The 72,089-nt window shown below is 35.9% G+C and overlaps 1 protein-coding gene across 3 annotated transcripts; it reads right to left on the reverse strand.

Annotated features, from left to right (window-relative positions):
- Nucleotides 1-780: 780 nt before the first annotated feature.
- Nucleotides 781-59,981, reverse strand: LOC137771532 (glutamate carboxypeptidase 2). Of its 3 annotated transcripts, none has more exons than XM_068554996.1 (19): nucleotides 59,712-59,981; nucleotides 57,311-57,416; nucleotides 51,804-51,990; nucleotides 47,189-47,290; nucleotides 38,156-38,281; nucleotides 36,822-37,008; nucleotides 33,780-33,873; nucleotides 23,579-23,677; nucleotides 23,212-23,297; nucleotides 21,484-21,603; nucleotides 19,215-19,297; nucleotides 17,492-17,555; nucleotides 14,816-14,883; nucleotides 12,060-12,151; nucleotides 9,730-9,820; nucleotides 6,562-6,715; nucleotides 6,207-6,288; nucleotides 2,422-2,514; nucleotides 781-1,093 (listed from the first exon to the last, which is right to left on the reverse strand). In XM_068554996.1, the coding sequence occupies exons 1-19, from the start codon at nucleotides 59,827-59,829 to the stop codon at nucleotides 904-906; spliced, it is 2,142 nt and encodes a 713-aa protein (XP_068411097.1). In that variant the 5' UTR covers nucleotides 59,830-59,981; the 3' UTR covers nucleotides 781-903. The 3 variants fall into 3 exon arrangements, with proteins under 3 accessions (XP_068411097.1, XP_068411096.1, XP_068411098.1); XM_068554995.1 differs by having other exon boundaries at nucleotides 6,562-6,826; XM_068554997.1 differs by lacking the exons at nucleotides 781-1,093; nucleotides 2,422-2,514 and adding an exon at nucleotides 3,608-3,905 and having other exon boundaries at nucleotides 6,562-6,826.
- Nucleotides 59,982-72,089: the final 12,108 nt, after the last annotated feature.

Here is a 72,089-nt window from a genome sequence, read left to right on the forward strand (position 1 = left end):
AGGGACAGTGATTGCTCCATATATCTGTAATTCTTATATTCTGTTTTTTTTAAAAATAATTATTTATTTATTTGGCTGTGCCGGGTCTTAGTTGAGGCGCATAGGACCTTCCTTGCAACATGCGGGCTCTTAGTTGCGGCACGTGGGATCTAGTTCCCCGACCAGGGGTCGAACCCGGGCGCCCTGCATTGGGAGTGCGGAGTATTAGCCACTGGACCACCAGGGAAGTCCCTGTAATTCTTATATTCTTTAAACTTCTTTTTACCTTTTACTAGACAATACTTCATTGCTCCAATGCTATTGTAATTAATCATTCTTTACGTTAACTTTCTGTTTATGTTTCTGTGTGGTTTCTCTGTCTTGACTGAATGCTAATGCATAAGTGTTATATCCATGCAAGGGAATGCTCTGTGTCAGTGGAATCTAATGACCTACAGCCACAATAATACATGGATGAAATGTCAAAGGTGAGTGATAAAATCAAGTCCTAGAAAAATATACATGGTACAATTTTATTTATAAAAATTCTAAAAATACACAACAAATAACAAACTGATGTTTTCTACATGTGCAGTGACAGGAGTAGTTTTGTAAGTGCTGAATTAGACATGATTCTCTGATAATGCCACGTAAGTGTATTAAAATTTTACTCTCTTCTTAATTTCAACACTTAGTCCAACTTCAGAATGACCTTCTATAATTACAGAATAAAAATCATCCATCTTTCTTATTCGATCTATATGGAGAAGAAAAAAGAATGCCAAGGTGGATATATGTATCTATCTGTATCTATATATGTATATATATGTACACAACTTTATTTTTCAGTTTATCAGTACATCCAACATGATTCTTTCTGAGTGATACATCATACTAATTCAATGTGTTCCCCAAAGAAACTTCTTAGGCTACTTCTCTCAGAGTCCCTGCTGCAGCCTGCACAGTGAAGGCTGCAATAGAAATGTGTCTCTTCACTTCTTCCCAGGCCTTGGAAGGATCCACCTTGCTTTCAATATCAAACAGAGCATCGAAGATCCCCGGGAATGACTCCCCCATATACTTGTTGTGGCTGCTTGGAGCATAGATGACATGTCTGTTGATAAAAATAGTTTGCTATCAGTTGCTCGAATTACATATACAAGGGAAAAAACAGGGACATTCTACAATTCATGGATTGTAGAATTCTAATTGGCACTTGTCAACTAAATTTACAAGTTCAATCTCCAAAGACTAGTCTATGAAATATGTGGCAATTAATTATATTTTGACTTTAGACAGATGACGTAAAGTGGCTCAGAGCAACAAAAATGATGACAACGAAAGCAACAACAGCTTGTCACCTACTATGGATCACGCTTGGCATTAAATTATTTACCTATCATTTTTCTAATCCTTGAAAATAAACTCTACAGAGTTGATATTATCATTTCAAAGAGGAGGAAGTTGAGGCCTGGGAGATGAAGTGATCACTCTCAAGGCACACTGCAAGAAGTGATCACTTCAAAATACCACTCTATCCTCTGAAATGTAGCACAACTGTGATTATAGGGTTTCATTTGTGACCAGACAACCTATCATTGTGTTTTTCTCCTATTTAAAAAAGAAGTCATGTTATAATACCTAGCGTCAAGCATGAAGAATCATTAAAAACAGTTTTATAACATTCAACATGACCTAGGAAGAAGGTGATGTTTTACTGAAGGAGCTAAGCCAGTGCATGTAACAGCCCTGGAAGAGAAGGACAAGTTCCACAGTAAAGAGGTAAAGAAGGAAAGGAACATGATTATGCCACTAAGGGGAATCCATTCACCCTGTTTGGATGATGCCCTTACGCCCAATTCCAATTCTTTCATAGATAATCCCTAAACAGAAAGATGAGGTCGTTTCTGGCTGGTCAATGATCTAATTCTTTCTGAATACTTAGTAAGATCAACCTGGGGATAGTTGGTGTTTATCAGAAATAATTGTGATTGTCAAAAATTAGAAGAAAACTAAATGTCAACATTAAGAGGTAGAGTAAATAAATATATATTTATTATGCCTTATGTATATGCATAAATACACATATATTCAAAATAAAATGAGAGGGGCTAAAATTATGTATTACCAAAGGACAAACATGATTTTATATCTGACAGGTAGAGTTGGGGAGATTTTTATTTTCTACTTCTGACTTCCTGGGTTTTCTAAATTTCCTGCAATGAACATATACTCTTTTATATACAGAAACAAAAAAGATAATAAAATAAAGATCTGTAGTAATCATATTACATTATATAAATAAGTAATATATTTATCATTTACTACATATATTTTGGAATTTTTTATATGCTTGCAAGAAATCAACTATATTTTTCCCACAGAGCAAAAAATAAGAAAAAAATTATATTAAAATATTAAGAGTCACATTTTTATCCTTACCTATAAAAAGGCCTGTCTGGTAATCCTAAAGGATCAATAAATGCTCGTTCCAAAAACATAAGTTGATCATTCATAATTCTTAATAATATTGGGCTAGAAAAGGAAAGGAATACAGTTGTAGCTTCATGAAAATATGTGCACTACCCAGCAAAAAAAATTCAAAACAAAACTAAACACAGCTAATATATTTTAAATTCCTATAACATGCAAATTAAGAACAGTAGCATGCATAGTTACATTTTTTAAAATCCTACAAAATACTACTCTGCTGAGGCTTATAAAAGGACTGAAAAAGTTCAATGTGCCCATGGAAAAAAAATATAGTAATTTTTATTTATATTGAAATAATTAATTGATAAACCTAGGTATTCAAATATAGGCAAGACTTTTTTTCATCTTAAGTCTCATAATAATCTGTTCATAGAAGTCATTTCAATATTGAAATGGAATAGTCTATTAATGTTTAGTAGGGTACCTGGGGAATTATATATATTTACCAAATGACAGCTAATAATATTTTTATTATTATTTTTAAAGATAAACCTATCATGAACAAAAGGGGTGGTGCTTATTTCACCCTTTCAACAATATTTGAATGCCTGCTATGTATCAGACACTTTTGGCTTTCACAGAGCTCACATTCCAAAGTGTGTGGGACAGCGTTACTGTAATAAAAATGACCCAATACAACTGAAAATTTACCAGCAAGCCTGGAGTAGGGCAACAACGTTATTAAATTCAACCTATTAAGTCTGTCATAATTTAATTAACTAATGAGAAATAACCATTACCATAAGGAATCATAAATTACTTTATATAAAAATTTAATTATCTTAGTTTTGTTATTTTTTAGATTTAATAATAAAACAATGTGCCCATTACTATTCTGAAAGTTTACAAAATTTATTCTTTTTAATCTTCAGAGCAGTCCTCCAAGTTATGCAGGATAATAGCCCTGTTCCACAGGTGACATAGATTCAGTAGATAAATGACTTGCCCAGGTTCACAACTAGAAAGTTTTAGAGTGAATAGTAGCTCAGTACTATTCCTTCAACTGCACTATGTTGACAACAGGAAGACAGACTAATTAAAGGCCCCACAGTTTGGATTTGAGCTAGTTTCAACTTTCATTTATTTAGCATCAAGAACTCGGGTTTTACGATAGTATAAAGGTAAACTGGGCATACACTTTACCTGTGAGCAGTTCACATAAACTAACAAAGGCGGCAATTGAATGAACCATAATTTCAATAAGACGTTACAGGTTTCCGAACCAAATTCATAAAGCATTGCTACAAACACAAAAATTCATGTGGTTACGCACACACCCCATTTGGATGTTCCTTGTACAGAGCAGGGTTCAATCTGAAATATCCCTGGGAGGTAAATGCTCACAGCACCAGACGTACGTAAACAGGATCTATTTCCACCAGAAGCAGGCTGGCCTCCCTAGGGCTGGAGGAGGTAGGTCTTGAGGTTGAATACTATGTGAGCATAAAAGTACCAAGGAGTCAACACTATATCCTTTGATGGGTTAAGGGATTGATTTAAGAAAAGCAGGATTCAAGAAGTGTCTCTTCCTCACATTTCAAAGTTTTGGTTGAGAAACTCAACATCCACTTTAATTTACTTTAGCCAGCATTTACTCATATTATGTACAAAGCACGGCTCCAGGTGTTTCAGGATATGTAAACATAATATAGAGACACAAACTGTACCTTAACTATCATTTAGAGATGGTAAGACAAATACAGAAATACTCAAGGAGGTGAAAGCTCAGTGTCCTGGATTACCATACCATGCCAACAGCAGTTCTCCACAAGGAAGAAGCGTCATTTATTTAATGATAGAAAATCAGCTTAATAGACTATATGGTGTTTGGCATATCTCTAAAATTTATTTATAATTGTTGATTTTTTTACTCATATAAAAAATTCGGAAAGAATTGTAAAGTATAAGACAAAAAATCTTCCTATTCACCCAAGAATAACACGATTATTATACTAATTGGTTTTCTGTAAGATTTTCTCTATATTCAATAAAATATTGTATATGTACAATTTTATGACCTTTTTGTTTGCTTAACATTTTATTACAAATATCTTATTATATTTCCTTTATAACCATCAGTGTTAATCTTTACAAAATGTTTAAATGGGTGGACATCTGATTGTTTAGTAATTTCTGTCCTCATAGGTATTAAGGCTGTTTTGAATTATCTGGTATTATAATTTGTAACTTTCTCTGAGAAGCCATTTTATTCCCTCAAATTTGAGACTCTTTCCTGAAGAAAAAAATTCAAGAAATAGAAATACTATGGCAAAGTGTAAGAACCCTGTCATGGCCCTAGAAACTTTAACAATATGTATTTATGCTTTTTAATAGTTTAAAGCAATTCACAATGCTATCAGAAAAACATGAGAGCATTTGCTTCAGTGTACTGCCTGAAGCAATGTGTACATACAAATTTTAAATTGCTACTCATTTGGTATGAAAATAGTATGACATGATTTTCATTTGTATTTTTGAATTATTAGTAAATTGAATACTACATGATTTTCATTTGTATTTTTGAATATTAGTAAATTTGAATTTTTTTTATCTGTTTCTGCACAGGTGGTATCTTCTTTTTGAATGATTTCTCTTGTCTAGTGCCAGTATTTCCAACTTTGTTCTTTTGATTTTCTTATCAATTTTCAAAAAAAAGTATTTTTATTATATCTATATTACCCCTGTCCATATTTTCTGGAAAAGAGTTTTTCCAGTCTTTTATCTTTGATTTGGAGTATCAGTTTCCATATTATTAACCATTTTAATATTCTCAAATCTGATTGCATTGTTATTTCTAAACTTGGAATCTCACTTCCAAGATATTTCAATTTTTACTAAAAATTTCTTCTATCCCTGTTGTTTATTTTTGCATAGAATGTGAAGTGAGATTTTGAATTCACTTTTTTATCAATTCCTGAAAGAGCTTATACAATATTATTGTTGAATACCTTTCTTTCTCATTTGACTTTAATGTATCCTTCATTACAAATACATCCTTATATATCACTGGTCTATTTTTTGTTCTGTCTGCTCTTTGTCTTTCTATGTATTCTTGCATCAGTCTCCAAGGATTTGATATTTGTATCGTCACAATATTTTTAATATAGAGTAGATATTCACTCTCAAAATTCTACCTTTAAAAAAATTGTCCCTAACATTCTCTTTTTCGCCAGTCTTAAAATTTTGTTCATATTATGTTTTACTTTTGTGATTTTACAAGAATTAATCCCAAATGCTTAACATCTGAAAAAAAACTAATGGCTTTACCTTATTTGCTAGTCTGGATATACAGAATTTTTCCAGGTGGAAGTGGAGATTAGGAACTCTTTGTGTGGGTAATGACATTAAGAAAAGGGAGGAAGAAGGTGTGTTTTGGGAATAGGAGAGCTTGGTTGAAGTATGATTTACAGATGTTGAAAGAACAGGAGATAAAACTGGAAAAAGATGGGGACACACAGTGGAGGACCTTCAATGTTAAGGTGGAAATTTTGTAACTACCACTCGGTTGGTAGTAAAGAAGGTACCAGCATTTCTCAACAGCACATGTGCCACTCAGAATGTCAAAAATATCTCTTTGAGGGATATGGCAGCCCTGTATAGCCCTGTTAGAATGAAGAGAAAGAAAGCAGAAAAAAACTTTCCAAAGATACTTCAACAACAAAGATGTCAGCTAGTATTTCTTTTTCATTATATCTATTACATGCATAACTTATATCTATATATATACAACGTACTTGTTTTTGTCCAAGTCTTGGAGTCTCTCACTGAAGTTAGAAGCAATTTCTGTAAAATTCTTCACTGCAGAAAATAGTGATTCTGAAATAGAAATGAGGACCTAATGGTATTGTTCTATAGTTCAAGCAAAGGGAACAATATAGAAGGTTGTTCTCTTTTGTATTTAACAAGGTATTTATATTTTGTATATTGCAAGACAGGCATCAATGAAATGGACGATATATTTATATGCATAAAATATTTGATCATATGGAATAGCAATTAATAATAAATGGGCCTAAGGTAGATCATTACATTTTAGAGATTAATAGAAACAAACAGACTGTGAATTTTGAAAAAGGAAGGGTATCATACCAAATGACACACTGTATGTTTTCATTTCTTGTGGATGTTTCATTGAAATATTGTAGATTTTATCAGCATACTTTCTTAAAACGACAGCATAATCTCGACAGTCAAAAGGGAGCACTATGGAATTGGCTAGTTCGAAGACGATTCCTCCTCGAACCTGGGCCACAGCAAGGTGATACTTAAAAGCTGGATCATAAAACTTTTCCACTAATTCATATGTTTCATAGACACTGTGATACAGTGGATAGCTGCTGAATTTGTTTGTTGCCTACAAAAACAACCCAAAAAACAAAATATATCTCTCGTGAGATAACTTATACAAAATGCATAGTATCATAGATACTGTTAATATTAGTAAGACTGTTTCTGTCAGCAATGAATAAAGGAAAGTATTTAAGTACCTCAATAAGCCACTTACTAAAGGGTTAATATAATATTAAAACCCACCCCAGGTTTTCACCAGTTAAAAAGTATGTGTATATAACATAAACAATACTATGAAAATTACCTTGGATAAAACCTAACATTCTTGCCTTTAAGAAAACAGGAGATGTAACAGAAATGTTTCGAAGTAAAGACAAGATAATGTTGCATTTGAGTGAAAATAATTTAAGAAGACAGAGAATCATTAGAAGCAAGGAAATAAGCATGATACAATATTATATAGGGCAATGCTGCAAATCGTTTAATGACTGAAATTCCATGAATAACTTTCTGACAAGCAGTGTGCTGACAAGTGAAGAGTGAACAGTGAGGGTTTCAGTAGTAGATCCAAAATCTCACTAAGTAAAGAAGTAATGCTCAGACGGGTATAGAAAAACAAGAACATACACAAAAGGCAAGAGAGAACAACTTTTCAAATTCCGAGTTGCTGATTTATGCCTTTTGCCCATCGTTTAGATGCTTACCTATTTATTCATTTTTTTTTTTTTTTTTTACTGATATAACAGAACACTTTATATAGTGGTGTGTTGAGAGTGGACTCTGGAATTAGCCTGCCAGAGTTTGAATCCAGGCTTCATGGCTTATTACCAAATAACTCTGGGAGGTTATTAACCCAAAAGTTATTAACCTTTCTTTGCTGTAGTTTTCTCATAAGTAAAATGTAGATAATATTAACATCTACCCTCATCACCAACCCCAATGGTAAGAGATTATAAAGATTTTCTGTCTGGGGAGAATAACTAGCCCAAGACAAAAGACCTATAGATACTCAGCGTTAGTTGGCTCCCAATGAAGCAACAAGAACACGCATTCTCAATCCCTCTTTTGTGAAGCTCCCCCTACAACAAGCACCACCCCTGCGTACAGGGCTTCAATCAGCTTTTTATGGTCTCACTCCCAAATAAGATACATTGCCAAAGAGGGCCAGGCATTTGAAGAAAGGCTTTAACTTGAAAGATACAGACCAAGCACACAAACTAAAATAAAATCAACCCACAGTAAGGAGGTACTACGGGGAATGGAGGGAAACAATAAAAAAGAATGAATGAATGGCAGAGTTGAGAAAAATATCCCAGAATGTAGAAAAAGACACAGATAAGAACACAAAAAAACAGATAAAGACATTGGAAAATAATGCTACAGATGCTAAACAAATTAATAATGGTTTGAGAAAGAGGAAAGAGGGAATAATCAAAGAAAAAAACATTTCCTCCAACTACAATACATAGGTTTCCAGAACAAAGAGTCCACTTTGTTCCCAGCTCAGCGTATTAAAAATGGCATAATACACATGTACACCAAGGGCAACACAGCCATAAAGAGAAGATACTAAAATCTTCCTTTAAAAAAAACCAGAGGCGGGACTTCCCTGGTGGCGCAGTGGTTAAGAATCTGCCTGCCAATGCAGGGGACACAAGTTCGATTCCTGGTCTGGGAAGATCCCACATGCCACGAAGCAACTAAGCCCGTGCAGCACAACTACTGAGCCTGCGCTCTAGAGCCCGTGAGCCACAACTACTGAAGCCTGTGTGCCTAGAGCTCGTGCTCCGCAACAAGAGAAGCCATGGCAATGAGAAGCCGGCGCACCACAATGAAAAGTAGCCCCCGCTCGTCACAACTAGAGAAAGCCCGCGCACAGCAGCAAAGACCCAATGCAGCCAAAAATCATAAATAAATAAATAAATAAATAAATGAATGAATGAATTTATTAAAAAAAAAACAAAAAAAAAAACAGAGGCAAGAGATCAAGGAACAAGGGACTTCCCTGGTGGCACAGTGTATAAGACTCTGCACTCCCAATGCAGCGGGCCCGGGGTTTGATCCCTGGTCAGGGAACTAGATCCCACATGCATGCTGCAGCTAAGACCTGGTACAACCAAATAAATAAATAAATAAAATATAAAAGAAAGAGATCAAGGAACAAACAACATCTCTCAACAGGCAATGAAGCAATGAGTTCACAGTTCTAAGGGTACAGAATTTTCAAGCAAAATTTTGTGCCCAGTCAAATTATTGAAGAATTTTGTGTAGTATAACAGACATGCAAGGTGTTTAGCTGTCATTCACCCTTTTCAAGAAGTGCCTGAAGGATGTGTTCCCAAAAACGTGGAGAGTAAATAAGAAAAAGGAAGAAAAGTCTGGGAAACAGAAAATCCAAAATACGAGTGAAATGAAGATACTCTCAGATTTCTTAGTGAAGGAAAATTTCACAGCCAAGAGCTGTGCCACAGGCAGAAAGAATAACCAGGGAACCCAGAGAAGCAGAAGAGCCCCAGCGGGGAAAATGGACTCAGCCAGTTCACCTGATGTGTTTGAATATACTAAGAGTTTGAGGTGAGTTAAGTATGGATACACGGAGGAAAAACATGTCTTCTAATCAACAAGGGTAGCACAACTATATATTGAAAAAATGCCATGAGGGAAAGCATTTGGGGGTTGGGAGAAGAAGTGATATAAGAGAACTGAATGCCTAGCTTTCCTAGTAAGAAGTAAATGGATAATACCTAAAACTGACAAAGAAAGAAGTAGCAGTAGAAGCATATTATTTACAAACATGCAGATCGATATCAGAAGAAACCAATTAAAATACTGAAAGAATTTCAATTTGCTGAACAGAATCAGAGATGGAACAAGCACGGTGCTTAAGTCACTTTTTTTGATCCAGAATTATTTGTTTAGCTAAAATATATTCATAACTAACCATGAAGAACTTACTGATAGACTTACCCAATCTTTAGTGTACCGTGCTCTGCCTGAAGCAATTCCAAGTCTTTGGAAGAACACTTCAAAATCATTACCAGATCCTAATTTGCTAATCCTTTTAGGGATAAAATACAGGATTATTTGAGTAACTTCTTCACTGAGTACAGATCAAAATTAATTAAACTAATCTCCACTCAATACTATAAATATAATTTTTAGATATATTGCCTTGGATATATTTTAGATATAAGCAGCAAAAAAAAAAGGGGGGGGGGAATGTCAATTCTGATCACAAAATATCTACTTCCATAAGACTGTTTTAGGGAGAGGTGACCATTGTTCTTTTGGGTTTCTGGATCCAATTCCAACCTGTTTGTGTGTGTGTTGTCGGGGGGCAGTTCCCCACACCAACAAGTGATTCTCCAGGCCATCAGCTGGGTATTCTACAATTCAACTCAATTCTGACATTGTCCATCCAGAGATAGGGTCAGGTTCCACACATTAAGGGCTCAGTCCCAAGAGACTGTCACCCCCCACACACAAACACCACCAGTGCTCCTGACCAACTGGATGTAGATGGGAGGTTCCCACGAGCCCCTCCTTGGGTTTGCTAGAGATGCTCATAGAACCCAGAGAAACATTTACTTACTAGATCATCAATTTATTATGAAAGGTTATAACTCAAGAACAGCCAGATGGAAGAGATGCATAGGGTGAGGTATGGGAAAGGGATCAGAACTTCCACGCCCTGTCCGGGCTCGCCGGACTCTTCTAGCACCTCCACGTGTTCACCAACCAAGAAGCTCCCCAAACCCAACTCTTTTGGGGTTTTATGAAAGCCTCATTCCATAGTCATGATCAATTAAGTCATTGGACACTGGTGACTGAGTCAACCTCCAGGCTCTCTCCCTTCCTGGGAGGTTGAGGGTCAGACTGAAAGTTCCAACCCTCAAATCACTTGGTTGGTTCTCCTGGCAACCATCCCCCACCTTAAGTGGGGTACGTGTCACCTCATTAACATAACAAAAGACACCTTTGTCCCTCTCATCACTTAGAAAATTCCAGGGGTTTAGGAGCTCTGTAAGAGATCAGGAGGACCAAATATGCACTTCTTATTATGAATCACAATATCACAATTGTATGTTGCTTTTTTAGAAAAAGATTATTGAAGTTGGAAAATATTTTCCTTCACTAACTTTTTTTATTACCTATATTTGTTGTACATGATAAAGTTAAAAGAATCAGAAAATTTTCAGATAACTCAGATTTAATTCCCATCCTTAAAATTTTAAATTATTCGTACTGTTATCTTTAATCTCAAACTACTGAGATATTTATTCCTCTTCCCGTGCTTGTGAAGACACAACTAAACCTGAAATGATGCCTATATTCTTCTTAGAACATTATGCAGTTAACAAAACACTTGTTAACCGTATAATGTTCAGAAAAAAGAATATTTATACAGTGATGAGAGGACAGACTTAAGTGCCATGTGTATATATTACCTATTCAAAAGCGAACCATATTTTGATGGCCTACAGATTTAATTTCAAAAGACACAGCAATATTTTGTAAGCAGATAGGGTAGGGGGTCCCTGGAGAAAGAGAACTAGGCATGGCTTTCTTGACATAAGACAACTCATTTTTGGCCTAAGCCATTTTGTGGTAAAGGCCTGGCCACAATGCTTATCCTTGAACAGGTCTCAGTAATTAATGATCTTAAGGCAGCAAGAGAATTTAGGAACAAATGACTTATCAGGCAAGAGAGGTAACAATAGCAAAGATAATAAATCAGTTGTAAAGACTCCCAGTTCTGCTACAATGGTAAAGATTAGCCTGAAGAACATTTTTGAGCTGTTTTGCAGAATTTGGATCCCCTTGAGTACTCAACCCCCAGATCAGCTGAAACCTAAGGAATGATGATGTTGACCCTTTCTGAACTCAATCAACTAAAGCTTGGACTCTGTCAAACTTTGCCCCAATTCTATACTGAATTCTCCTCTGCTCAAACCCTCTCATGAATATGTATGTACCCTTAACTTGAAACTTCCCCCATTTTGCTGTCCAGGGAGACACTGCTTTGGAAAAGATCCCCAGTACTCTCCTTACTTGCTGCAAGTAATACATCCTTCCTTCTACCACTCTTTGGCTTGGTTGTGCCATTTGGCTGACACCCACCAGGAGGCAAACCCAGTTTTTGGGTAACAATTTTATTTGTAAACCTAAGCATCACTTTTTCTTTAACAGATATCAGAGAATTTTAAATTAAATTTTTATTATTTGTTGAAAGAAACTACCCTTTTATTTTCAACACAATTTCATAGTGAATTCAGTAAACAGTTTTCTTTGTTTACCTGGGCAAGCCACTGAATTCGGGTGAAGGGCTTTTTTCATTCCAGCTCTCAAAAAGGGATTTGCCTTCAAAACCTTCATCAGGACTTTGGAGCTACACAAGTTAAAAGGAAAAAAAAAAAAGAGAGAGAATACTTATAAATCAGATGTTTTAAAACCTAAACATCTATTAACCAGGGAATGAGTAGCCAAATTATATTCAGGAAAATAAGGAATGCAATTCATACATTAGCAGTCATTAAGAATTACAACAGTGAGTTTCTGACAATATGGGAAAATGCTCATGTTATTATATATAATGCACCTATTATAAAAAAAATACATGGAGTGTATGGAAAAGAAAGCTATACCAAATTATTACCAAGCCATTGTATTCAGACGAATGGTCACACTGTAAGATTTTTTTTTTTTTTTTTTGGTCTATTTTTCCAAATTAAGGGAGGCTACTCTCAAAAACACATTCCTCCTCCACTTATAAAAAAAAATGAAAAGAAGCAAGCTGGTTAAGGGAAGGTTTGTTTATTTGGTTTTTTGGTTTTTTTAAAATATTGCTTTGTGCCAACAAGTTTGTCAAATAATACATAACAAGTTTGTCATTAAATAATACATAACAAAACAAATGCACTAATATTTTATTTAATTATTTGAGTATTTATTGTAATTGTGTTAAACACAGGGCTTTCAATACATTTTCAGATTTTACAGATGAGAATTCTAAGGGAGTACAATATGCCCTACTATTGAATGCTAAACTCAGAGCATTAAATGTTATGCCAAAACGTTTAGCACACTAAACTGTAACTAATACTCACTAAACTGTAACTGAATAATATATGGTATAAAAAGTTTTTATTTTTTATTTAAGAAAAGTCCTATGCTCTATTTTTTTTTTTTTTTTAAAGAAATTCACCTTCTTTTATTTATTTATTTATTTATTTATGACTGTGTTGAGTCTTCGTTTCTGTGCGAGGGCCCTCTCTAGTGGCGGCAAGTGGGGACCACTCTTCATCGCGGTGCGCGGGCCTCTCACCATCGCGGCCTCTCTTGTTGCGGAGCACAGGCTCCAGACGCGCAGGCTCAGTAATTGTGGCTCACGGGCCCAGTTGCTCCGTGGCATGTGGGATCTTCCCAGACCAGGGCTCGAACCCGTGTCCCCTGCATTGGCAGGCAGATTCTCAACCACTGTGCCACCAGGGAAGCCCTATGCTCTATTTTTTAACAGGTTCAACTCAAAAGATTTTACAGGCTACCTATTCTGTGGAAGACTTTTTGTAGATGTCAGCCATACAAAGTTTAATAATACAAATTACACACCATCTACTAGTGGGAACTATAAATAAAAATGTGGAATTCATGTGCTAGGTGCTATAATAGATGGATGTGCAAAGGTCGATGGGAACACAGATAAATGTATATAAACTTGGGGAGAGAGAAGTTATGTCAGCATCTTAAGTCATAAAATACCAATACATAAAGCAACAAAATAATTTCACTCAAGCTTACAAATTTACACAAAACTTTGATACAAGGGACAGTACCACTCCATTTATTTTAAGTAATATGAATTTGAAATAATGTATTTAGAAATATATTACTAAAGTCACAGTTTATCACTAAAATTTGAAATACCGCGAATCATCTTCCCCAAACGAAAACAGAATTTAAAAAATCCAAAACTGCCAAGCATCATATAATTTCAAACCTGACCTAGAAAGTAGTGTTTTTGCATTTGTCACAGGGTGCCACCAATCTACCTGGTAAACAAATATAACTGCCAAGCTTCCTTAGCATTGACCTCAAATTACATAAATGGTGGGGATTCTCCGAGACACAGTGTTTCAGATATTTAATTTTGTATACACTTCATGGGAATTGTAAAACTGCAGGCACCTGACAGAGCTCTTAAGTAACAATATGAATAGATTAGTGCCAAATTAAACTTTTCTATTCCTACTGGAGACGTTAATAAATTAAATTCCATGCTTGGGAAACCAAAGCTTAACAATATGTTTAGGATCTATTTAAAATCCCTATGTGAGGGAAATAATTGTCTTTCCTGGTAATTACATTTCAATTGGTAATTCTGTTAAATAAGCAAGTCTTTTTATCCTTTCCAGTTCAAATCAGGTAATTAGCAGTAACAGCAAAAATCTGCCATGCAAAATATTCCTTATGACTAACTTTAGGAACGGTGGCTTTATGGGGCAGGAGAATTAAAATGAAGAGTTGCCTATCGGTCCTATAGAAATTCAGGCACCAGCTCTCCGCCAGGTTCAGTATGTTGTGCTGCTGTCAGAATTAAGATAACTTTAGCTCAGTGGACTGAAGCCCACAGCAGGAAATCAGGAATTGGGTACATGGTCTTACCCAGTCTCTGTCCCAGGAGTCAGCACCTGGTTTTTTACACATTCTCTTTCTCAATCGGTTAGAAATGTCAACTCTTCCAGAGTCCTAAATTAATTGGTATCATTATATTAAAGAGTAAAAACCAGTTTTAAAATTAGGGAGTTAAACCACAGGACCAAGTCCTGGTTCAGCTACTTGAACAAGTTGTGTGACTCTAGCGGCTAATGCTTTTCGGGCTCAGTTTTCTCATTTTCAAATGGAGATGGTAGACGCAATGCTCTCCATAGACCGCCTCAGATTGGTGTGGGAGAAATGGGCAAAAGTTATAAAACAACACAGATGTTTAACATAATAATGCCACCTCAAGAAAACATCATTTGTAGAACTTAAAATTCCATGTAATTATTTTTACCTCCTTTGTTAGGTTGTATACCAAGCTGTACATAAGTGGGGTACAATCAACTCTCAGAGTGTAGTTTCCTGAAAGACAAGAAGATAGTTTGTGTTCTATTTCATTTCTTTATTTTATTCTTCCATTCAAAGACCATTCCTAACTCCTTAGCCAGAATGATCCCTTTATAACGTAAGTCTGGGGAATTCCCTGGTGGTCCAGTGGTTAGGACACTGGGCTTCCACACAGAGGGCATGGGTTTGATCCCTGGTCAGGGAACTAAGATCCCGCAAGACACGTGGCCAAAAATAAATAAATAAATAAAACCTAAGTCTGATCAAAACTCTCCAACTCATCACTCAATAAAATTCACCCTCATCATGACCCTTGGTGCCACACATGAAACAGCCTCAGGTCACCTCTCCAAATCTTCACCTCCTACTCCACCCAAGCAAACGTTCTATACAAGAGAGATAATAAAAGTACTTACCTCACAGGAATATTGTGTTAAATAAATGTTTATATTTAAACATTGGTTGGTACTTTGTGTGAGTTAAATTCTATATATGAATGTCAACATGATGGAAATACCTCAAACTGAGGACAGTAGTTCCTTTGAAGAGACGGTTATTTGAGAATGGTTTCAGTAGATACTGTTTTCTTTGTAAATTTTGCATTTTAACATTAGAAAGCTAATAGATGACTTATTTTATTATTTGAAAAATGAACAGTTAATAAAATTTTAAATATAAAACAAAGTGAGACAAGCTGTGTTCCAATCACAGAGTAATGAGTGTGCTATTTGCTCTTGATCCTGAAAATGCTGGGGAGACAATGCAGCATTTTAAACCAGGGAATGACGTAAACAGCAAAATCAAAGATTAAAAAAATGCATTAAAATCAAGTCTTAAAAAAAAAAAAAACTAGCAATAAAGAGAACATTATTCTACTTTTGAAGAATATGTGTTTGGTATACTTATTCTGTGTGGCAAAGGTGTTTCATCTTCATATGTGTGTTTAAATAAGGATAATAAGGAATTCCCTGGTGGTCCAGTAGTTAGGACTGTGTGTTCTCACTGCCGGGGGCCTGGGGTTCAGTCCCTGGTCAGGGAACTAAGATCCCACAAGCCGTGTGGCATGGCCAGTAAATAAATAAATAAGGATAATAATAATCCAAGCAAACATTTTTGAACATTTACCCTGTGCAAGGCACAAGTCTGGGAGTTTTGCAAATATTAACTTCTTTTGCCCTTACAAGAGCCTTTGAGATATGTGCTCTTCGTAACTCTATTGAGAGGTGAGAAAGTAACAACCTGAGGTCACATAACTATAACAGAAAGTAGCAGTGCCGGGAATAAGGCCAAGCCCTGAGCCACTAACTAAGGAAAGTTAGAGGAAGGAAGAAAAGATAACTGAAACGCACGAACTAACTTAGGGGACAGTGCAGCTCAGATGCGTGGACAAAGAAGAAAATGTAAATGCCAATGCGCCTCCATCAATATGCAATGCTCCAACTATTTTTGACATGGCAGATTTACTAATAAACTAAAGAAAATATTCTATAAGTCCACCCTTCATTCATTTATTCATTCATTTGTTGCACCCATGCAAACACCATTTATTTAATAAGACATTAAGAATCCAGGAATGAAGAAGTATGATCCTGCCTGTTCCTGGAGGAAAAATATAGTCTAGGAAGGGAGAGGGTTTATAAAACAAATAATTACTTAATAACAGCAGTGATGAATGCTACAAAGATGGTTTCCCAGAAAAAAGTAACATTCCTGGGGAGACTGTAAGAATAAGAATTAAACAGATGGTGTGTCGAACAGCAATCTGAGTACAGAGAACAGCAGTTGCAACGGCTGAGAAGTTGCATGTGGTCAAGGGACAGAAAGATTCGTGCAGGGCTACAGTATAGTGAGTGACAATGGACTGTTTCAGTTTCTTGAAAATCGACTTGAGATTGTCCCTTAGTTTGAATCTCTGTTTATCAAAGCAAATCCATTCTAAAAGGCCTGTCTTCGATGCCTATCTCATTTCTCAAGCCTTTCCTGACGTTGCTATCATTCTCTCTTCTGAACTCCAAGATCAGTCTGATAATATCCTTCTGAGAGTACCTGCATATATTAGAATCCTAGACTGATTTATTTTATCATCTATACTGAGTCTTAAACTCTTGAGTACTAAACTATTCTTTACTAACGCCTAATTCCTTTGAAATCCTGGAAAGTACACTGCATAGAGAGGTGCTTAGTAAATATTTGCTGAATTGAAGAAAAAAATATTTAAGACGAAAAAATTCTTGGTGAAAGATGAAATCTGGGAAACCAGCATTTGTTTTCAAAATTTGTATGCATGATATTATGATGACAGTAGTTAAATCATACCTTTTTGTTACCCCATTCTAAAATCATAGAAATCTTTAGTTCCATAACTGACTTATTCATTTAACAGATATTCACTGAATTCCTACCATAGATAAGGTAATCTGCCAGAAGAAACAAACAAATCATAGAGTGTTGTTTGGAGAGCCCAAATCAGCACCCTAGAGCTCACAGCTGCCATGAGCATGACAAACCAAATTCCCTCACCACCTGTTCATGGATTTGCATTCCTAGTTAGTGCATAATTTACGAACTAAACTGCTGTTACTACCAAGATCATATATTTTCCTATGAAACCAATAATATTCACCTTCTATAGAAGAATCAGCATTAATATAGGCCACACCACGCACTTGAAGAAGTCTGGAATTCTCCTATAATATTAAATAAATAAATAAATAAACAAACAAATAGCCATAACCCCTTTCTAAAAAAATGCACATCTACATTTACTGTATGGAGGTTTCTGAATTAAGTTGGCCCAAGTTCACCCCAAATTTGACATGTAAGATTTTCAAGCATACGTTTGAAAGAATTTCAATAAAGGTCATTGGTAAGAAATAACAAGCAAAACATTTTTAAGACTAAAATTTGAGATGAGACTATCCACATTCATAATACAGTGAGTGGAAAAGGAGTTGATTTCTTTTTTTTTATTGGGTAGTTGCCGTGCGCAGGCTTTTGTGCGCGGGATTTCTCTAGTTGCGGCGAGCTGCTCTTCGTTGCGGCGTGCAAGCTTCAGTAATTGTGGCACGTGGGCGTAGTAGTTGTGGTGTGTGGGCTTTGTTGCTCCGCGGCATGTGGGATCTTCCTGGACCAGGGATCAAACCCGTGTCCCTTGTATTGGCAGGTGGAGTCTTAACCACTGTGCCACCAGGGAAGCCCAGGGGTTGATTTCTTAACCACACTATGGTTTAATCCCTCAAATTAAGTTCTCCTGTGTTATGACACCATCTACTGGTCAAAACTTTAAAACTTTTTTCCTCAGCTTTAAAACACTGACAAAGTATAGCAGGATTTTTTTTGATATAAGTGGATTATGAATCTCCAAAACAAGCAATTTTCTAAGTGTCCTGACTGTAAGAAATAAAGTGAAAAAACATGCAGCTCTAGGTAATGAAAGTAAGATGAAAGAGGCAAATCACACCCTCAAAATATTTAGGCTCTTCTTTTTTTTTTTTTTTTTAAAGTTTTTATTGAATTTGTTACAATATTGCTTCTGTTTTATGATTTGGTTTTTTGGCGGCAAGGCATGTGGGATCTTAGCTCCCTGACCAGGGATCGAACCCGCATCCCCTGCACTGAGGCGAAGTCCTAACCACTGGACCGCCAGGGAAGTCCCTAGGCTCTTCTTGATGCCAGCATAAATCTTTGTCTACAGGAACACTACTTTTTTTTCTACCCCAGAGAAAATTGAAGCTTACAGGGCTTCTCATAATTCCTAGATAATAGGAGCCAAGTAAATATTTATAGCATGACTAGAAGTTAATGGGATGTTAATTTTGCATATGTTTACAAGTAACACTTCTATTACACAAAGCCAACAATGCATGCAGGTAAAATTACTTTCCAAGGAGCCTAGTAAATATTCTGTGGTGGGGCATTCCACTTCACTTTTAGCATGATTTAGAGTAGGTCATTACGATATGAGGAAGACAGTACAAGCTCAAGTAGTATTTAAATGTGATTAGCTTTAGGAGTTAATTTGAAAAAATTAAAACATTATATCTTATTATGATGTCCAGTTTCTAGTGAATTTACTTAGCTACTATCACACTCCCAGACAACGAAGATAAAATTATTTCCACAATTGACATTAAGTGGCTTTAAAAGTTCAAACAAAACTTAGTTCTCAAGTGACGAAAAAATTTTTATCGTTGATTTTTGAACAAGAATATGTTGCTTCAGACTTTCCGGAAAAAAGTTTGAATATTTTCTGGCTGGATTGACCAGTTATTCTTACATTCTTGTGAATTAAATACTAACTGCTTTATTATTATGAAAATGTATGTTATATCGAATTATCAACTAACCTCTGCCCACTCAGTGGAACCAAGAAGACCAAATTCTTCTGCATCCCAGCTTGCAAACAAAATTGTTCTTCTAGGCCTCCATCCTGAAATATATGTGCATACTTATAAAAGCTGGGAAAATGCATAATATTGCCAAGACATCACCATGCCCAGCAGAGTAACAACAGCAAAAATTGATTGGTTGTTTAGGAAGGGTGAATTATGGTGACAATCTTTACTTAACTTCCTTTTGAAAGATTTTAAAGCTTATCTGTCAATACAAAAGAGCACATCTGTATTGAAAAAGGGGGAAATGCAGACATGGTAAAAATCCTGTGAGATCATAAAATAGTCTAATAGGTTTATAATGATTGCCTATGCTAGGAAGCCATCTGTGGTCTGCAGCTGCCTAGAGTGAAAGAAGAAAATGCTGGATGTGGTCTGTGCTCTGAGACAATAGAACTGAGAGAAAATCCTTTACAACTCTTCCATGCGGTGTTGGCATCACACAAACAATTGTTCAATGTCAGCTGGTTGTGTGATTTCACTCCATTCTCTGCCAGAATTAGTCAACAGAAGCTCCATTCGCAACACTAGTGTCTGCTGCTGCTGAAAAGTACACCCTTCATTAGGACGGTCATATGGCTTGGAGTTATAAACACTGATCTTGAAGTTAAAGAAAGATCTTATTTCAAGCCCTGGTTCTTTCACTTATTAGCAGTATGACCAAGGGAATGTTACTCAAACTTGTTAGGCCTCTTGTTTCTTCACCTGTATACCAGGAAGAGCAGAGAAAAGATAACACTCCTTGATTGTTAGGAGGATTAAATGGAATAATATTTATAAATATAGCACTGAACAAGTGCTCCAGGCATGTAAGTTGTTATTGTTTGAGTACATATTTCATTTGTGCTTAAGGATATATATCCCTCTAGCTGTTGAGTCCAGAGCTTCATTTTTGTTAAATATATTAATAGCATTATTTAAATCTCCTATGAATTATTATTCCCCATCACTGCAGCCTTTTGGCATACTTTGTAATTGTCATAGTGGTGCTTTGTATTTACCACGGGAATCTTCTGGCAAAATCATGAAACTTTTTGCAATACTATTAAACACAACCTGATTCACAAACTATGTAAATTCAGGTCTCCATAGTTCTATTTTCTTAAAAAATAAGATAGCTGTGTGGAAAAAAGAATAGAGCACCTTTACATTTGATTTCAAAGAGTGACATCATTGTTTTGTGGACTGGGGGCCAGAAATCTGAATTTTAACCCTAGTTCTCTGATTCTGCCACACACCAGCTACAAAACGTTGGGTGAATTATTTGATTCTGGAAACCTCAGTTAACTTATTTGTAAAATGAAGACAGAAATAATTAAACATATCCCTCATCCTATGAGTTCAAAATAGATAACACTGTTTCTCTAAGAAAGTAAGTACCAGGCAAATGTAACATATTTTTACCACATTCATTGTTGCTAAAAAAAATATGTATGCATCACATTTACAGCCCGTAGACACCTTGTTTGCAGGATCAGTAAACAAAGTAGACCTTCTGTTCTCAGTATGTAATGTTTACTTTAAAAAGTAACCATTTGAACTCAATTTTATTTTGGTTTTCATATGAAGATTCTAAAATGACTGAAGTGACTGTGCTAGTAGTATAATCTTAAATTCTGTGAGAGAAATCAAAGCTGGGGGTGTGAGAGTGCAGATATCAAACTTTTGACGGCATCCTATTAAGCAGGAAGACCAGCATTTTTCTGAATAAGCTTTCATCCCCTCAGTCAGTTGATGTACTTGACCTGAGGCCTGAGGCTGGAAGATCCCAAGGAACTCCTGCTCACATTTCTCAGACCAGGACGCTTTGGCTTATGACCTAAATCTGGTGTCTACTCTCCAGTAAAGAAACCCATCTCCACCTTCTTTGTTGCCAGAGAAACCACTAATAGTATAATTCCTTTATTTCAGATTATAATTTAATATATAAATATAAAAAATATGAACTTTATTATATAAATAAATGAATTATTAAAAATGAATATATAAAAATGAATAAACAATATCATTAACCAACATAAGTAATATAGCTGCTAGTTATTGAAAGCTACGCTCTGCTATTAAGCACTACTAAGTACTCTATGCTACTAAGATGATATAATTTGCATGCAGCCTCTCTGTTGTGTTTCACACAAACCTATGAGGTGGTATTTTTATACTCACTTTACTGAGGACCAAACTGAGATTCAGAAAACATGGTCTTTTTACTTTTTGTTTACATTACCTTCTTTTTTCAGCTTTCCAAAACTCCTGACAATTTCATGAACAACAGCTGCTCCACTCTGAGGGTCAATGCCACCAAATACCCAAGAGTCACGGTGACCTCCAAGAATGACATATCTGTCTAGAAAGCATCATTGCAAAATTACTTGCCATTCCAGGTCAAGAATAGAGGAAATTGCAAATGACTCAATAGCATCTAAACACAAAGCACTCAGGACTCAAGTTAAGATAGCAAAGGTTCCTGAAGACTTTTGTAAATATATCACTTTGTTCTGAATTTGATGTATGAAGAAAATATGAATGTGATAAGCAAATGTATATTTCAATTAATTACAGTAATTTTAAGTATATAAGTAATGATAAGTGAGTATAAAAGTATCCTTATCCACTTCTTTATATAATTCTCTGTTACTCCTCTCTTACCTATTTACACTATGTTTCCAGTATTTTCAGAGTAAGAGAACACAGTGGCCAACTAACGATTTCTCCACTTCCTACTCCTTCTACTTAGTTTTTAAGGTACAGCTCAAAGATTCTACCTCTCTATGATCTGTTCCTATTTTCTACAGGGAGAGGGAATCGCACCCCTATCCAGCTTTCTGGGCAGTCTTTTCATATTGATAAAGCATTTACCACGGGGCTTCCCTGGTGGCGCAGTGGTTAAGAATCTACCTGCCAATGCAGGGGACACGGGTTCAAGCCCTGGTCCGGGAAGACCCCACATGCCACACGGCAACTAAGCCCGTGCGCCACAACTACTGAGCCTGTGCTCTAGAGCCTGTGAGCCACAACTGCTGAGCCTGAGTGCCTAGAGCCTGTGCTCCGCAACAAGAGAAGCCACTGCAATGAGAAGCCCGCACACCGCAACAAAGAGTAGCCCCCGCTTGCCTCAACTAGAGAAAAGCCTGCGTGCAAAAAAAAGTAAAAGGATTTAAAAAAAGCATTTACCACACTTAAATGTAGGGGTCTTCTTGTCTCTGGTCTGTGTCTTTTTTAAAAATCCCTCCATCCCCAAAGCCTAGCACAGAGCTGGCACAAAATATGTACTCAGTGAGATTCAATAAATAGTCAGTTGTACATTGTTTAGTGCTCATTGGAAGCATATCAATATTCTTTATCCCTGAAAGAAAGTACTGGCTACTTGTACAAAAGATATTCAGTTTAATTCTGTCTGTTTGGGTAGGAAATATAACCATATAGTTCCTAAGGAATCAAACATAATAAAGTAAGATTATTTTCAAATGTATCATTGGTTATCTGAAATCATATGGAAATCACATGTATATATATTCAACCCATTCCAGTGTAAAAAAAAACCATGTAAAGGATTCATTAACTTCAGGTTATCTTAATTTTCTAAGAGTGTTACTTATCGTTGTAATGAAGATATTTCTCCAGGCAAAATATGTGGTAAAGAAATCCAGAAAGCTCAGGTTAAACACCTGTAAACCATCTCTCCCTGCTCTTCCTCCCTTGGTCCTTTAATTGAAGCATGCATAGTTTATCAACAACCTCGGTCATCTGACCAATCTAGTCCCAACATTTACCTTCTTCACAACATGCATCACAATGTAAAGTTACCTCCTATTGATCTATTTTGTGTTTAAGTGAGTTCCATTAGGACAGAGAGTTGCTTTGCTTGGTTCACCTTACATTCCCAGAGCTCAGAGCAGTACCTGGCACCGAAGAATTGCCCGATCGATATTTGCTGAGCAAATGATCAATTTACCTGGCTCCACTGCCCCTCTGAGAGTTCCAATCACATTGTAAATTCTTTTCACTTTATTGTTGGAATGGATGTGCATCTTGACTTTGCTAATGCAAAAATAAAGGGCACAGGCTAAAAATACTGGTTAACAGCTTGCCACCCACAATTTTTAAATCTGACATTGTTTTGAATATTTCTAAATGCGCACAGGCAATAATTACATTGACCAATTGTCCAATTGTGAGGATATATGCGTATTGCCCTTTTCAACCTGTTGTTATGTCTCCTGCTGGTAGTAGATTTTACTTCTCAGTCATCCTCTGTAATTGTTTTTTGAAAAAGGTTTCCTCCCCCCTAAAGAGAGTTATAATAAAAATAGTCTCTTAACTGGGTAGAGAAGTTTCCAGTAAATCCAGGTCCCACATTGTAGGGCACTTGGAGACTTCCTTTCCAGCTGTAATCCGGTGGTGCTGATCCACCCATTTTTCTGTTGAACACAAAAAATATTATTAGCTGAAGGAAACCTTTGAAGTTATAAGTTACAATGTCCTTGAACTTGTTTTCTTGAGTGCCTGCTCATAATAGCTTCTATGAGTCATGGTAGTACAAAGTGCTTTGCATAGGGATATGCCATTTAACTCTTTTTTTTTTTTTTTTAGTAGATTAATCTCGTATTACACTGCCTTTTATTTATTTATTTATTTATTTATTTATTTATTTATTTTTGGCTGTGTTGGGTCCTCGTTTCTGTGCGAGGGCTTTCTCTAGTTGTGGCGAGCGGGGCCACTCTTCATCGCGGTGCGCGGGCCTCTCCCTATCGCGGCCTCTCTTGTCGCGGAGCACAGGCTCCAGACGCACAGGCTCAGTAGTTGTGGCACACGGGTTTAGTTGCTCCGCGGCATGTGGGATCTTCCCAGACCAGGGCTCGAACCCGTGTCCCCTGCATTGGCAGGCAGATTCCCAACCACTGCGCCACCAGGGAAGCCCTTAACTCTTAATACACCTCTTATGAGGTGGTTCTGCTATTACTCCCCACTTCAGAGATAAGGAGGGTGAGGCTTAGAGAGATTAGGTAACATGCCCAAAGTCAAGCAGCTGATTAGTGGCACAATCGAGATTCAAACAGTTGGCAAGAATTTGGACTCTGTGTTACCAGTTTCCAACAGTAAACCATGTGAAAAGTGCTCTCAAGAGCATGCTCTGAAGAAACAGCAGGTGTCAAACTCTTCGGAATTTCCCATTATGTTATTTCTCCCACTGATAAATACATTCCCAAACACATGTATGGTCATCCTTTGCAAAGTACTTTTGCACACATCTATTAGGGAGGGAGGAAGGGCGAAGGAAGGGATGTCACTTCAACCAACAGCCCCTCAAAGCTTTATACACTATTTATTTTTTTAATTCAAAAAGGTGGAAAGATTCAGGTGGACCAGCCCATATATACCACTAGCCCTGGTTATCTCTCAGCAGGTGATTGAGAAAAATAATATGATAATATCTGTGGAACGGTGAGGTTCTTGCTCTTTCATTTCAGCATATCTTCCTTTACTGTTTAAGAGCATGGATTGACTTATTCTTGATTTGGGCATGGAAACCAAATGTACTTTTGCTACCTAGAAGCAGATTGAAGAAGATGGCTCCAGACAAACTTAAGAGAGTGAAAAACATCAACCTGTCTTTTATGGCTCCATCTCTGGTCCACATACCTGCATGCACCCTATGATTTACAGTGAAACATTTTCTGTAGTTTCCTCCTTTTTTCTGTGCCTGCACACAGGTACTTATTCCCTGCCTACTCAGTTGAGGTAATGTGAATAGCTCAGCTTGACCTAGAATATACTATATGTGAAAAATAAAACAAGGTGCAAATTCATCAGGAAGTCAATTACATATTATAAGGAAGGTAATGAAGAGTCCATATTCCCAGAAAATAATAAAATATAAAGCCAAGATTACAGTGCCCCCACAAGGACAAGAAAATATCGCACATCTATGGAGAACTGAGGTTTTAGTCACTAAATTTCACTGGGATAATTAATCAGGGATATAATTTTCTTTAGGTCCCTCTTTCACTATATAAATAAAAAATAAATTCTGTGAAAATTAACAGGTTGAATATTTAAATTTCAAATCATAGAAATTTCAGAAAATATTGGAAATGTCTTTGAAAGGATTTGATACATCATAGATGCTCAATAAATATCTATAAACAACACTGAATTTAAAAATCTATATTGTGTAGCATATTAAACTTTATTTGTCCATTTAGCAAAGATTTGTTCTCTGTAATGCTCAAGGTACTGTATTGTACTCACTAAGGAATACAAATATGTATAAGACATGGTCATTCTACCAAAGAGTTTATAAGTCAGAAAAAGATAGATATAAAACACAGCATGATATATGATAGATAAAGTTCTGAAGGACAAAAGAGAGCTTGATTCCCCTTGTGGGATCAGAAATAATTTTCTTTCTACAGGAGGTTTCACTTATCTGGATTTTTAAAGAATGAGTAAGATGTGGGCAGGGAAGATGGAGGTAAAGAGCATTCCAGGTACAATGTATGATGTAAACAGGCACAAAGGCCGAAGAGTCAGAGCAAAAGTAAGGCATGGTGATTAATCTGGCTGGGGTATAAGATGATTAGGATACCATAACAGAGAAGCTTGAAAAGCAGTGAGACTTTGTTTCTGAGAAGATGCACTTTACCCTATTCATCCTGCTGAGTACAACTAAATTCCCTGGACTATAAATACATAAAAAATAAACATAAGACTCTGAAAGGTGGAGAAAAGAAAATAAACCAGCTCAGGACCTCAGGGTACAAGAAATGACAAAGTGGTGAGTTCCTTGGGTTTTCATGTGGGCTCTCATATCTCAGACATAGAGCTGAAGAAGCTGGCAAACCAGAAAAGCCAAGTGGCTCATATAAAACACGTTACCCAAGAAAAGCCTTGAGTATGAATACATACTTGAATACGTATACATATTCAAGTTCACCTAGAACAATTTTCAGGATAGACCATATATTAGGCTATAAGAAAATCTCAATAAATTTAAAAGGCTGAAATCATATCATCTCTTTATTAATCATACAAACCTTTTACTAACCCAACTGTAGTATAAAGAATTTAGTAAGCAAGGATTTTTCAATATATGCAAATCAAGCAACGTGATACACCGTATTAACAAATTAAAGAATAAAAACCATATGATCATCTCAATAGATGCAGAAAAAGCTTTGGACAAAATTCAACACCCATTTATACTAAAAACTCTCCAGAAAGTAGGCATAGAGGGAACCTACCTCAACATAATAAAGGCCATATATGACAAACTCACAGCAAACGTCATTCTCAACGGTAAAAAACTGAAAGCATTGCCTCTAAGATCAGGAACAAGACAAGGATATCCACTCTCGCCACTATTATTCAACATAGTTTTGGAAGTCCTAGCTGTGGCAATCAGAGAAGAAAAAGAAATAAAAGGAATACGAATTGGAAAAGAAGAAGCAAAACTGTCACTGTTTGCAGATGACGTGATACTATACATAGAAAATCCTAAAGATGCCACCAGAAAACTACTAGAGCTCATCAATGAATTTGGTAAAGTTGCAGGATACAAAATTAATGCACAGAAATCTCTTTCATTCCTATACACTAACAATGAAAGATCAGAAAGAGAAATTAAGGAAACAATCCCACTTACTATTGCATCAAAAATAATAAAATACTTAGGAATAAACCTACCTAAGGAGGCAAACGACCGGTACTCAGAAAACTATACAACACTGATGAAAGAAATCAAAGATGACACAAACAGATGAGAGATATACCATGTTCTTAGAGTAGAAAAATAAATATTGTGAAAATGACTATACTACCCAAAGCAATCTACAGATTCATTGCAATCACTATCAAATTACCAATGGCATTTTTCAAAGAATTAGAACAAAAAATTTTACAGTTTGTATGAAAACACAAAAGACTCCGAATAGCAAAAGCAATCTTGAGAAAGAAAAACAGAGCTGGAGGAATCAGGTTCCCTGACTTCAGACTATACTACAAAGCTACAGTAATCAAGACAGTAAGGTACTGGCCCAAAATCAGAAATATAGATCAATGGAACAGGATAGAAAGCCCAGAGATAAACCCATGTACCAATGGTCATCTAATCTATGACAAAGGAGGCAAGAATACACAATGGAGAAAAGACACTCTCTTCAATAAGTGGTGCTGGGAAAACTGGACAGCCACATGTAAAAGAATGAAATTAGAACACTCCTTAACACCATACACAAAAATAAACTCAAAATGAATTAAAGACCTAAATGTAAGACAGGACACTATAAAACTCTCAGAGGAAAACACAGGAAAAACATAAATCACAGCACCCACTTCCTAGAGTAATGAAAATAAAAACAAAAATAAACAAATGGGACCTAATTGCACTTAAAAGCTTTTGCACAGCAAAGGAAATCATAAACAAGACAAAAAGACAACCCTCAGAATTGGAGAAAATATTTGCAAATGAAGCAACTGACAAAGGATTAATCTCCAAAATATACAAACAGCTCATGCAGCTCAATATCAAAAAAAACAAACAACCCAATCCAAAAATGGGCAGAAGACCTAAATAGACATTTCTCCAAAGAAGATATACAGATTGCCAACAAACACATGAAAGGACTCTCAACATCATTAATCATTAGAGAAATGCAAATCAAAACTACAATGAGATATCACCTCACACTGGTCAGAATGGCCATCATCAAAAAGTCTACAAACGATAAATGCTGGAGAGGGTATGGAGAAAAGCGAACCCTCTTGCATTGTTGGTGGGAATGTAAATTGATACAGCCACTATGGAGAACAATATGGAGGTTCCTTAAAAAACTAAAAATAGAACTACCATATGACCCAGCAATCCCACTACTAGGCACATACCCTGAGAAAACCATAATTCAAAAAAACACATGCACCCCAATGTTTATTGCAGCACTATTTACAACCACCAGGACATGGAATCAACCTAAATGTCTATCAAGAGATGAATGGATAAAGAAGATGTGGTGCATATATACAATGGAATATTACTCAGCCATAAAAAGGAATGAAAATGGGTCATTTGTAGAGATGTGCATGGACCTAGAGTCTGTCATACAGAGTGAAGTAAGTCAGAAAGAGAAAAACAAATATCATATATTAATGCATATATGTGGAATCCAGAAAAATGGTACCGATGAACCCATTTGCAGGGCAGCAATAGAGAGGCTGACATAGAGAATGGACAGTGGACACATTGGGGGAAGGGGAGGGTGGGATGACCTGGGAGATTAGGATTGACATATATACACTACCATGTGTAAAATAGACAGCTAGTGGGAACCTGCTGTACAGCACAGGGAGATCAGCTCGGTGCTCTGTGATGACCTAGATGGGTGGGATGGGGGGATGGTGAGAGGGAGGTCCAAGAGGGAAGGGATATGGGGATATATGTATACATATAGCCGATTCACTTTGCTGTACAGCAGAAACTAACACAACATTGTAAAGCAATTATACTCCAATAAAAAAAAAAAAAGAGAGAAAGAAAAAAGAAGACAGCAGTGTTCTAAGAATAGCCATGTATGGATGCTGACTGCCATCATCATTAATAAATGATTCTGCACTGAAGCCAAAGAATTAATTTGAGAGCAATTTATTATAATGTGTTGCTAGGCAATTAAAATAAACTTCTGAGAAAAAAAATAACAGAAAAAAATTTGGAAAATTTGCAAATATATGAAAATTAAACAACTGACCCTAAATAACCAATGGCTCATAGAAAAAAATCATGAGAGTAAATAGAAAATACTTTGAGATGAATAAAAATGAAGACATAAGACACCAAAAGTTATGAGATGCAGTTAAAACAGTGTTTAGAGGGAAATATATAGCTGTAAACACCTATATTAAAAAACTAGGAAGCTATCAAATCAATAAACTAATCTTCCACCTAAAGAAATTCAACAATGAAAAGCAAGCTAAATTCATATCAAGCATAAGAAAGGCAATAATAAAGACTGGAGCAAAAATAACAAAATAGAAACTAGAAAAAAAAAAAGATAAATGAATGAAAGCAAAAGTTGGTTCTTTGAAAAGATCAACAAAACTGACAAATCATTAGCTAGACTGACCAAGAAAAAAAGGGGAGAAGACTGAAAATCAGGAACAAAAGAGGGAATACTACTATTGACTTTACAGAAATAAAAAGGATTATAAGGGAACACTATAAACAATTATATACCAACAAATTAACCTCAATGAAATGAATTCCTGAAAAGATATAAACTACCAAAACTGAAGAAAGAGAAAATGTAAGTAGGCTATAACAAGTAATCAAAACTTCTCAGAAAGAGAAGCCCATATGGCTTCACTGCTGAATGCTACCGATCAATAAAGAATAAACACCAATCCTTCACATGCTCTTTAGAAAAACAGAAGGAACATTTCTAAAGTTACCCTATGCGACAAACATTACCATGACACCAAAACCAGATAAAGAAATCACAAGGAAACTAAAGATAAATATGAATATTGACACAAAAATCATTAATAAAATACTAGCAAACCAAATTCAACAGCATTTTGAAAGGATTATACACCATGACCAAGTGAGATTTATTCCATGAATGCAAGACTGATACCACATACAAAAATCAAAAAGTGTAATATACCACATTAACAGGCTAAAGAAAAACCACATGATCAAAATAATTGATGCAGAAAAAAAACAACCACAGCAACAATAAAAAACTGGGGAAAATTCAACATCCATTCATGATGAAAATTATCAGAAAACTAGAAATATTGAAAGAAAATACAAGACAAACCCGAAGTATTTTGTGATGTCAGAATACAAGTGCTTATAAAAGGATTGGAAGAACTGTATTTTTTTTTATATTGCTGATAGGATGTAAAAGGATACAACCACTATGGAAAAATTTGTCAGATTCTTAAAAAAGTAAACATGCTATTATCATATGACCCGGCAATTGCACTCCAGAGAAATGAAACTTATGTTGACACACAAATCTGCACCCGATTATCTGTAGCAGCTTTATTCATAATAGCTACAAACTAGTTGTCCTTCGAATGGTGAAACAAACTGTGATACCAAATACAATGGAACACTCCTCAGTATTAAAAAGAAAACAAACTATATATACGACAACTTGAACAAATCTCCAGAGAATTATGCTGAGTGAAGAAAAATCCCACAAGGGTATACATTTATATAACATTCTTAAAATGATGAAATTATAGAAATGGTGAACAGATTAGTAGTTGCTAGGAGTTAAGGTCAGAGGGTATGGATGGAGGGGGACAGGAGAGGAGTGGGTGTGGCTAAAAGGGCCACATGAGGGATCCTGGTGATGATGGAAATGTTTTGTGTCATGACTATAAAAAAAAATATATCAATATCTTGGTTGTGATATTTTACTATACTTTGCAAGATGTTACCATTGGGGAAAGCTGGGTAAATGGCCTAGAGGGACTCTTTAGTACTACTTACAGATGCATGTGAGTCACAGTTATCTCAAAATAACGAGTTTAATTCTTAAAAATTAGGAACAAGCTAGATGGGCAGAAAATGATGTGCTAGAATTTCATGGTTTGTCATGTAGCCTCTATTAAGCGGTGAGCTTCTATACTATATTTTGAGGCCCCTGAGAACAAAGCCTATATATAAATCATACTTTTACCACAGAGCTTGACAAAAAGAAGCCATTCCATAAGTGTACCTTGAGTGGACAGGCCGTAGGAAGCCATTAAAGGTCTTCTGAGCAGAGACACAAGAATGAGACAGTGCCTTGACAAAGAGGTGCCTACTAAATGCTTGTGCTGTTGAATAGAGAATAAGTGATGCTCAACAAAGCTGTCTTTTACATCAGACATGAGTTTGGGTCCCAGATCTATCACATACTCTCTGAACTTTGATTTCTTTATTTGTAAAATTAGTTACCACAATACTAACCCATGTAGTTGTTTTATGGGTGAATTGATAAACAGTATGTAACCATTTAGCAAAAAGTAAGTGCTAGAATATAATTAGCACTCTATGCATGTTAGATGCTATTATCATTGTCTTTATTAGTATTGCCGTTGCTGTCATTATAATCCTGGTAGCTACTCAGGGAGACAAAGAGAAACCATGTAACCACATTCCCTGCAGTACAGATGCAAAAAAGAATAAGAAAGAACATACACACTGTTCCCCTTTTCTCCCACCTAGGTAAACACAATTTTCTTTTTTCTATAATTCACACTTCATCAACTTTTTATTAAAGTTCTCGGCATACCTGGGCCATTATATAACTTTATGTCTCTCCTCTTCTTCTCATATACTTATTAAGAAACTTTCATTTTATGATATATCCAATTTGTAAAATACTGTCTATTCTAATTAATACATAATGTTACACTACTAACCGTTTGTGGGAATATGAGAACTGACTATAATGGATACATAGCACACTCCCTTGATAATTATGCAGAGGGAGTAAATACTCCCAATGAAATTCATAAACAAATTACATGTTCTTAAAATATTTTATGACTAAATTCCAGTCTGTAGAATGTTTCACTATACCTTAGAAGGTATGGATGGTGAAACAGAAACTATCTTATTGCTTTTAGTATACACAGATCATCTCCTCCTTCCAAATACATTTTTAATACATTTCTGTACATCCAAAATTCATTTTTAATCATGGTGTTTTGAATGCAAAATATACTTCCATAGAATTTATGTTATTTAATGATGATTGCATTTACAAAATGACTTACTAAAGCTGACTTAAATACATTTGGTAATTATTTTGATCAAGTATTAATAATTCTACTACCCAGTTAGGGCATAGCCAAATTCAACTAGTTTACCAGAGCAGTCAAATGGTAGACATGGTTAAATAAACCTCACGTCCAATTCTGTATGATCTTTCCTTCTTTCCTTCCATGCATTCTTTTTCTAACTACAAAGATAATATGGGTTCACTTTTTAAAACTTATAATTTAGGGATTATTTTATATATATATAATATTATATATATATATATTTGAAATCTACTTTTTCCATTTAATAGTATAGCATAAGCATGTACCCACATTGTTAAATACTCTTGTACAACATATATTTTAATGGCTTCATGTACTGTCATAGACAGTAATATATTTAACTACTTATCAATTATTGAAGATTTGTGTTGTTTACAATTTTCCGCTATCACAAGTAAAGCTACAATCACGTTCATCTTTTAAATATAATGAATATTTAGACTTTATATTTACACAAACACATAGTCCGTGGTGCCCTCAAAAGTTGTGCCCCATCCTGAATCCTAACCCATGTGGTAAAGCTAAGAGCTCAAAAGAAAAAAAGACCAGGGCGCTTGCTATTCCTTAATCTGCCCTTAAATTGGACAGACACCTCCAATTCTCTGATGACAGCCTCCTCACCTGTAAAAATGAGGGCACTGAACTAGGTCATAAAAAAGTTTTCTTATACATTCTAGAATAAAATGATTAAGAGTGTCTTAAACTCAAAGAAGAAAAGGGACTAACTGGCCAGATGCTTTGGTCTCCAGTGATTCTACTTTCAGAGAAGTCAGTGCTCTCTCCCCTCCTCAAGGATAATGGAGAAGAAGGGACATGCAGATGAGAGAAAGCAGGACAGGAAAGAGGAAAGAGCTCCAATGTCAGGTTAAACAATAACAACTTTGGCGAAGCTTCAATAATGAAAGCAGAGGAAGAAGAGGGATGGATAAAGATGAAAATCAATGGAAGATGCTTTCAAAGGGCATTATTCCAGGTCCACCAAGAAGTAGACAATAAGAGGTTTCAATAAGTAAGAGATTTATTAGGGGAAAGGCGTGTGAAGGAAATAGCAAGGGAGCTAAGAGAGGCTGAGAAAGCCATCAGACTGCAATGCAGGTCAGAAATGGGGTAAAAGAGAAAGAGAAGAAAGAAGAGTGCTGGTGGCAGAATCCCTTGATAGCAAGGCTGTCAGGGAGTCCTGAGCCAGAGTCTCCCATCAGAGGAGTCCCATGCCTCCCAGTATTGGGTCTCATTTAGTACCCTTGCTACATTTAGTTACTGACTGGGAGCATCTATGAGAAGCATGGCCTTGACACAAACAGGGTAATGGATTTCAAAACACAGTGGAGCACCTTATCAATTACACTCCCCACAGCTGATGATCTGAAAGACTCACTTTCATGGCTGTCACACACTGGATACCAGTATTTAAAGCAAATCCCAGGTTAGAACCACTGTTCTATAAAATGGTGATAAAATTGTATGCTTATTTGATTTTCCGCCAACACACAAAAGAATAGATACTATCTGATTCCATTTATATCAAGTTCAAAACCAAACTAATCAATGACGATAGATATCAGAAAGCGGTTACTTCTAGGGGGGTATGGTAAAAATTGAGCACAGAAAACTTCAGTATCGAATAATGGAGATAAAAGCATGAAAGTTGAAGATGGCCAGTAAAGAGAATTACCCCAATAGCCAACTGTTTGTTTCCTACAAACTTACCCTAGGAGCTTCTGTGCATCATAGTATCCAATTGGATGAACAGGAATATTTGGAAGACCGACAGCCTCTGCGATTTCACGTCTATAAGCATATTCTGAAAAAAAGTTGAACATACTTCTAATAAAAATGGAGTCCCTTTCAAAATGTTCTCTGAAAATCACATTAAACACATTCTTAAATTGCATCTACTAGAACTGTTACAATTAAAAAGACAGACAGCTTCAAATGTTAGCGAAAATGTGGAGCAACTGAAACTCTCATACATTCTTGTAAGAGTGTATAATTAGAGAGTCACTTTAAATAACTTCTTTGAAAAGTAATGTTATATAGAATTATGCCCTATGGCAGAACAATTACACTCCTAGTTATTTACTCAAGAAAGATGGAAACATATGTCCACAAAAAGACCTGCACAAAATTGCTCATAGCAGCTGAATCTAGGTAGCCCATATGGGACACACACAGTCCAGCTGTTTGTAAACAGGAGAATGAATAAGCAATTTGTAGAACAGTCCCATAATAGAATTCTACTCAGCAATTAAAGGGAAGAAACTATTAACACACACAGCAACATGACTAACCTCTTATCGTTGTACTGAGTGAGAGCAGCAAGGCAAATGATGAGGAAAAATCATAAATTTTTCTATGACTGGAAAATCAAACTAAGAAAGAAAAAAAATAATATGCCCACTTTGTGGTAGGCCTTTCCCAATGTGCAATGTGCATCTGTATTGTACATTAACCAGACCTCCTCAAACAGGAGGATGTAATCAACCTTTAAGAAAAATGGTTGCTTTATTCAGACACCAGCATTGTAATTTTAAGGTTATTTTAATTTCTTTTTCATCCCATACAGGGAGTTGTATTGACCAAAGGCTCCCTCTGGAGCCTTTGGTCAATACATAACTGACCAAAACATCTTTGATCAACTTTAGGTAGAATGCTAACCTGTCAATATAACACATAAATTCTTTGTCTCAGAAACGTATAAAATTGCATCTCTAACTCCTGACCAATGGAACAGTTCTCAGAGCTTCTGCAAATCTGTTCCCTGGGTTATAATCCTCAGTTTGACTCAGATAAAATTCTCTTCTCTTTCTTCTTAGCTTGACTGTTATTTGATTTTCCACCAACACACAAAAGAATAGTTACTATCTGATTCCATTTATATGAAATTCAAAACCAAACTCATCAATGATGACAGATATCAGAAAGTGGTTGCTTCTAGGGGGATATGGTAAAAATTGACCAAAAGGGGCACCAGAGAACTTTCTGGAGTCATAGAAATGTCCTATATCTTATTTTGAGTGATATAGATACATGCAATTTAAAAAATTTATTGAATTAACTCAAGACCTGTGCATTTTGTTATATGTAAACTCTACCTCAAAATAAAAACACATTTTCTGTCATTTCTTCAGATTTAAGAAAAATAAGAGCCATTTTTCCATTTTTTTCTTCAAAATTTTAAATTATAAGATCTTTAGGTGATTGCAAAAGCTATTCTTTTTATAGTAAAATCACATAATAATATGTTGCATGGGATTTGTTTTAAAATTCTTTAGGGTAATAATGCAAAAAGGGAAGACGAAGAGATAAAATAAGATTGACAAAGTGGTGATAATTTTCTCTATTTTTTTGTATGTTAGTACTATTCCATAATAAAAAGTAAAATTAAAAGGAAAAGAAAAAAAATAGGGTACAAAAGGGAATTCAACAAATGCAAGCCTCACAGGGATAACATGATTTTTCTTTCTACAATGTCATCTTTTAAATTTGAGGATAATAAACAGAAATAGTCCAGATAATCTTATTTTATGTTCACAATTTTAACTTTATATAACCAACAGAGCTGGGGAGAAGTTGCACTTTTCAAAACTTGGGAATAAAAAGGCTAAGTAAGTAAAGTTCAGGTAGACTTATGTGATTTTATTATAGGATAATATGTATTGCTTATAAAAAGATCTATGATAATGTACTATATTCCAAGAAGATTTACGAAGCCAAAATGCATAAACTTTAAAGGAGTTTACAATTTGATAGAAAATCCAGATGAAATATAAATATGGAAATGCCATGGATACTTTGGTAACCTATTTTATCCAAGGTATACACCTTAGTTTTAAACCACACAAATTAAATGATCACAGATTTTTGTAAATGTCATCAACTAGCTGAGTACATTCAAAATAAATTAGCTCCCTTTGTTAATGATCTATTGTTTTACAGCAGAGCATTTCAGCATAAGACAAACATGTGGACTGGAGCCAGACCATCTGAATTTGAATCCCCACTCCTCATTTAGTGGTGTGATGGTCTAGGGCAGAGATTGCTTACTTCTAGTCTCGCTTCCCTCCTCTGTCAAGTAGAGATAATAACACAACAAAGCTTATAGGGTTGTTAATGCATGTAAAGAGCTAGCATTTAGGAAATACTCCTTGAAAGTGATCACTATTGTCTTTATACAGCAATGATACAATAAGCATTTTCTAGGCTCTAAATTCTAAATGTCATTTCAGGGATTTGTAGAACTTCTTTTGTTCTACTATCCCTTATCTACAACTAGAAATTTTAAAAACTGTGAAATCCATTAATTGGGGGGAATTTACTTGTCAACAAAACATGATCTGATGTAAACTAATTTGGAAGCAAGATCTGACTTGAGTAGACAGACTGTTTATATTACTTACGTTCCTCTGCTTAATATGATTATTCATATATTTTACTGCAAAAATATTTACATGCTTGCTTCCCATGTTATGCTCCAGCCTCCTATGTGAATGTTACGCAAGAAATGGTATATGCACCATATTACTTTTAAATATCTGAAAATGTCTGCATTTCAAGACTTATCAGACCCAAGGATTCCAAATAAGGGATAAGGGACCCGAACCAACAATTTTCTGAGTTCGAAATCCTTTATTCTTAGATACAAAGAGAACGAGAAAAAGACATACTTTATCCATGTGCCAAAGGAAATCCTTTGGTAAAATCACTTTACAATGTTAAGGTTTTTGTGATGATTAAGGCCTGGTCACTCACCATTTGCTGGGTAGCCAGGTGTGAGAGGGTCCCCTGCACCATTAAGATTTAAGATATTTCCACGCTGAACACCACCTCCAGGAAGATTCCAACCAGCTGGATAGGACTCCACCCCGGGAGCAAAGTAATCAGCAGGATCCGAGTACAAAATGATCCCTTTGGCCCCAGCCAGCTGGGCATTTTTAACCTGGAAAAGACAGTCTTTCTTATTTTAGGTTGGTTACTCAAAATTACTCTTAAATAAGTAGCTAAACCTTATCTTCAATCTTTTATCCTTAGACTTACAACAAGGGACATCTCACAGAGAGTTGGCTTTTTCTTTTTCCTACTGCAAGCTCTAAAAATGAGTTTCCAGGGCTGAATCAGCCATCAGAGCAGCAGATTTTTAAAATGTACATATAGGGCTTCCCTGGTGGCGCAGTGGTTGAGAATCTGCCTGCCAATGCAGGGGACGCTGGTTCGAGCCCTGGTCTGGGGAGATCCCACATGCCGCGGAGCAACTGGGCCCGTGCGCCACAACTACTGAGCCTGCACTCTAGAGCCCGCGAGCCACAACTACTGAGCCTGCGCGTCTGGAGCCTGTGCCCCGCAAAAGGGAGGCCGCGACAGTGAGAGACCTGCGCACCGCGATGAAGAGTGGCCCCCGCTTGCGGCAGCTGGAGAAAGCCCTCGCACAGAAACGGGGAGCCAACAGAGCCAAAAATAAAAATAAATTAATTTTTTAAAAAATGTACATATAAAAAAAATGTACATATTAGTGGTAGTGAGTATGTGCTATTTCCTTCCTCTAGTCTAGAAGCACAATAAGCAAGTAGACTCCACAGACTAGATTCCCATTTCTTCTATGGTTGAGAGGGAATATTTCTGAAATTTAACTTCCCACAAAAGAGGAAAAAATATTAGCAAATCAAGCCAAATTAAGTGATAGTAACTTTCAAAACTGCTGTGTATAAATTGGTTTCTCTCATTACCTATAATAAGAATTAATACTAAAATTTAATTTAGTAAATATTTTCAAAGGTAACATTTAAAACAAAGATACTGAAGGTTAACAACAAATCAAATGCATACTTCTTTGTAGACCACAGGCATAATGTGTAGTTATGGAAAAAACCTGTTCTGTTTCCCTGAACTTCTACACTGGCCGAATTCCAATGACCCAGTTTAAAACCCCTGTCTATAAGCTAGAAAATGTATCTTCCCTATTAGGTGGGCTGGTACAGAGTATGAGAAGATCACAGTCTTCTAAAAGTTTTAAGGATGTGGTTCTACCCATGTAAGGTACAATATAACTTTTTATTTTTGTGGAAAAGAATAAAAAGATTATTTTTTACCTTATTTCCTCTGAAAATTTTCCCATATCTGGCAATCAGAACCTTCCCAGAGCAATTAATTTTCATGTCCCGCTCTAGTTTAAAGAAGTCTTCAGTTCGTGCGTAGTTAACATAGACTAGGTCACCCTGTTGAGATCACGGATGACTTAGTACAAGTAAGATTTAATAAAAGAGGTTTTTCTGCGTGAAGACTGTTTCACATCTTTGAAAGAGGTAAGAGACAAGAGTATGCAAGAGGGTCAGAACAGCATGAGCCTCAGGTAAGAGATTCAACAGAGAAATGAACTTGAATTGAGAAGGCAATTACCTGGGTAGAGACTTGTGAATTAACTATTAAGTTTTGTTTATGTCGATGTCTCCTGTAAAGTGACCATAAAACTATAGAAGCGTTCGCCAGAAAAATGCACATAAATATACACACTGCAATTTGGAAGGGGCCAGATACCCTAGGTGAAAAAGCCCTAGATGAGAGCTGTATTCTCTTTGAAGTATATTCACAATGGGTCTTCACACCACCAGGTAAAAAAGAAATGTCAGGTAATACTGCTTTACTGGTCTGGTTTCAGGATTACGTGCGAGTATTCTAACATCTCGGAGTATTAACATTATCATTTGTAAAATGGCCTGTTAGATTAGATCAGTGTTCTTCACACATTTTTTTTGCTCACCTACTCCCTAGATTATTTTTGAAGAGAAATGTATCCCTCCTTTATTTTTTATTATTATTTTTTGGATTTTTTTTAAACATCTTTATTGGAGTATAATTGCTTTACAATGGTGTGTTAGTTTCTGCTGTATAACAAAGCAAATCAGCTATACGTATACATATATCCCCATATCCCCTCCCTCTTGCATCTCCCTCCCACCCTCCCTATCCCACCCCTCTAGGTGGTCACAAAGCACTGAGCTGATCTCCCTGTGCTATGCGGCTGCTTCCCACTAGCCATCTATTTTACATTTGGTAGTGTATATATGTCCATGCCACTCTCTCACTTCGTCCTAGGTTACCTTTCCTCCTCCCCGTGTCCTCAAGTCCATTCTCTACATCTGTGTCTTTACTCCTGTCCTACCCCTAGGTTCTTCAAAACCACTTTTTAAAAAATTTTTAGATTCCATATATATGTGCTAGCATACAGTATTTGTTTTTCTCTTTCTGACTTACTTCACTCTGTATGACAGACTCTAGGTCCATCCACCTCACTACAAATAACTCAATTTCGTTTCTTTTTATGGCTAATATTCCATTGTATATATGTGCCACATCTTCTTTACCTATTCATCTGCTGATGGACACTTAGTTTGTTTCCATGTCCTGGCTATTATAAACAGTGCTGCAGTAAACATTGTGATACATGTCTATTTTTGAATTATGGTTTTCTCAGGGTATATATGCCCAGTAGTGGGATTGCTGGGTCTTATGTATGGTAGTTCTTTTTTAATTTTTTAAGGAACCTCCATACTGTTCTCCATAGTGGCTGTATCAATTTACAATCCCAGCAACAGTGCAAGAGGGTTCCCTTTTCCCCACACCCTCTCCAGCATTTATTGTTTGTAGACTTTTTGATGATGGCCATTCTGACCATGAGGTGATACCAAATTGTAGTTTTGATTTGCATTTCTCTAATGATTAGTGATGTGGAGCATTCTTTCATGTGTTTGTTGGCAATCTGTATATCTTCTTTGGAGAAATATCTGTTTAGGTCTTCTGCCCATTTTTGGATTGGGTTGCTTGATTTTTGATATTGAGCTGCTGCATGAGCTGCTTGTAAATTTTGGAGATTAATCCTTTGTCAGTTGCTTCACTTGCAAATATTGTCTCCCATTCTGAGGGTTGTCTTTTGGTCTTGTTTATGGTTTCCTTTGCTGTGCAAAAGCTTTTAAGTTTCATTAGGTCCCATTTGTTTATTTTTGTTTTTATTTCCATTTCTCCAGGAGGTGGGTCAAAAGGGATCTTGCTGTGATTTATGTCAGAGTGTTCTGCCTATGTTTTCCTCTAAGAGTTTGATAGTGTCTGGCCTTACATTTAGGTCTTTAATCCATTTTGAGTTTAGTTTTGTGTATGGTGTTAGGGAGTGTTCTAATTTCATACTTTTACATGTACCTGTCCAGTTTTCCCAGCACCACTTATTGAAGAGGCTGTCTTTTCTCCACTGTATATTCTTGCTTCCTTTATCAAAGATAAGGTGTCCATACATGCGTGGATTTATCTCTGGACTTTCTATCCTGTTCCATTGATATGTATTTCTGTTTTTGACACACAGGATTCTTGGTGGCTGTAGTAGCAGCCTTAGCATTTCATGCCCGTCTCTGGAGCTCATTTAGGTGGTGCTCTGAATCCCCTCTCCTCGCACACCCCGAGGTCTTTTGACCCTTAGGCAGTTCCAGACTTTTTCTTGGACTCTCTCTCGGCTAGCTGTGGCGCATTAGCCCCCTTCAGGCTGTGTTCATGCAGCAAACCGCAGTCCTCTCCCTGGGGTCTGACCTCTGAAGCCCGAGCCTCAGCTCCCAGCCCCGCCCGCCCCGGCGGGTGAGCAGACAGGCCTCTCGGGCTGGTGAGTGTTGCTCGGCGCCGAGCCTCTGTGCGGGAATCTCTCTGCTTTGCCCTCCGCACCCCTGTTGCTGCGCTCTCCTCCGTGGCTTGAAGCTTCCCCCTCCGCCACCCACAGTCTCCGCCCACGAAGGGGCTTCCTAGTGTGTGGACACCTTTCCTCCTTCACAGCTCCCTCCCACTGGTGCAGGTCCTGTCCCTATTCTTTGTCTCTGTTTTTTCTTTTTTCTTTTGCCCTACCCAAGTACGTGGGGAGTTTCTTGCCTTTTGGGAGGTCTGAGGTCTTCTGCCAGCGTTCAGTAGGTGTTCTGTAGGAGTTGTTCCACATGTAGATGTATTTCTGATGTATTTGTGGGGAGGAAGGTGATCTCCACATCTTACTCCTCCACCATCTTGAAGGTCCTCCCCCCTCCTTTATTTTTAAGTTGACATCTGAAATTTTTTGTCATGTCCTTAAGTTGTGGCGAACCATGCAATTTACAGCACATTATAAATATTAACACTTTTAGAAGCAGTTTTACCTCACTTTTTATTTATATCCAAAGGAATTTAAATATTGTAATGATTTATTATTCAATATCATCCATTTTAAAACCACACTCTTCAGTCAGAATTTTATCATCACTTTTTCTCCTTGAACTTGTATTTGCCCCTTTCCCTAAAGCATTTTACTCTAAAGTAAAATGTATTCGTGCTGGACACCAGGGCGTTGGTGTCCAGATTCCCCTTCACTGAAGATGTTCTTGCTCCAGCTGCAGGGAAGGTTCTCTGCAGTCAGCCTTAAAGAGTCAGCCCCTTGCTCACGATCAGCTACAGACAGCCACCTTGTTCAGCTACAGACAGCCACCTTGTTCAAGGTCATGCCCCTTCTTAGGATACACATGTTCAATGACTGATTGATGTGGGAATATAAATACCTGGACATCTTTGTCCAGCCCAGGACAATCCTGAGAGGCTATTCTGACTCCAGAGCTGCCCGTTGGGTCAGCTGAGGCTGTCCTTGAGCTGGCATTGAGGTGCAACTTCTCCCTCTGCCTATTCCAGCTTCCTTCTCCTCCCTGCCACAGATATTGATCCCAAGAGAACACTCCTTAATTACCATCTAGCATGCTAAATTCCATTTCAGTTTCTGTTACCTAGAATCTGGGTATGTTTGCAAGTCTTTTATTAATCACTGCCAAACTTGCCTTGATTAAGAATGTGCTCTATTTACAATAGCCAGGACATGGAAGCAACCTAAGTGTCCATCATCGGATGAATGGATAAAGAAGATGTGGCACATATATACAATGGAATATTACTCAGCCATAAAAAGAAATGAAACGGAGGTATTTGTAATGAGGTGGATGGAGTTAGAGTCTGTCATACAGAGTGAAGTAAGTCAGAAAGAGAAAAACAAATACAGTATGCTAACATATATATATGGAATCTAAGGAAAAAAAAAAAAAAAGGTCATGAAGAACCTAATGGCAAGATGGGAATAAAGACACAGACCTACTAAAGAATGGACTTGAGGATATGGGGAGGGGGAGGGGTGAGATGTGACAGGGTGAGAGAGTGTCATGGACATATATACACTACCAAATGTAAAATAGATAGCTAGTGGGAAGCAGCCGCATAGCACAGGGAGATCAGCTCGGTGCTTTGTGACTGCCTGGGGGGGTGGGATGGGGAGGGTGGGAGGGAGGGAGATGCGGGAGGGAGGAGATATGGGAACGTGTGTATATGTGTAGCTGATTCACTTTGTTATAAAAGCAGAAACTAACACACCATTGTGAAGCAATTATACTTCAATAAAGATGTTTAAAAAAAAAAAAGAATGTGTGTGTGTGTGTGTGTGTGTGTGTGTGTGTGTGTAGTGCTTAAAAATATTTATTTCCTATGACAAGCTGTACATGTTAAGAAAATTCTTCAAGAGTAATTTACTATTATAATTATTAGTAGTATCAATTGAGTCTAACAGCATAATTACAAACTTTTATAAATAATATCTAAGCATAAAATTTTACTTGAAATACAACTTCTGGTGCTACGGGATGTTAAAACATTAGGTCATGGATCTATGGATGAATAAATTATTTCCAGAATGAGTCAGGACTCACTCAGTTCTATTTACATTTCTTGTTTTTATACAAGTTCTGAGAAACCTCGGGATGGAGATGAAAAAAATTGGAATTTTCCCTATATTATTTAAACTCTTTCCAAGTTACAACTCCTAAATCTCACACTGATCTATTATCCAAGTTAGTTCTAATGATACCAGCTGGAAACTCAATTAGGCTCATCTTTAATTTTGTTCAACTATAAACCATTTGATTTGCCAAATCTTTGTTACCCAGCCCTTATAATCTTTCACTATTGTCTCTCTGTTTGGAGCCCCAGAGATTTTTTTTTACTACTCAGAGATATTCTTCATCTTGTTTTAGGATGAATGAGTGATGTCTCTCATTCATAAAATAAGAGAAAAATAACTGTAAATAGGGAGGTGGAGACAGAGTACCAGCGGGACCTCACCACGGGCTAGTTCTCAATTCCATGAAAGAGTCCACTGAGAAATTGATGATGCAACTGATTTATTTAAAACGATCCTATGTCTGCCTTTGGAAAGTCTTCACATACCCTAGAGTTTGAAGTCCCTGTCCTACACGATTTCTAATATCCTATCATTTTATTTTGGTTATTGTTTTCCTCTTTAACTACATCTCATAACACGTGCACAATAAATTTATAACATATTGACATAAGGTTGTTTCCAAGCTGATTGTAGGATTCATTCCACAAACTTGTTGAGGGCATATCATTCTAGGAATTAGGGATACAGTAAATCCCTGTCCTTGAAGAAACTTACATTCATGTGGAAAGCAGAGAGATAAGATAATAAACAATAAAATTAATAAGTAAATTGTATATTATGTTAAAAGGTGATGAGTTCTGTAGAAAAATTCAAAAAAAAAAGTTTAAATACAGTAGGCAAACAGGGAACTTGTACTGTACTCAGTTGGGTGCAATTTTCAAAAAAGGGAGAAAGTCTATTGAGAAGGTGACATCTGAATCTTTGCTTCAGTAAAAGGATTAGTTTTAGCTATTACTTTTCCTTCTAAGACCAATGCAGTATTAATGCACTATTGATGATAGCACTGTATGTCTGATTTATAACTGTTAGTCTTCTCTGGAGCTCACTCTTATCCTACTGTGAATACAAAGCCATTAACCAATGTGGTTTCAGTGAATTTTGTTTTAGTGTAAATGTTCTACTTGAAATTTATTCATATTTAATATCACCAACTTTGAGAAGACTAACTACTTCTTTAAAGGTCTGTAAATTGTGGCTATCTTTTAATAAATCTGCACTCCTCGCAAAGCAAATTATGATGGAGAAGGGATTGGAGAAGATATTAGTTTGAAAATGACAGTAAACTTTGAAAATGAAAACACGTGTGGACAGATAGGCCCTCTCAGCACTTCACAAATGCAAGTTGTCACTGCTAGTTAGAAAAAAATCTTTGTTTTCAGACAATGACCTTCTTGTAAAATTTACACTGTACCATTGTTCTATAACTGGGAATAAATACAATCTTGCACTGTTAGCCTACAATTTTCCATTTCTTTTAAGCTTCCATCTTCCTGCGCTTGTTAATAGAGACAGAATTGGGACGTGAGACCAGTGATTCTCAAAGCATGGTTCTTGAACCAACAGAATCAACAATATCTAGGAACTTGCTGGAAACAAACTCTCAGGCTTCACCCAAGACCTACTAAAATTCAGGTGATGGGAATCAGAATCTGTGTTTTATATGATTGTTTATGATTTCCTTTGCTGTGCAAAAGCTTTTAAGTTTCATTAGGTCCCATTTGTTTATTTTTGTCTTTATATCCATTTCTCTAGGATGTGGGTGAAAAAGGATCTTGCTGTGATTTATGTCATAGAGTGTTCTGCCTATGTAAGGTGCAAGAGGGAGGGGATATGGGGATATATGTATACATATAGCTGATTCACTTTATTATACAGCAGAAACTAACACAACCTTGTAAAGCAATTATACTTCAATAAAGATGTTAAAAAAAAATAATGAATGAGGAAATTAATAAAGACCCAAAGTGTGAAAACATAAAGAGAACACTGGACAATATCACAATTAAAGAATCCTTTTCAGTAAAAAGCAACATAAATAACATGAACAAATATGGGCGAAAAATTAGGAGAAGCTGTTTGCAATATCTAAACCAATATGAGATGAATAACTAAAATATTTAAGAAACCCCTGAAGTTAATAAGAAAAAGGCCAGAAACTCAACAGGAAAAGAAGGCTATAATTAATCATTTCACAGAGCAAAAACACAACATAGCTAATAAATATATTTAGAGATGTACAATCTTATTTGTAATAAAAAAAATGTGAATCAAAATAAATTAAAACAACAACAAAACAATTAGATGGGCAAAATTTAGAAAGTTACATAACTTCAGCCGTTGATGAAAATGTGAGGAAAAAGGAACACTCATACAGTATTGGAGGGAGCAGTAAACTGCTACAGTCTGGACAGTGTGAAATGAAGTATTCCCTACAAACCAGCAATCCCATACCTGGTTTAGTTTACACAGAGAGCCCATGTATGAGCATATTCACTCCAACACTGTTTGTGGTAATTTAAATTTAGAGGCAAACCACGTGTTTGCCACTAAGAGAATGGATAAGTTACATGTGGTGTGCATGATAACATGGGATAACATGCAACAGTGAAAAGTAACAAACTACTCTGATATAAAGCAATAGATTAAAACAAAAGTTGACTGAAAAACAGTAAGAGACCAAGTAAGACCTAAGGTATAATATTATTTGCATACATTTAAAATACACCAATCACAAAATTAAGGCCATGTTTTTGTAAGAATACATACATTGCTAAAAGTATAAATACATTACAGTGGGTGGCAGGGTGTAGTGGGGTGGAGAAGAGGAATGAGATTGAAAATAGGGATGAGAGATGAAAGGAAAGAAATTAAATTAGGGATCTTACATGGACCCATGATGGTAATGTGCCTTACCTTGAGGAATAAGTCTAGGTCACCCCAGGACACCTGAGTTCTAAAATATACTATCTCTTCATTCCCAATTTTTATATACCTTATTTCTATGTCATGTCAATTATGAAATAATTATAGTGATTATAAGCATTCTATTTATGTGCAAATATTTAGGGAGAATTTTTCTAATACTGTTCCCTTAACTATGATGTTAACTACTCATTTGAAGTAAATTTCATACACCCAATAGAAAATATTCTATTCTAAGTTTATGAGAGTTTTTAAATTATAAGTTAATCAAATATTCAAAACATTAGAAAATAATAAAAATAGTGTGTTTTTTAACTTTACTTATTAAAAAACATGGCATTGCCTAATATTAAATCATCCTTATGTTCTTGCAATAAATCTTAACTAACTGGTGAAGATAGAGCTTTAAATGTCAATTCAATTCTAAATGTAAATTTTTTACTTAGGATGCTTCTGATGATAGTCAAGTCCTTACCTCCCTATTGAGTGATACTTTAATATGCCCAACTGTCTATTAGCAACTTCTTGGAATATATCCTAGGCACCTCAAACTCAATATGCCCAAAACTGAATCTACTTAATGTTAAATATTATGGTAGGAGACATAACATTTTAAAAGACATTAATAAATTATATTCAACTCTTTCAAATTTAACTTTCTTATAAAAAAACAAAGTACTATGCAAGAATCTGGGGATCTACTGTAAAATCTCAGATGATAGTTATACACACTGCTTTATTGAGTAAACCACGTAACATTTTCTAAAACGGACATTCGGACATTCATACTCTTCACTTGAAAATGGCAACAATTTCAAATTCTCATTCAAATTCTTTGAAAATTAATCCAAGTTATACAGTGGTAGTAAGATATGTAGTATTTTCATACAATGGAAATTACTTGGCAATAAAGAGGAACAATCTACTGATAAATGCAAAACGTGAATTTCACAGACCCTATGCTTAGTGAAAGAAAATAGACACAAATGATTACATGCTATCAATTCTATCTATATGAATTTCTAGTATAGGCAAAACTAATCAAAGGTGGCAAAAAAAAAATCAGAAGAATGATTGCCTTGAGAGTGTGTGGAGCTGATTGAGAAGGGGCTTAAAAGTACTTTCTGAAGTGACAGTAATATTCTATATGTTGATGGGGTTTTAATTACATAGGTGTATGCATTTATCAAAAGTCAATAAATGTACATTTTGGATTTTTCCATCTCAGTGTAGTAAATTTTATCTTAAAAAACACTATGAACACAAAATAATATGTATTCCTTTTTATTACTAAGAAATTCTATTTCTTAAATGTAAAAAAAGATGAATTTGGATTACATCAAAAACCTCCTTAATACCCCTTTAATTATTGCCTGTATGTATAAGGGAGTTCTCTTTGTTATTTTTATTTTATTGCATGCATTTTTACCTCTGGCATTCCTTGTGGAGAAAAGGCACTAAAAGGTGGAACAACATCTGAAACATTTTCATATCCTGGAGGAGGTGGTTCAAATAATGATGTGTTGAAAAGCTAGAGAAACAAAATATAATAATCAGAAGCAAATCAGGTAAAGTTTGATTACTACAACCAAACAAGGAAATGTGTAGTATCTCTTTCTGTCAGTAGATGGTTAATGAAGCCTTTGGTATTTTAAAGATACAGATCAAAGAGCCAGCACTGTGCTAGAGGCTATGAGGATTTCATGAGATGAATAAACTTAGAGACCCTTAGAGGACGTATAAGCACTAGCTTTTGATTTAGAAGGAAAACTTTAATTCTCAAATAAAAATAACAGCATACAGTATTCTTAGTCACTTATAAAAATGCTAAGATAATTACTTGGGAGTAAAATTAAATGTTAAATTCACTTTGAACCAAATATAATATAATCTTTTAAGTGTATCACTGACATCGTTAAGTAGGAATCAATTATTTTTTAGGTTTCAAACCACTACCTCTAAAAGAGAGCTCCAAGCTACAGGAAGAAGAAACTGACAGAATTCCAAAGGGAAATAAAAATAATCCACCAATATAGTGAGATAATCTAACATTCCTTTCCCAGCAGTTAATAAAGATTGCAGACAAAATAAGAATACATCAAGGATAAAGGCGATTTCAGCCAAACAATTAACAAACTTGAACTAGTGAACAAATATAAGATCATTAAACTCAACAACTGAATACATTTTTTTCAAATAAACACAGAACATTTATAAAAACTGACCACATAATAGGCTCTAAAGGAAGCCTCAACAATTGCCAAACGATTAGTGTCATACAAACCACATTATCTGATCACAATGTAGTTAATTTAGAAAATCAGATCAAACCGATAGTGGAATAACTTTTAAATTTGGAATTTTAAAAATACCCCTAAATAGCTCCAAGGCTCAAAGATGAAAACATAGAAATTAGAAAATATTAAGATACTAATGATAACTAAAACAATTCTCCAAACTTGTGAGATCTAGTTGAAGTGGCTCTTAGAAGGAAATTTATGATTTTAAATACTCATATTAGAAAAGAAGAAAGGTTGAACATCAATAAATTAAGTATTCAACTGAAAATGTTACAAAGAACAGCAAAATAGACACCAGGAAGGTAAAAGAGGAAATTATATAAAGTAAGAACAGAATTAATGAAACATAAAACAGATATACAAGAAATGATTGCCAAAGCTGAAGGTTTATTCTTTGAAAATACAGGTAAAATTGACATATCTCTGTCAATGTCAATAAGAAAAAAATATAAGGTAAGCACAAATAAATAATATTAAGAGTTGAAAAAAAGTCATGTCTATAGATGTCGTACAGATTCAAAAAGGTAATAAGAAAATACTAGGAAGAACTATGCCAATAATTGAAAACTTAGATGAAATGGAAAAATGCATTTTTAAAAATTTATTAAAACTGACATAAGGATGCATTTTTTAAAATCTAAATAGTCCCATAACAATAAAAAAAATTGAATCAGTAGTTTAAAATCTCCCACAAAACAAAGTATCAAAACCAACTGGTTTTCCTTTGAGTTTGAAAGATGAAAGTAAAAGATTGTTTAAGTATAACACAACCTATTTCAGAGATTAAAAACTCAGCTCATTTTGTAAGGCAAGTCTAATCTAGAAATTATACCCCAATAAGCAAATTGCAGAAACACAGGCCAAACATGCTATGAATATAAACTGAATATATATAGATATATGAGTTGAAAACTCTACTACTGACTAATATTACAAATTTCAAAAATGTAACATTAGTGTAATATTAGAATATCATTTAATATAATTATCATTATGAAAAAGAAAAATTATACTCTCATCTCAAAAGATATCCAAAAAAAAGAAAAATAGTGTTGATAAAATTCAACATAAATCCATGACAAAAAGTCTTAGGAAACTTGGAAAGGAAGTGAATTAACGTAACCTGATACAAATATCAAAATTAAGGTGAAACATTAAAAACATTCAAGTCAAGGACACCTGCTATCACCACTCATTTTTAATGTTAAACTGTAAGTCCTGGTCCATGCAGTAATGCAAAGGGTGGTGGGAGATGGGGAGTGACTCTGAGCTGACATTATATTGTACTGACTAGAGCACCAGTTACCTACTTCTGATGCTGATAGAACTTAAAATGAAACCAAATCAACTACTACTCTTCCAAAATTCCCATATCTTCCATCTTTCCCATAATTTTTCTGTGGTCCACATAGGGTACAAATGCAGCTGAATCACTGGGAAAGATTATAAGAAAAACTATACTAAAATGCAATAAAAATCCATCTAGAGACAAAGTCATCCCATCAGCAAGTCTTTCAGCCAAGGAAGTACTCAAGCTCGTTTCACTTGATTTGCCTTTACGGTAATCTTCAATTTTACAACACCACTGAGCAGGTGGATTTTACATCAAGTTTATGAGTTATTCTAACAACTAGGAAAAGTTTCTTAAGGTGACGGAAAACAGTCTTTTGGGTGACTTTATCAAAGGTAGACAATACACCAGTGAGCACTTGCTCACTATCCAAAATTCACTAATATAGCCTCAAATTATGTATTCTGAGTATAATTAAAATAATTTTGGTTTACAAATTTCTATTTACTTTTTGTGACATAAAAAAGGCAATAAATATAGTTCAATCCATATGGAATGTTATCCTTACGTAAACAAAGATAAAATAATGCATATGGTATTAAAAATATTTCTTGCAGAATCTATAAAATGCTAATCATATTTGTTGCCTGTGGGAAGGGGAACTCATCTGTGTCGTGCAGGAAAGTAAAAGTTTGCAGTTTACCACATAGCTTGGCTATGAATAGTCACAATAATTAAACTGGGAGATGGGGACACAGTAAAAGAGCATTTGTAGTTGGGGTGAGAATAGAGCTGAACTGTCACAAGGTCAAAAGATAATGCCTGAATCTGAAACACAAGCAATACAAGCATGTCATTTAAAGAAACAGAAGTAAATACCAAAAGAATCAACTCAGTGTTGAACAGTGATTGCCTCAGGGAAGGGGGATATAGAGGGGCCCTTTGGAAAACTGTGTGATTCTTTATGTGCAGGTAAAACTTGGGTAAAAATAAAAATGATTTAATGATATAACTTTCAAAAAAGTTAATAAGCTTTTGGCAGCTAACACCATTCAGGAAAATCTCCAAAATGAAACTTCTGCAAGATAGGTTTATATTAAGTGACAGGCTTTAGAAATTTCATAAGTGCTTATAATAGCAAAAACAAATAATGAAATGAAATAAAAGCAAAGGTATAGTCAAAATTGGAAGTGAAGAGGAAGGAAAAAAGAAGAGAAATGAAAGTTTGCTATTTTCCTCATTGCACACAATTGCCAAATTTGATAAATCAAATTTGGTTTAAGTATGTGTATTTTTTTAACAGTACCAATATTTTATTACATCATTAAATAATCTTCCTAAATATACATTTAAAGGCCCCTTAATACTTAATTACATAGATATGCCCCTGCTTATTTAATAAAGGTTATGGGACCATAGGAAGTATATCAGTATTCCCCATACCTACCTTAAAAATATTTTTAAAATTTTGAAATAGTTTGATAATATTTTTAAAAGTTAAACTGTATTAACTACTATAATTTAAAATAGTGAATATGGAAACTTTCAACTCGTATTAGGAAAGTTAGCATGGGATTATATCACTGACTGTAAAACAACATATTAATCATGAAGGAGAGGCTGATTCATTAGTCAATAAGAGGAGGTGATTAAAAATTTATAGATACTTAAATCACATGACATTTTAGTTGACTGATCAAACCGGACATATTTGAAGCTATATGCAATTTAGAAGGCCCAGCTAACAAAAGGACTGAAAGAAGCTATCCAGAGTAAAAGGGGCTACTTTAAATATGGTAGTTGTAAGGCAAATAGGGATGAATATTGAGTTATATTTTATGAGCTTTCATATTGTATATATATCGTGATAAGAAATATCTCAATAACTTGTATTATCTTCTTTCCCAAGTGCCCTAACTAGCAAAGAAGATTGTAAATTCTTTAGTGTAGATATAATTCTATAGTATTTCTCTCCAAATTCTCCTTCCAAATGCCCACACCCAAGTTCTGGGCACAGAGCTGAACACATGATCATATGAGATATAATCATTAAGTACCAATAAAAACCTGCTAGCTCAAACAGCACTTCTCTGAATTTTCTAGCATCTTCAAATCTATGCATGATCTTTTATAGTCCGAACCTATCAAAAATGTATCAATTTAGTTGCTTAGAAGTTTACTAATATCTCATATTTTATATTAGTGTACAATACTAAAAAATAGAAAATAGCAAATGTCATCAAACATCAATTTCTCAGAATCTTTCAAACATCACATAAATTCAAACATCATAAGAAAGAGTTGGCACCAGTAATAAGATTATTAAAGGCATCATTCACAAGTGTCAATATTGATTTCTATCAGTACTTGGAGATGGTATAGGGCATTCTTTCACAGAAGGTATTTCAAAAGAGTAGACCAGGGGGGCTTATTTTTTCTTTCTTTCTTTTTACCTCATTTCCATCTTCATCAATTATTGAGATGTAGTTGGGATGAGTCTTATTTGGATAGGACAACAGGACATCATAATGGGCTAACTCAACAGAATCCAGGCCAAATTCTTTCCACTGATACTGAATTTGCTTTGCAAGCTGAAAGTTTTGTTCTGTTCCAGCTAAATGTGGTATCCGTGTAAAATTACTGTTGAACAAAAATTGAAAGCGGTTAGAAATTTTTAGTCAGCCTTTATCTTAAATCAACAACCAAATAAGGCAGATTTACATTAAAAAATACTTTGAAGTGTTATACATTAAAAAAGCAAAGTGGCACTATTATTGCATCAAATAGATTTTCAAGTGTGTTTTGAAATTTTCATGCTCTAATTTGTACTCATTCAAGAGAAAAATTAGAAAAACTGATCTTTGTAGAGAATTGTTACACGCAATCCTGTAGATGTATCTCTATATATTAGTTGAGGAAAGGGTTATATTCTTTCTTAAGACCCACGCATCTTTGAACTTTCATGGAATTATCTGTTTCCTTCACCTTGTAAAATATAATTGGAAAATAAAAAATATTTTCATCCAAAGATCAATCTGTGACATGCCAAGAACTACTGATAATTACATTTATTTTTAAATACTGAAAGTTATAGCCAAGTGAGAAACCTTTTGATTAGCAACCATTTTAAAGTGCCTTCCTTAAGGAGTAATTGGAACATATTTACACAAGCTCAAACTGAATCTTTTGTACTCCATTCACCATATATACTTATTAAGTAAGTATAATACTTAAAATCAATGATGAGAATTAGTCTGACCACAAATAAACTATGTGGCTAAATTTTAGCTACCACAAATACTTTCATGAATAGATTAATTTCTCACTTAATATGTCCAGATACTGGTGCTTTTGTTTGTTTTAAATTTCTCTCTCTTGGAAATTTGTTGTTTCCCTGAAGATTCAGTTCATTGGTATTTCCAAACCCCTTCAAGAAAAAACAAAAAATCCCATACGACAAAGCATCATGTATCATGATAAGACACTGATTTATTTCTAGCTCATGAACTTCTTGAACTTCATGAATTTCTGGTTCTAAATATGTAGATTTTTCTAAACAAAAAACACTTCCATCCTGATGGTGATTTAAAAAAAACTAATAGACAACATGGCTATGATGATCCCAATTTCAAATGTTTGATTCTATTGTGTATCTTTAAAAAAAAAAGGAGGAGGGGGATTCTGGTGATTAATTTTATAATTATATTAAAATCATTTAAATTGTATTTACAAAAATAGTATTAAAATTCTCATTCAATAAATTTTTAGGGGTTTAAACCTTACATGGGATTTCTAATGCGTATTTACAAAATAAAGTAATGAAAAGAACACAATTTTAAGAGCCAGCTGAGGAGTTTGTATATCCCTTCATCAATGGATACCTGCAAAGAAAACAGAAAATAGCCAACAAGTTGCTATTTTCTTCCATATTACACAAATCCAAACTGTAACATGACTAGATGCAGATGATGCATATTTCCTGAAGTCACAGCTATAACTCTATTCCTACATGAGAGAAGAATTGTTATGGGAGTCTTGAACCTGCTCACACACACACAGAGGAGATCATTATTAGACTTTGTTATTATTGAAACTGAGTCCCCCTAAAACCGAGCTCCCCTGCCAAGTTTATGATTAACCTCTCTAACCAAAGCTTTATTCTCTTTCTCATTCTGCCCCTGTTCCACTCAGGATTAAGAAGTATCAGAGAAAAGGGGGGACTGAAACCAAGCAGTACCCTGCAGGCCCCTCCCAGGTACAAGAGCCCCTCAGTGTCCCCCGTTTCTTTTTTGTAGTAAAAGGCTTTAGTCTTCTAGGCCTTCCATGGGTTCCAAAGAGCAGACCCAAGCTGCTAATTAGGGAAATGAGGGAATAGAGAAACAGAGGAAAAGCGGTCAAGCAAGAAAGTAATGATAGCTTAAACAGTATAACAACCTGATGCGCTATCTTTGAGCTGTTCTGCAGAAACTAAGAACCCCACCCAGTTGGAGGATGGTGACTACATGCTGACCACAAGCACACAGACCCTAGACTAGTTGGAACCAGAAGGTTGATGATTCAGATTTCCAAAACATCACCCTGTTACCTCACCAGCAACCAATCAGAAGAAAGTCCATGAGCTGCAACCCTCACCCCACATGTTGCCTTTAAAAACCCTCCCTTTTAGATAGCTAGTGGGAAGGAGTCGCATAGCACAGGGAGATCAGCTTGGTGCTCTGTGACCAGCTAGAGGGGTGGGATTGGGAGGGTGGGAGGGAGGGAGATGCAAGAGGGAAGAGATATGGGGATACATGTATATGTATAACTGATTCACTTCGTTATAAAGCAGATATTAACACACCATTGTAAAGCAATTATACTCCAATAAAAACGTTAAAAAAAATCAAATGGGAAAAATATTTTCGGATCATCTAAAGTATTTTGCCTATAAAAATAAAGGAGAGAAGGAGTTATATATAATGCTTAAAAAAACAAAAAAACAAAAAACCCTCCCCTGAAAGCCACCTGAGATTTCTGGTCTTTTGCGCATAAGCTGTCTGTTCTCCTTATTTGGCGCCCTACAGTAAATGCTGGACTCCTTCACCTCAACCTGGTGTCAGTAGACTGGCTTTGCTGCACAGCAGGCTAGCAGACCCAAGTTTGGTTAGGTAACATTATGAGTGAAATTCCTGGTAAAAGTTTTGTCATTACCCACCAAGATGCAGTGGTGTTCTATGATCAGGTTTAGAACCCACTCATTTGGAGCAAAGTTAATCCTGAAAATGATGAGTAGGAAAAAAGAATTGTTTCCAAGGATAAATAAATCAATTGGCCACAAAATCAGTGTATTACAGGTTTTGCCACTAACTTGTTGTATAATCCTGGCCATGTCTTAAATTTCTCATCCATACATGGGGAGAATATTGCTACCTCACTAATTCACAAAGATTTGAGGCTCAATTAGACAACTGCTAATAAACAGAAGTTCATTTTTTTTTTGTTTTAATCAATTGAGAAGTGTGTCACACTGTCTTGATTCTATTAGAATATCCAGTTATTTTCTAATAAGAAGAATAACTTACAAATTATCCAAAATAGCCAACAACATGTATTAACAAAAAAAATTGGCTCATACATCTCTGTCTGGCTAGAAAAGTTTATATATGTTCCAAGTATCATTATGTTATCTCAATTAATAAAGGGAGCTATTGGTATTCCTGTTTTCATACATTGCATCTGGTTTACAAATGCACAGTGCTTACAGAAGTTAGGTGACTTAAAGACAGCCAGTGAAAGATGGAACTGGTATTCAAATGTAGATCAGTGAAAGTCTAAGACACTCTTTTGAAATAATCTTGTCTTTCAGAACAGGGTGGAGAAGGAAATTCTCTCTAAAGACATGCAAAATAGTGAACAGATCTGAGAATTTAACCAGATGCTACAAAACAAAAGGGAAAACATAAGACAACCTTGGACCCCAAGGGAGACTAAAAAGGCAGCCCCTACTTAACACCCCCAGCCACTATTGAGAGTCAGGTGATTTAGAAGTAGTAGAGAATTTTTAGTAGTAAAGCAAAGGATGAGAAAGGGGAACAAGACAGAGGATCTGAGGCTTTAATGACCCCTAACCTAAGGGTCTAAATAGACTGAAAGCGCTCTGATGGACAAATGGAGAATTGGAATTCTGGAGAGTCCAGGAGGCTTCTGGAGGTTCTGTGGTCCTTGGAGGGGTGAGTCGGGGGTTCTGTTAATCTCTTTCTTTTGTTTGTTAATGATGAAAATCCTTGAGTTCTAAACAGTTAGAGGAGCTTGGTCAAGGCCACGGAGAATAAGCAAGAAGCTGACGGCCCAGAAAGTGAGCTAGAGGAAGGCATTCATTTTATTTCTTTGCTGGTCGCTCCATCTCACAGGTTAGAAAACGAAAAATGAAGCAGAGGCAGCTCCGCTGTCTAGGAGTGAAGATTATATCTCGCCAGACTTCCACTTTTATTATACCTATTATACATAATTATAGTAAAAGAAGTGCAAGAGGCAGAAGGATTTCCACAAAATTTAAGCTTCTGGATCTCTCACTTGTAATGGTCCTTCCAAAGACTTGATAGGTGCCCTAGCAAATTTTATTCATAGTTTTAATTCTATCATAATTAAATAGACATATGTGTTTGTATGACTATGTGTATGTACATCTGTACATATATATATTTACTTGACTGTTTTTACATAAAATTATATAATTATAATTTATAATTATTATTATAATTATAAATTATAATTTTTACATAAAATTATAACAAAATTATAACCTTTAATTGTTATCAGTACTTCAAGTATGTCACTTTGAAAAAGCTAATTATTCCAATCAATTATTCAATAAAAGTGTTTTATTTAGTTGCCTTGCAAATACATTTTTTTAATTAATTAATTTATTTATTTTTGGCTGTGTTGGGTCTTCATTTCTGTGCGAGGGCTTTCTCTAGTTGCAGCGAGCGGGGGCCACTCTTCATCGCGGTGCACGGGCCTCTCACTATCGTGGCCTCTCTTGTTGCGGAGCACAGGCTCCAGACGCGCAGGCTCAGTAATTGTGGCTCATGGGCCCAGTTGCTCCGCGGCATGTGGGATCTTCCCAGACCAGGGCTCGAACCCGTGTCCCCTGCATTGGCAGGCAGATTCTCAACCACTGTGCCACCAGGGAAGCCTGCAAATACTTTTTAAATTTACTCATTTACCTCTTTTTCCCTACACGAGGGATAGCTATTTCAGGAAATAGGGAGCTGGTTTTTACACTAGGTCACATATATGCTCTCTAATTTCATGCTCATCAGAACAATATCATTATCCCCATTTTATAGAGGTGAAAATGATGGCTCAGGAAGGTTAAGTATTCACTCAAAGTTACTTTAATATCAATGGGCAAAGATGGAATTTTAGCTCGTCTATGTCTACTTCGAAGTCCAAAATTTATTCTTTTGACTAAAATATACTATCTTCCTCTGAAACAGGAGTCAGCAAACTATGTTTCACTGACCAAATCCAGCTCACTTCCTTTCTTTGTACAGCCCACAAGCTAAAAATGGTTATCATATTTTGAATAGGTGAAAAAAATCAAGAGGAATAATATTTTGTGACATATCATTTATATGAAATTTAAATTTCAGTGCCTACAAATAAAGTTTTATCGAAACCGTCACACTTATTCAATTATGTATTTACTATCACTTTTTTGGTGCTACAATAGCAGAGCTGAGTAGTTGGGATAGAGATCAGCTGGCCTACAAAAGCTGGACCTATACAGAAAAAGTTTGCTGACACCTGCTTTAAAACATCTATCATGATAAAGTTCAGTTGAAGGTACAATCCTCTCCAGGTGAAACATGATACAAGATCTTCAGTAATAAAACCTTTTTAAAAAGTCAGTTTCTATTTATGAAATATTGGATCAAAACTTCTAAACAGAATAATAAACTTTTAAGTATATGCTTACTACAAGAACGTCTTGATGTTCTCTGCTTTCAACTCATCCAAAAATGCTTTCTTCACACTATGCTGTGGAATGTTAGTAGCTCCACTGGAGGATTTTATAAACCATCCTGTAAAATACAAACAAATATAGGAATGAGATATGAGCTTATAGACAGGGTCTATTTTTCCTTATTATTGTATTTATCATATATAAAACATGTTATCAATGACCTCTGGCATTAACTGAGATTTTCTGAAGTTTCATTGCTCTTGCCTACTTCCATTGGAAAAAAAATCATGCAGACAGACTTAATTACAAATCAGTTGCAACATATTTTTTAATCCAATTTCAATAAGTATTGCTGTTATTCTAAGAAATGTTTTATGAAATTAGCACTAAAATTGAAGTTCAACTGATGGGAAAAATGAAGGCAAAAAGGAGATCCACCTTCTTTCTCCTTAAAGCTTTTATCCCCAGTGACGACCCCTCTGCTGACCCAGAATAAGCATTTAGTAAATGTTTGTAGTGAATTAATTATGAGTATATTTCAAGTACATAAATTATTTCAAAGAGTTTATTCATTTATACATTCATATGTATAAATTCAGACTTGTAATTTGTTCTGGTTCTGAAACTAAAGCAAAATATGCTTAAATATTTTGTGCTTGCAGTTGAAGTAGGCTTCAGAAGTTCAACTTCAGAGAGCTACAGTGAAACTCCAATTCACCCAACATCTCTGCAAGACACACAGTGAACACAGAGGCTAGAGGCAATGGGTAGCCAGATCGCGTAGAGCCATTAGCCCTGGTAGTTGGCTTCGTAACATAGTTTATTTAGATAAATGATATGATTTGTGCATAAAACGGTTACCAAAATCACCCAGCTAGCTTTCATGGAGCTTTCCAGTTATTAATCACATACACGTTACACACATGCATATATACATGCATATTGAAATAAATGGTTGGCAGCAAATGGAAATACAGTTCCACCAGTATGTAAAATAAAGGGACTTGGATTAGACTGTAGGATCAGGGCACTCAGAGGATGAAATGCTTGAATCGAGATCTAAAAAATGAGCTGGATAAAGAGGACGGAGGCCTGTGGGAAGGAGGGAGCAGAGAATCCTAGGAAAAAATTAACAAACATTAATAAAGAACCCACAGCCACTGAGCAGTGAATATAAGGATGGGGCTGAGGGCAATACTGGGACGAATAAAATGCTTTTAAAAGATGCAGAAGGTCTTAATCCTCATGCTATCCTTGCCAAGTGTATTTCCCATGTTTACAGCTGAGAAAATTGAAACTCGAGTTGAAGTGCGCCCTTAATGAGCACACTTATCTAAGCCCCACAATAACCCTAATATCCACATGCTAGTTATGAGGAGAGTGTGGGCTCAAAGGTAACACAACAAGCAAGAAGAGGCTGAATTTGAGCCAGCTTAGTTGGTCTATGCCCTGGTCTTCTAAATCCCAGAAAGGGGACCCAGAATTCAGAGTAGGGCCGAACTACCAGGCTATACCTTAACGCTAGTCCTGTGCATTAATGCCCAGTTAGAAGCACCTCCTCACCAGGAAATAATTTTTAAAAAGTGCCAATACCCCAATACTGTGCCAGGAGCTTTAGATGCTATTTCGTTTACGATTCCCACTAAGTTACAGATAGTATTCTTATAAAGGTTGACAAACTGTGGCTCAGAGAGACTCGGTAACTCGCTCAAGGCCACAGAGAAGTTGCAGAGTTAAAATTAGAATTTAAAAGAGTCTGAGCGAATCTGTGCTGCCCCCTGGTTATCATGGAGAGTTGGGTTAAGTCTGCAAATCAGTACACAGGGGAAAGAACTGCTATTAAGGATCTGTTCAGAGCACTGACAATGTCAACCAGGTAGCTCCTAAATGTTCCTCTTTATTTACTCCCACGGACGAAAGAATGAGAGAATAGGGCTCCCACGCAGCAGTGCCCTGAGTTCTACCTACTGTATACACGAAGCAGTTCCAGGCACAGGCACTAGATAAAGATCCCAAACAGGTAAGAGTCGTTTCTTGCAAAGCTCCTTGGACGACCTAGCAAATGCCCCCAGAGATCCGGCGCTCCTGCCAAAACGTACCGATTGCTCGCAGGGCCTCAGCAGTTGGAACTTTCTCAAGTTCAGTTTGAGTCTCTCCGTTCTACTCCTTACCCTGGTGACTGTCCTACAGTAGCCCGTCCAGAACCCAACTGTGCACCGCCCCCAGCAACTCCCACCTAACGCGCGGGAGCTCGTCCCCACGTTCCCCCAACCCGATCACCGCCCCCCACCCCCCACCCCCCGGGAGACCCGGAGACCAGCAGCTGGGCCCACGCGGCAGCTGGCCCGGGAGTCCCGCGAACCGCCGAACAGCCGGGTAGGCTCGGGGCTGTGCGTGGCGAGGGCCCCCGTACCGAAGAGGAAGCCGAGGACGAAGAGGCAGGCGGCCAGCACCAGGGCCCCAGCGCACAGCCGGCGCGGGCGGCGCCAGGCGACAAAGGTCGAGTCGGTTTCGTGCAGGGGATTCCACATCTCAGCGTGTGGCCGGCGGGGCCTCCGGGGACCGGCGCCTCTGCGGTGGCCCCCCTGCTGCCTCGCGGGCGGCGGGGCAAAGGCTTCCTCCTTCGAGGGCCGCGCTTACCAGCTCTGCAGCCTAGAGTTCACTCCCAGCGCAGTCCACTCGCACTCACAGGGCACTCCCAGTTTCTCCGCCCCTGAAAGTATTTCTACTTTACTCTCAACCAATCCCGGAGAGCAAGAGGCAGTATCGGTCCCCAGAAGAAAACTCAGCCCCTTCGGAGAGGTGCTTAAAAAAAAAAAAAAAAAAAAAAAAGTTTAGCTTGAAAATTTCTAGCCCTTACTTTAAAATAAAAGGAAAAGAAGGAAGAAAGGGAAGGAGGAAGCAGGGAATAAACTCTTCTCCTTTCTCCACTTCCAGACCACAATCCGATTCACAAAAAGAACACTAAGTTTCCCGTAGTTCAATAGAACGATCCTCTTTTGTCTGTCTAGGAGAATGAATGTTCCAGGCAAGTTGGTAGACTAAACTATTTCTCAAGAACTTTTTTCAGATCCGAAATCCTATTAAATACTATTATAGCCCTAAAAGGAGTAAAATCAAGTAGAAAACGGTGGTGTCCAGTTCTGGCACTGCTTTGGATATTCACGGAGTGAATTTTGGTGTCAATGCCAGTTACCACTGTGCTCTTTTTCCTAATGAAGATCATTGATACTAATCTATTATTAGGGAATTATTCCTCCCTTTACATAGCACAACCATTTTTAAAGAAATAGTATTGGAATTTGCTGAAGGCAGAGAGTACATCTCTTTTTATATCAGAGCTGCCCTTGGTACTCTCTTACATTGTGGGTATGAAATCAGTCTTTGTTGAATTAACCTGAAGAGTCAATCACACATAAATCTACCCCTGTTATAAATTCTTAAAAAATTATAACAATGATATCTAAAGGAGGGCAATAACTACATGCTTTATAAAATCAACGATGTTCTTATAATCTGTAAGGGAGACTGCATGCATGACCTCTACCTAGGAGTGCTTTATGGAAGCATTGTATTTAAAAGAATCGTGAAGTACCAGCAGAGTTTGAACCAGGGGAGATGAGAAGAAACTCTGGGTCTGGGAGCCAGAGGGATAGTCAAGGAATGGCAGAGAGTTTGCTTTGGGAAAGGGAGCGAACCGGGAGAGAGTGAGGAGAGACGGGGCTACATCATAGAGAATGTTGGGTACTTTGATAAAGAATTTCTGAGCTAAGTGAAGAGATGTGGGAAAATTAAAATGTTAACAGTGAACCAAGACAACTACTAGATGACTTAGGACAGGAAAGGAAGGAGTTTCTTAATCCCTTTCTAACAATAGCTTATATTTATTAAACGTCTCCTAATCTTCCTGTTGTTAAATCTAACCAGGAATGGTGGAAGAAGAATACTGAGCACTTTCTAAATGAGCCACTTTATATACATTAACTCGTTTAATCATCGGTACCCTTCGTGGTTGATACTATCACCCTTCCCATTTTACATGTAGGAAAACTGAAATTTAATGAGATGAAATAAATCACTCAAAGTCACAAAGCTAAGACATAATCCAAAGTGTGCCTTACTCTAGACCACTGTACTGCCAGCCTTGAGCATGGGCTGCATTTGCTAAGCTCTTTGCTTGTATTGGGAGGAGCACTGGTCTTGGAGTCAGAAGACTTGGACTTAAGCTTCAGATCTGGTCCTGTCTAAGCCTTGTACCCTGGAGAGTCACATATTCGGTTTCCTTGAATGTATCTTCTCATTTGTAAAATATAGGATCATCTAATAACATTATTAAGTACCATCTGTTAATAAAGATGTTCTGAAGGTCAGATGCGAGTATAAATGAGGGAAATTATATTTATTAAATATAAGAAGGGTTTTGAACAATGTTACAACTACCTAAAAATGTAATTAATACCCTTATGGTGAGCTGGGCTACATTTGAAGAAATCAGAGAACAAATGAACATCTGTCAAATCTTATTGAAAGGATTCCTTCTCTCCTCATGAAGCTTACAGTTTAGTGGGAAAAACATAGCTTTTACGAGTAATTAATGACTGATTAATATTATGAGCACATTCTACATGGCAGGCACTTGCTATATGCTTTACAGAATTATTTCATTTAATTATCAGGATTTAGCCCAAAAGAATTTGAAATCTCTAGCAGGTGGTTTTGCAAGCCACACTAGATTTTTCTTTTCTTTTCTTTTCTTTTCTTTTTTAAGATGCTCTCTCTCTTTCTTTTTTTTTTTTTATTTTTTATTTATTATTTTTGGCTGCATTGGGTCTTCGTTGCTGCACGCGGGCTTTCTCTAGTTGCGGCCAGGAGGGGCTACTCTTCCTGCAGTGCGCGGGATTCTCATTGTGGCAAGCCACACTAGATTTTTCTGTTGTCACTGTTTCTCTTTTACAGCTGAAGAAACTAAGCTTTAATGAAGTTGATTAACACCCACCCTCCCCCCAAAAAAACCTGACACATGTTTGCTTTGATAAGCATTAGATCACACTATACTTCCTTCTTCGACTATTGAGGAAAGATTGTAGATGAGTCTTCATATAAGGACTTGTAGAAGAAGAAGAATGCCAAACCCAGTAAGATACGTTCTTATTTTTCTTGATTATAACATTTATCGTACTATATTGTAACTGTGTTCACTTGTCTATCTTCCTGGATATTGTGAATTTTTTTTTGAGGTCAAGGACTTTATTTGATACATATTTATACCCATAATTCCTGGCACAAGATAGCTAGGAATGGTTATTTGTTTCAATGAATGAACAGGTGAATGATTGAACAGAAGAACAACTTTAATGTTAAAAAGGAAAACTATTTGCTTGATAATTCACTATGTATTATGTCACCTAATGACAAATGAAAAATCTGACATCCCTACACCTTGCCTGGGTGCCTATTTGAGATTTCAAAAACATTGGTTTCATACAATACTCTCCCCAACCCTGCACCATTTACTTCCTTTACACACTCATTATGACTCATAAATTCCCAAGGAAAAATGAATACAACATCTGCTTAATACTGCTTTATTTTTGAAAGTGTCCGAAATTGCAAATGTACTCCTCTATGTGGACATCTTATTTCCACTTTCATATGCATAACTTCTTATATGGACGTATTATTTCCACTTTCATATGCATAATTGTTTCTCTCTTTAAAGATCCTGCTTAAAAATACCTGTGTTGTGAAGTCTTCTTGATATTCATAGACATTTGCTACTAATACACTGATCTCTGCTTTTCCTTAATTTTGTGTCAGCCTTTTGTTACATGTTACTCTCTTATTCCCTTTCAGATTTTAAGCTTCTTGGTGCCAGGAACCATATCATGTTCCTGTCTATTTTCCAGAGTTATCACAATGCCTTGCATATAGAAACATCTTCTTGAATGAATGGATGACATTATGCTAAGTAATGAAGCGATTATGAGGTATAAGAGATCATTACTGTTACTGAAGAACTTTACTCAAAGGGGGAAGACAGGACCTAAACGGAAAGATAAATAACAATACCAGAAAGCAGAGATTATGAGCCAAAAAGAACAGCAATAGCTTGTGCTCAGGAAAGCATTTTGGGCTCCTTGTTTGTACCTAATGATTCATATTAACCTCATTAGCTTTTGTTTGAAGAACACCTTGAAATATTTCATAGTGCCATATGCCCATCTATACACAAAAAATGTGTGGCTCTACTTTGTAGGTAGGTAGATAAGGTAAAATGTGACCTGATCATTCTCTTCCTCTCCCAGTGCAGGAAATAATAGATTCACAATAGAAATATTAAATGAAGGAAAGGTAATACATTTGTATCTGCTACTAGTTATCAGCTCTTACAGAATCTCTAGACTGAAAGCTCCAAAGAGGAAGGGCTGTGCCTGACAGAGCATTTGGCACATAATACTTATACAATAAATACCTTTAAATGATTGAACAGTACAGCAACTATTAGATGATGAATAGTTATTACCTAGTTACAAAACTCTTTTAAACAATAGAACAGAATAGTACAAAATAAAACTATTTAACTTTAATTCAGTAATGAGAGAAAGCATTTTTGTCCTTTACTAATATATACTCATTTAGATATTTTATTCAGTCTGAAAAGCATTTCTTAAAATTATCACCAAGGGCCAAGTACTGGGCTGGGTCACAGAAACACCAAATAATAAGATGTTTTTTTGCTTAAGCTGGGATTTCTGACTCTCTGAACTGTAAGGTTTGGTAAAAGCAGATGCTCAATAAATAGTAGCTATTATGATTCCCTACCTATGACTGGCTAGAATTGAATATATATAAATCAGTACAAAATAGTTGTGCTGGCTAACCAGCCTTGGAGAGAATGTGTATAATCCAACCTTGTTAGGCTGAAATGATTTAAAACAGTCTTGACCAAGAAATCTTGGAATATTCCTGTGAACTCAGGTGGAAGGAAGCTTGAGAGCTCAAACAGAACAATGTTGTCAGATTAATTTTCCAAGGTCTCTACTCTGTTTTTAATTTCCCAACTCAGAAATCTTAAGTGGAATCCGGTGCACTATATAGCGATTCTAAATTCCTTAACAAAGCACTGCAGGCTATCTCGATTTCGGATTCTTTTTGGCAACATCCTCCATTAACCTCCCTGTCGTGTACTCTAATGTAATTTCCTTAGTCTTGCTAACCTTCAGTTTACTCATCTATAAAATAGTAATAATACAAGTTCCTGTTGCACACGGTGGTTAAAAAAGGTTAGCAGACAAGCCTGGCACTTAGATCACTGTGAGTGAATAAGAGATGCTGTCGTTACGTATTTCAAAAAAATCATGTAAAATCATTACCTTATTTGATCAGATTATTTTAAGTAAATGTCATATATGTACTTAGAAATCTCCTGTGTTTGAAACCAATACACTATCATTACGCTAACCGATGCTTAAGAAAAAACTATTCTTATGAGAACAGTAAAGAAATATATTCCAAAGAGTAAAATGAGATACTCTATGCATAATACTAATATTTCTTTCATAAATTGAAAGTGATTAGATCAGTCAATATGGCAATAAGGACAAGATAAATCTGTCTTTGTACAGACATGGACTAAATCAAAGAGTATTACACTCATCTCTGGAATCTGTTTGAAAGAAAACAATTAAAATTATTTTAGCTCCTTTATCCCCAGGCTCTAACACATATTTACTTTTTAAAAATACTTTAATGTTCTAAAGAAATAAAAATACTTTAAAGCTCCATGACAAAGGAAACCATAAACAAAACAAAAAGGCAACCCACAGAATGGGAGAAAATATTTGCAAATGAAGCGACCGACAAGGGATTAATCTCCAAAATATACAAACAGCTCATGCAGCTCAATATCAAAAAAAAACAACCTAATTAAAAATGGGCAGAAGATCTAAATAGACATTTCTCCAAAGAAGGCATACAGATGGCCAAGAGGCACATGAAAAGATGTTCTAACATCTTTACTATTAGAGAAACACTAACTATTAGAGAAATGCAAATCAAAACTACAATGAGGTATCACCTCACACTGGTCAGAATGGCTGCCATCAAAAAATCTATAAACGATAAATGCTGGAGAGGGTGTGGAGAAAAGGGAACCCTCCTACACTGTTGGTGGGAATGTAAATTAGTACAGCCACTATGGAGAACAGTATGGAGGTTCCTTAAAAACCTAAAAATAGAACTACCATATGATCCAGCAATCCCACTCCTGGGCATATATCCAGAGAAAACCATAATTTGAAAAGATACATGTACCCCAATGGTCATTGCAACACTATTTACAATAGCCAGGACATGGAAGCAACCTAAATGTCTATCAACAGAGGAATGGATAAAGAAGATGTGGTACATATATACAGTGGGATATTACTTAGCCACAAAAAAGAACAAAATAATGCCATTTGCAGCAACATGGATGGACCTAGAGATTGTCATACTGAGTGAAGTATGTTAGACAGACAAAGACAAATATCATATGATATCGCTTATATGTGGAATCTATAAAAATGGTACAAGTGAACTTATTTACAAAACAGAAATAGAGTCACAGATGTTGAAAACAAACTTACGGTTACCAAGGGGGGAAGGGGGGGATAAATTGGGAGATTGGGATTGACATATACACACTGCTATATATAAAATAGATAACTAATAAGAACCTACTGTATTGCACAGTGGACTCTACTCAATACTCTGTAATGACCTATATGGGAAAAGAATCTAAAAAAGAGTGGATATATGTATATGTATAACTAATTCACCTTGCTGTAGAGCAGAAACTAACACAACATTGTAAATCAACTATACTCCAATAAAAATTAATTTAAAAAAACCTTTAATAAACATTTCTTGAACAAAAAAACAAAAACAGAAACAGAACTCCATGACTTCTACTTAATCTGTAAACACAGAACCCTTGAACTCTAAATTACACATTAAATAACGTAGCTTGGAAAGACAAGAACTCTCTTCTCCAAGTGATTTTCTATCCTTTTAGAATTTTCAATCTTTTAAAGTTGGAGGGTGGTTATATGAACATATACATTTGTAAAATTCTTTTCACTATACATTGAAAATCTGTGCATTTTATTGTATATAAATTATAAATCACAAAAATTGATTTAAACAAAAAGATAGGTGTATAGGTAAATGAGAATATTTCTTAATGATTCCTCTAAATTCCTCTCTTTTAAACTAATTAATTCTCATTCTCCTAAACTAGGGGAATCTTTGCAGACAAGTTTCTTTGCTTCGAAATTTTGAGAAATAGAATATTTAGCTTTTCAATCAAATGATAGAATGGGATTGTAAAAGGACATGTTTTAAGAAAAAATATAGGCGGTTTTGGTTAAATTTTATTACTAAAATGAAGCATGTTAATCTTTTTAAGAAATGTATATAGAAGTATAGGAAATAAGAAGCTCAAAGTAATCTTTTACACCCTCCTTTCCTTTCCTACACCATATCACCCTCCAGAGGTAAGTATTGTAAACATTTTAGTATTAATCCTTCCTGACGTTTTTCGATGCATATACACAGTACCTGTAAAAATACAAAATGATATCATGCTATGCATTTATTTATTTTTTTATTTAAAAAAGCTTTTAATTGATGTGTACATACTTACAGAAAAGTACACAAATCATAATCGTACAGCTTCATGAATTTTTACGAGGTGCAAACAATGGTAATTCAGCATCAGGATCAAGAAACAGAACTTTACTAGGAACTCCAGATGCCCTCCTCAATCCCCTTTACATCTCTACTCCTCACATTGAATAATATCCACTATTCTGTCCTGAATTCTAACACCAACGTTTAGTTTTGCAATTTCTATAAATAGAACTATATAGTATATTTACTTTTGTGTTCGGCATCTTTCACTCAGAATTACATTTGTGAGATACTTTCAGTGGTGTACTAGTAAATCAGCTCTGGCAAGGGAGGGAAAAGCCCTGATTTGTGGCATCTCTTAATTTCCATGATGCAAATACACCCATAGTGGTAGATTTAAAGCTAACAACGTGATGTATGTGAGTTGGAAGGAGATGCCCGTAATTGCATTTTTTGGGGTTGCATTCTGTCTTTGTTGCTGCGCACGGGCTTTTCTCTAGTTGCAGCGAGTGGGGGCTACTCTTCGTTGTGCTGCATGGGCTTCTCATTGCAATGGCTTCTCTTGTTGCGGAGCACAGGCTCTAGGCACGTGGGTTTCAGTATTTTCAGGGCACGGTCTCAGTAGTTGTGGCTCGCGGGCCCTAGAGCACGCAGGCTTCAGGGGTTGTGGTGCACGGGCTTAGTTGCTCTGCGGCATGTGGTATCTTCCTGGACCCGGAATCGAACCCGTGTCCCCTGCATTGGCAGGTGGACTCTTAACCGCTGCGCCACCAGAGAAGTCCCCCATAATTGCCTCTTTTAAGCTGGTAGGAGCAGGCTCCAGTATACTACTGGGCCATATTTTTTCCATGTAGCAATCATTCATTCATTCTCTGGGCTATGAACTAACCTATTGTACAAATATGCCACCATCTATTTATCCATTTTCCTCTTGATAGACATCTAGATCATCTCCAGTTCTTAGCTGTTAGAAACTGTGCTTCTACAAACATTTGGCGATTGTATGTATTTATTTCTGTGGGTATATATTTAGAAGTCACTCTTACCAGCAGTGTATGTGAAATTCTAATTCCTCCATATGCTTGCCAACTAAATTATATTTCCCTGGCAGCTAATAAAATAGAACAGCTTCTCCTAAGTTTGTTGCCCCACTTGTATTCTTTGAAGTGACTGTTCAAGTGTTTTGTCCAATTTTCTGTTGGGTATTCTGACTTTTTCTTTTGGTGTTTTTGTAGGAATTTTTTTGTACTTATGCCTATAACTTTATAATATGTTTATTTTACTCAATAATTCAGGCTATCATAGTAGTACATAATTTTTTTCCTTTATTGTTTTTAGTAGCCTTATAATATTTTAAAGAATAGATGTGAAAAATAAATTTTTTCATTCTTAAGCATACCAAAAATTTCTATGTGTATCTGATTCATATAAGAGTTTAATATATTGAATCAAAGCTGAAATCTGTCCTGGAAAGTAGCACCAGGAATTTTGTTATGAATAAACATTTAAAAGGAAGAGTGGCCCTTAAAGGACTTGAAAAATGAAAAGGTATTCTCCAGTCTGATGAAATAGAAAGGGCCATTTTATTCCACACACAGCAGAAAAATCACAGAATGCTGGTGATTTTAGTTTGGTAAGAAGCAAGGTGAGTGTGATTTGGATAGGATAAAGTGAAAATTGTTGAGATTTGTTTGGAATATAAAAGTAAGAGCTCAGCCGGAAGCTCATTAGGAATAACTATTGGCAAAGGTCACAGTTTTGAAGGTCTGTAGTGGGAATTCTGAGAAAAAATACATTGTTAAGACCTAGACTAAAAGACTAAAGAGAATTAAATTAGCAAGTGTCTAAAGAAATATCTTTCTCAGAGTTCTTGAGAAAATATGGAGAATGGTAAAGATTCAATTAAATGTAATTTTATTGGGAGAGGGGAGGAGTGTTGATCGGTGGGATGTTTCATTGTTTAAGCTAGAAACTAAAAACTCTGTTTTTTGGGGTTTTGGTTTTGTTTGTTTTTTAAATAATTGGAAATCTTTTACACTATTATTGGGAGTGCAAAATAGTGCAGCCACAATGGAAAACAGCATGAAGTATCCTCAAAACTTTAAAAAGAACTACCTTATGATCCAGCCGTCCCACTTCTGGATATTTATCCAGAAGGATTGAAAGCAGGACTCGAAGAGATATTAGTACTTCCATATTAATTGCAGCCATATTCACATAAGATAAGATGTAGAAGCAACCTAAATGTCCATCAACCAATGAAAGGATTTTTTTTTAAATACAGTAGGTATGCATAACATAGAATACTATTCAGCCTTAAAAAAAAAAAGGGAATCCTGCAATATGTAACAACATTGATGAAACTTGAGGACATTATGCTAAGTGAAATAGGCAGTCACAGTGGTGAAATACTGCATGCTTCAACCAAATGAAGTATCTCAAGTAGTCAAACTCATAGAAGCATAGAATAGCATGGTGGTTGCTAGGGAGTTGCTATAAAATTTTAGTTATGCAAGATGAATAAGTTCTAGATATCTGCTGCATAACATTGTGTCTACAGATAATATTGTGCAGAATAGATAGCAGTATTGTTTTAAACACTTAAAAATCTGTTAAAAGCTCAGATATATTAAATATTCTTACCACCATTAAAATAAAGAACAACAAAACTAGATGGCAATTCTAAAACTAAAGGATGCTAAAAGGTCCCAAATATAACCAAAACAATACATTAACAAAAATTTAGTTTTTAAAATGTGGTATCTTAGATTCGTTGAGAGTATTCACTTCGAAAATATTAACAAAAAATATTATTGAAAAGACACAAACATTCACACATACAAATATGCCAAAGTACATATTTTCAAAGTCATGGCTTTGAAATCAGACATATTTGATTTTAAATCTACCTCAGGTGCTCACATACACAATTATAGGTAAATTGTTCAGTTTTACCCCTTTTATAGTCTCTACCAACTCCACAGAAAAAGGCTCTTCTCAAAGTTACCAAGACAGTGGTCAATTCTCTTTGCTCCTCATTTTCTTTCTCTCTCTATTTCTCTGTCTCTCCCTGTCTCTCTCTGTCTCTCTCTGTCTCTCTCTCTCTCTCCCTCTCTCTCTTGTATTAGTGGAATAGACTGCACCTTGGCACTGTATATCCATGAGTTATCTACACCCATATGGAAATCTGTTTCTACCAAATGGGAAAAACCTGACCAAAGTGTAGGTTTCCATTAAGATCAGAGTTCTTTAGACCTATGTAGGAAGAATTTTAAATAACATAAGAACCAAAAGAAAATTAAACCCAGTGATATAACCACCTGAGTGAGGTTGCAGAGTCTTGTGAGAAGAAAAATTAAGTCAAATCTAAACCCAAGCATGTAATCTCTGTTGGTTATTAGACCTACAAGACTATTAAGTGAATTGATATAGTGACTACAAATAGGGCATCACAGGCATAGTATCTCTGGTCAGTATCTCAGGTAAATATGCCAAACATGTAAGAGAGTATCCTTGAAGACTCTTTGAGATGGCACCAATATTTCCTTTGTGAGAAAGCATATTTTTACCTCTAGAATATTTAGATTTAAACATGTTTAGGTAATCAAATTAATTATTTATTATTCCATTAATTATTATTTCAAAACTGTGCTGTGTGATATTTAAGAGAATCTGGCCTATTCGATTAGACTTGATTCTAATATAAGCTATATAATTGAGTAATTCAGTTAATCTTTTGGGTTTTAAATTGAAATTACTTACTATATTTATATGCAGTTTTACTGAGATACATAAAAGAAGTTAATATTCCCCATAATTATAAATTAATTTTTTTTTAGACTTATAAGAATTAATTTTAAGTACTTGATAAGGTTTGTCAGGTGATTGAATTGCCTAAAAATTAACAGAATACATTAAATGTATAAATGCTGTTTAAAATGTTTGACAGTATTTAATTAACTGTGTAAAATACGACTAAAATTATAAAAGGTCCCAGGGTTATTGTTAAAATTTATTTGATTCATTAATTGAATAAGATATATATACTGAAATTAAAGTTAAGAAAGAACAAGTTCTTTTTTAAATTTCAAACTTCAATCAACCAAATATAGATTATAAAAATTAAAGTAAAATTCTGAATAGTTTTTTTTTCTGTGTAAAACCTGCCCTTAAGGATATTTGAAACAATTTTTTAAATGTTACAATACAGATCCTCAAAGAGTTTAGTCAAGTGAAATGCTAGTTCCCCAATTAACACTTTCTCTTCCAGACCAGATGACATCACTTCTCTCAAACTGGCATTCCTTCTCAGTCTCCTTTGCCAGCTCCTCCTTTATCAGCCCTTTAAATGTTGGACTGTCTCAAGGCTCTGCCTTTGGCCCTGTGCTCTCTGCTTTCTATAGCATCTCTTGAGGTGATTTCAAACTCGAAGTATGATCCATGCTCTGGAAGAAAGTGCTCACCCAACACATTTCCTGTTTCCTAGGCAAACAGCTAGGCCAGAAGTTCTCAGTCTCCCTTGAAGTTAGGTAGGCCCACATTACTGTGTAAGAGTTAATAAAATATAGGAGGAAGTGATATATACCACTGCCAAGCCTAGCCTTTAAATACTTCCTACATATTCTTCTCTCTCTTCACTTCAATCATTTGGCTGAATAAAGATCTAGCAGAGATATCAGAGGCTCTAGGGGATGGTATTGCCTCAAGATGGAAAAAGCATCCATTTCTGAATCATTACTTGGAGGAGTAACCAGCAATCAAGAATGCCCATTGGATTTTATAGATGTGAAAAATAAACTTCTATTTTTTTAATCCAATAGATTTGTCACAGAGGTCAGTGTCACTAATATCACTGATCTTGATAGAATCCTCCATTTTTTCATGTTTTTTGTCAGCCTAGACTTCACTCCTGGGATCCAGAATTAAACACCCAATTGCTTAATTGAAATCTCCACCTGAGAGTCTATCAGGTCCACCAGTATTAGTCAGGGTTCTACAGAGAAACAGAACTGATAGGCTATATAGAGATATACAAAAGAGAAGATTTATTATAGGAATTGACTCACGTGGTTATGGAGGCCAAGAAGTCCCACAGTCTGCTGCCTGAAAGCTGGAGAGC

Source organism: Eschrichtius robustus, chromosome 11, assembly GCF_028021215.1.
Source record: "Eschrichtius robustus isolate mEscRob2 chromosome 11, mEscRob2.pri, whole genome shotgun sequence".
Lineage (NCBI taxonomy): Eukaryota > Metazoa > Chordata > Mammalia > Artiodactyla > Eschrichtiidae > Eschrichtius > Eschrichtius robustus.

What these genes read in the sequence shown, in the direction of transcription:
- LOC137771532 (XM_068554995.1), bottom strand. Translation starts at nt 59,829, where the DNA reads ATGTGGAATCCCCTGCACGAAACCGACTCGACCTTTGTCGCCTGGCGC. An exon ending in CTCCACAAGGAATGCCAGAG is followed by an intron (nt 38,282 to 47,188) that starts GTAAAAATGCAT and finishes TGATCTCAACAG; the next exon opens with GGTGACCTAGTCTATGTTAA. An exon ending in ACCTGGCTACCCAGCAAATG is followed by an intron (nt 33,874 to 36,821) that starts GTGAGTGACCAG and finishes ACTTTTTTTCAG; the next exon opens with AATATGCTTATAGACGTGAA.